The sequence below is a fragment of the Lycium barbarum genome, chromosome 12, assembly GCF_019175385.1.
Source record: "Lycium barbarum isolate Lr01 chromosome 12, ASM1917538v2, whole genome shotgun sequence".
NCBI lineage: Eukaryota > Viridiplantae > Streptophyta > Magnoliopsida > Solanales > Solanaceae > Lycium > Lycium barbarum.
In genome coordinates, this window is record NC_083348.1 from 71,205,362 (window position 1) to 71,277,450 (window position 72,089).

At 38.1% G+C, this 72,089-nt stretch overlaps 3 protein-coding genes across 3 annotated transcripts; all 3 read left to right on the forward strand.

Moving 5' to 3' along the window:
- The first annotated feature begins 244 nt into the window (after nt 1-244).
- Nucleotides 245-3,048, forward strand: LOC132622040 (light-induced protein, chloroplastic). Its single transcript, XM_060336552.1, has 3 exons — nt 245-820; nt 2,264-2,459; nt 2,558-3,048. Exons 1-3 carry the CDS (start codon nt 366-368, stop codon nt 2,870-2,872), a joined length of 966 nt encoding a protein of 321 aa, XP_060192535.1. The 5' UTR covers nt 245-365; the 3' UTR covers nt 2,873-3,048.
- Nucleotides 3,049-18,021: 14,973 nt separating this feature from the next.
- On the forward strand, nt 18,022-28,732 carry LOC132621260 (pyrophosphate--fructose 6-phosphate 1-phosphotransferase subunit beta). The gene is made up of 16 exons (XM_060335450.1): nt 18,022-18,313; nt 22,744-22,905; nt 23,004-23,125; nt 23,235-23,288; nt 23,400-23,506; nt 23,623-23,728; nt 24,323-24,386; nt 26,177-26,265; nt 26,795-26,926; nt 27,071-27,241; nt 27,319-27,434; nt 27,510-27,621; nt 27,795-27,879; nt 27,988-28,032; nt 28,165-28,233; nt 28,411-28,732. The coding sequence occupies exons 1-16, from the start codon at nt 18,115-18,117 to the stop codon at nt 28,485-28,487; spliced, it is 1,710 nt and encodes a 569-aa protein (XP_060191433.1). The 5' UTR covers nt 18,022-18,114; the 3' UTR covers nt 28,488-28,732.
- Nucleotides 28,733-42,324: 13,592 nt separating this feature from the next.
- On the forward strand, nt 42,325-43,716 carry LOC132623413 (uncharacterized). The gene has a single exon (XM_060338161.1). The coding sequence runs from the start codon at nt 42,427-42,429 to the stop codon at nt 43,519-43,521; it is 1,095 nt and encodes a 364-aa protein (XP_060194144.1). The 5' UTR covers nt 42,325-42,426; the 3' UTR covers nt 43,522-43,716.
- Nucleotides 43,717-72,089: the final 28,373 nt, after the last annotated feature.

Sequence of the window (72,089 nt, forward strand, 5' to 3'; positions counted from 1 at the left end):
ACCCGCAAAGCCCCAATTATTGAAATTCTCGATTCGGTAAGATAATTCGGGTTTCCGTTATTTTTGCCCAGCCCTAATTATGTATATAATTTCCGGTAAACAGAGAAAAAAATTAGGAAATTAAAATTTTCCAAAATAAAAAGGACGGTGGAAATAAATTGAGATTTATTTAAGGAGGGTAGATATGTCTTTTCAATACAGCACAACAAGGCCTCCGCCTGTATTAAATGCATCACATAACGGTACCATAGCACTCAATCTATTAAGCTTCCCCTGTTTTCTTCACTCATTTCTTCTCACTCACTTTCACAAATAGCATTTTTTTCCCTTCTCTATTCACTCTGTCTGTACAAGATCTTAAAAATATGGCTTCCATCTCTTCTCTGAATCAACTCCCTTGCAAAACCCTCCAAATCACATGCAAATATTCAAAACCCACCTCAAAAATCTCAACTTTCCCATCAAAAACAGAAGTACACAAACCAATTTCAATCAAACAATCCACAAACCCAAAACCAAGATTCACAGTACAAGCAACAAAATACGACCAAGATGACGAGTGGGGTCCAGAAGTAGAACAAATAAAGCCAAGTGGAGTAGCAGTTGCAGAAGAAGAACCGCCAAAGCCAAAGGAACCTAGTGAAATCGATTTGCTGAAGAAAGAATTGACAGATGCTTTTTATGGAACAAATAGGGGTTTGAGTGCTAGCAGTGAGACTAGAGCAGAGATAGTTGAACTTATTACTCAGCTTGAGTCCAAGAACCCAACTCCAGCACCTACTGAAGCGTTGACTCTTCTCAATGGCAGATGGATACTTGCGTAAGTTCTTGTTTTTACCTGCACGTTCATATTGCTACGTGGGAAATTAACCTTTTTTTTTTGTTTGTTTGTTGTGTCTCAAACTGCAATATTTGCATATTTTCTTTTTTAGATTGGGTGAATATATATATATATATATATATATATATATATATATACACCCTTTAACAAACATTTCTGTTACGTACATAAACCTCCTTACTTAGAAATGAACGGAACAACAACAACCTACCCAGTGAAATTCCCAATGCGGGGTCTAGCGAGGGTAACAGAAATGTTTGTTAAACGGTATATATATATATATATATATAATTGATGTGAATAAGCTATTCTTTTATTTAGTTTGACTCTTCATTGTAGCCGTCCAATTCAATTTATAGACGATCATAGTGTTAGAAAAGATTGAAATGATTTATGATGACTATGGAATTAGCAGATTAATGGTTCAATGAACTCCAAAATTTGCTTAAAGGATCTCTTAGAAATCTCGTCGAAGAGAAAGAAAAAAACACAGGGAGATGACATCTTAGAATAGATGTTTTCGTGTAGATAAACAAATAAATTAGAAATGGCGGCTAATTTGACTCATAAACCAACGTACGTAAAACGGCAACAAGCTGTCACCACTGTTAGCACCGGTTTTAACCTTTTTTTTTTTTTTAACAATAACCGGTTTTAACTGTTCAATAGAAAAGATATCAAAACATTTTATTTCAGTAGAAAAAGGGATAGTGTCCAAAAATATACCAAGGATTAGGCCTTTTTGTTCTTTGGTAGGCTGGACTTTGTTTATTCTTTGGGAAAACAGTTAATGTTGTTTTTTTAAGACTTCTGTTGATCTGGTTAAAATTTCTTAATTGAAGGGATAGTTTAAGGCTGATGATTTTTTTGGAAGAGTTACTTAATATGTCTACATCTTACCTAATTGGATTTGTTGTGCTCTAAGTAATCGGATTCTTTTATTAGATAAAAACTAAGTGTATTGATTCAACAATCAACTCTGAGATATTAATATTCTCGCCTAGCTGGAGTACAAAACGATAGATAAAAAAGCTTTGGTACTTTGGAAACTAGAAGTATCCCAAGTCATAGGAGGATAGTGATATACTTCTCACACGCGTTTGATAAAAGGTTGATTAAAATTCTTAAATTTATGGGTGCTAAATACTGTTGCATCCTATGGCTAAATATACATATTAAAGAATTTTAATCAATGACTGAGTCCACATCTGTTGCCATGAACATACATCAAAAAATTCAAGTGTCATCTTTTCATTACCATCACTGCTGCCTTGTTGCTTTTTAGCTAATCATGATCTTTTGATGAAAATAAGGACATTGTTTAGTGCACAAAGAATGTTAAACCTTCTTGCTTCAGTGTAAATGTAATATACTCGCGCTTATTGGCATGAACACTTGGAATACTGTACTGGAACACTGCAGGTACACATCTTTTTCTGGTCTGTTCCCCTTGTTGTCCAGGGGCAATCTACCTCTGCTTCGCGTCGAGGAGATTTCACAGACCATCGATTCCGAGAATTTTGCTGTTCAGAACTCTGTTGTCTTTGCTGGACCTTTGACTACAACTGAAATTAGTACCAACGCCAAATTCGAAGTCAGAAGTCCTAAACGTGTCCAGGTCGATATCTTCTTCTGCCACATTTTTCTAGTCTAATTATCATTCCTTGTACTTGACCATCATTTTAGTCTCATATTTTACTGTGTTTTTTGGTTCAGATTAAATTTGATGAAGGCATAATTAGAACACCCCAGTTGACAGATTCAATCGAGTTTCCCGAGAATGTCGAATTCTTGGGGCAAAAGATTGATCTAAGCCCCTTCAAAGGCTTGATTACTTCAGTCCAGGACACAGCTTCCTCAGTGGCAAAGTCCATTTCAAATCAACCACCAATTAAGTTTCCTATTTCCACCGACAGCGCACAATCGTGGCTGCTTACAACATACTTGGATGATGAGCTTAGGATTTCCAGAGGAGATGCAGGCAGTGTTTTTGTGTTGATCAAGGAAGGCAGTCCCCTCTTGAAGCCTTAAAGAGACATGCCCTTGTATGATCCCAATATAGAAGAGCAAACAATAGAATGGTAAAAAACAAAAGATGATGTAAACTAAAAATAATTTAAATCAAACTCTATAGATGGTTTGGTCTCCTCATGATTTGTACCTGTGGTATATCAAATATTGAAAAATTATAGCTTGAAGCATATGAATCACTTTGCAGGAGTCCTCAATTTTAGAAGCCTAAAAGTGCAGATTAACATTGATAAGTTTGGATCTTTAGAAATAGTGAACCAAGAAATAGATGCGGTGGGCTGAGTGTGAATGAATGTTGAAGTTGCAGTGAGTAGAATTTGTTCGGGAGAGGATATTTCCAATCTTTTCAATTATGGGGTGCATGCTTTAGTAAGTAGGCGTTTGGATGTGCGGTTTGAAATCAGCGTTTGGAAATATATTTCATCTCGTGGTTTCAAACCATGGTTTGGGGTTTCAAATCATGGCTTCAAAAATTTTAAATATAAAACTTGACCTATAAGTTTATATTTTATGAAAAAAGACTCATAAGTTGATAAATATTTTTAACAATTACTCCCATGAGCCATTTATCAACCTCATTAACTTTCACTAACCTTCATTTATGTCTACCATGTGAGAGGATTATATAAAGAGTAGTTACATTACTATTCATGTTAAATTTTCATTTTTATTGAACAAAAGTTTAATTAATTAATGTTGCATTTTTTTAGAAAGGTCTTCTAGTAGCATATTAATTTTGTTATGAACTATGACTTGCTCATTTGGTAAGATTGTATAAGAATTGAGAATGTTTTGATAGTTTTCATAACTTGTGGGTTTTTATGTCTATAAAATAAAATACAACTTAAGATATCCAAATTACATGTCCAAACGTGGTTTCAAACTATGTCCAAACGGCTCCTAAAGACTACGATCGTCTTGCGTTTACTCTAAAAATAGCCTAAATATTTCATTAAATATAGTCATATGCAATAATTATTCAAATGTGTGTCGTTCCAACTAGCACTTTGATAATTTTTGTTCATTTCAAGCATGAAAGAGTTTACCCTTGTTGAAGTCATAAATTTCCATTGTATATAAATTCAAATCGTTACTGACTTACCGTACCACACAAATCGAGTCGAAACTTAAAAATACCGAATCATACCGAACTGATTGGTAATGGCAGAACACTTTTAAATTTGAAAACTGAAATTAACGAACCAAAATTCTCAATATTATTGTACCGTACCATGAACACCTCTATTTTTCATACACGATTAGCTTTTTAACGTTAAAAGTAGAATTAAGATTATTATGTATGCTTAGAAAAATTAATTGGGAGAAACAAGCTGTACCATGAAGGCATAAACACTTCTACTTATGACACGGTAAACGTTTTTCCTATTAACCTAAAAACTAAAATTGAAAATTTATCATATTATGCTTAGAAAAATTAATACTATGAGAAACAAATCGTAATGTTCAAATTTAGAAATTGTTGAAGGAAAAAATTGTCCCATCACGGACAGCCCATAAAAAAGATAAGGAAAAAATAGAGTAAATTAACCACAAAAAAGAAGAAGGGAAAGGTAAAATAAATGAATAAACATAAGAATTTGTATTGAGTAATAACTTGTTTGGCCAAGCTTATTTTTTCCAAAAATACTTATTTTTTTCCAATAAGTGCTTATTTGAAAAAACATGAGTTGTTTGGCCAAGTTTTTGAAAAAAAAAAATACTTTTGGGGAGTAGCAGAAGCAGTTTTTCAAAAACTAAAAGAATAGATTTTCCCCAAAAACAACAATAGCAAAGAAGAAGAAGAAGAAGAAGCAGTTTTTAAATTTTTGTCTTGGCAATAATACCCTTAGTAAAAGAAGTTATATACCCTTAGTAAAAGAAGTTATATAGTTTTAAAAGGCAGTGTCAGGACTCGCCCCGGGGCTCGCCTCAGGGCAGGACAGTGGCAAAATGCCTTGGGGCTAACGTGCGTGACTTAGTTCCTATGAGGCTTAGGCCCTAAGCGCCCAACCGTACGCCCTAAACACGCCTAACGCCCAACGCCCAGGGCTCGCCTAACAGTTCTTACACAAATTATATTTTAAATTCCTTAAATAAAATCATTCACCCTCATAATTGTTTAACAAAATAATGATACTTAATAGTTTTTCATCTATAGAAATAGAAGATTGGGTGTAACTCATATAACAAGTCGTAATATTGAATATTTACTATTTGAGAACGTCGTGAGGGTGAATATCACTTAATTTAAAAAAAAAAAAAAACACATAGCGGAATTGTACATTTTTTTTCATGAAGAAGTTATGTTTTAATTGTAATATTGATAAATTTTATTGATTATTTGCTTATAGGGAGATAAAATGAATAGTATGATAGTAATAGTGTTTTAAGAAACTGTGTTTTTTTCCGTGTTTGAAAGTTAAAATGTTAGAATTGTTTTGCATTTCATAATAGCTTTTATTTCATTGTATTGTTTATACTTGTAAAATTATGTTATATATATTACAAGTTATAAGCGGTGTATAATGGATTGCTTTGATCATTTTTTTGTGAGGATCAAGCGCGCGCTCACACACACATACATACATACATACATACATATATATATATATATGTATATATATATATATATATACATATATATATATATATGTATATATATATTTCATTTATTTACAGTTTTCTTTTATTTTTTATGTAATTTTATCTATTTAAAAATATTTATTGTAATTATATTATTTTAAGAAATACTAAAAATTAAATACCCATGGGGCTTACGCCCCGTGCCTCGAGGCTTACGCCTCGTCGAGGCGTATGTAAAACGCCCCGCCTTACGCCACCGCCTTTTAAAACACTGATTATCATAACCTACTTAATTAAACTTAGTAATAAATACGATATTCTACAGCTTATTCGTTACACAACAGTTCAACCGCAATATCCCCTTCAACCAAGCCTTAAACGTGACCAGCAACTCATTTTTCACAAGGTATGATTTCTTGAATATGCTTTCTATTTTACATTCAGTGCCACCATTCAAGTTTCACACTGAGGTTCATCTTGTTACAACTACAATGGCTATACATAATTTCATATGAAGAAATTCTTCCACTGATATTGAATTCGATCATTATGCAAATGAAGACATTATGCTAGAGCTTGAAGAAGAAGATGGACATTCGGCCATTCGTTCAGAAATGCAAGGCATGTCTACCAATGCGATGGAGTTGTTACGTAATAAAATTAGAGATGATATCATTAGGAGCTCTTCTCATCATGTATAAGTATTTCTTCTTATTTTAGAGTAGATTTCCAATATGTGATTTTTTTATATTTGTGGATTGACGTTTGATATATTTTAATTAAGCTAAAAGAATCGAGCAATTTTCAATTTTATTTCAATATTTTACTTAAATAAAATGAAAGCTTAATCGTAGTCTTTCATAATAAATATTTAAAGACTATGTATTTATCTACTTATGTCACAACCCAATTTGGCTAAGTCGTGCGGGCACTTACCTTTCCCACCTCGGTAAGCGAACCCTCAACCCAACGATAATAAAGGCATAAATGAATAGATCAATTAAGCGGAAGAGAATAAATCACGTAAGTCTTACGATAATAATATAGAAAAAGTGCCGAAATAAGGAAATACACTCAGAGTCTGGTCTAAGCCATACAAAAGCATCTAACTAGAAACATACAAGTCTGGAAATATAATAATACATCAATATCTGTATATGTCTTGGAATGGAAAGTAAGACATAAATAAGATGAGTCTTCAAGGCAGCGAACGTCTCGTGCTTACCCTAGAAACTTTAAGCTATACTGATAGTGACTATCAGCCACGAGAGACGGAAGCAGATCCAACCTGGAACTCTGCATTCATAAAAGAATGTAGCAAGTGCAGGTCAGTACAAAACCACAGTACTGGTAGGTATCATAGGCCGACTAAGCATAGCTAACATAATTCAGACAATAAAGCAAGATAGGCAGATAAATCAATAAGTATAAGTCAACCATAATCAGAACCAAGTACACGTCATCACCTAGGTGGAAGCATCTAAACCCAAGTGTGTCAAGTCTCAATATATCAAATCTGAAACCAACATCACAAGTAAAAACACCAGATCATCACAATATAAGCCATAATGCGGTGCAATGCAATGTTGTGCACACATGTACTCCGGACGAAAGTATCGACGTCCTGGTAGCACAACCCCTGGGGGACCCGAGAAGTCCATGTACTCACTCAATCCACAATTTCGAGACAACCATCGGACATCGGACTCTCACATCACTCCACACAATCCACGATTCCTGGATAACCATCGGATATCGAACTTCTCGCATCACTCCACACAATTCACGATTCCGGGATAACCATCGGATATCGGACTTCTCACATCACTCTCATGCAAACTGAGCACAGCTCATCACAGTGTTTCATCGAGTATCAACAATGTATCAACAGTATATCATGAGAGATGTGAGTGTGTGCAATGTATGAATCAACATCAATAATCAGGTTAATATCACAAGTACCAAACATGGGTACGCAAACCATATCATGAAAGACTACACAAGTTATATGGAATACTATCCTCGTACCAACATCAACAAGTGAGGTACCACAATATCATGAACAAGATATATCAATAGTCTCCAACATCTATTATTACCACGCGGCATCAAGCCAATAACAATAGAGCAATCAAGTCACAACACAACAGGGTAGCTAGCCACAATGACGCAATAAGGCCCAACCTAAGATAATACCCAACCCAACTTCATACCCGAAGGTTTACATGCTTTCTCCGACAATATCATCTAAATATATGCTTCGTTACACGAAGTCTCACCAAGGTTAAGCCATAACCTACCTAGATGGTCGAACAACAATACACCAACAATCACTCCTTAGCCTTGCCCTTCCGTTTGCCTCAAGATCAAGAAAGTCTAGGCATATTCGAAATCTAGATTAGAAATCATGAAGATCGATACATACATGCATTGCTATCATCCAAATTAGGTCAAAACCAACCCTAGAATTTGGGGAAACGTGGCACACAAGGTCCAAACGGGAAATTCGGGGGTAAAATATCTAATTAAACACTAAGTGATCAAAATCCATCAACTAATTGCTAAAATAACTCAAGGATTCATCCAATTTCGAAATCCAAGCAAAATCCCTAATTTTGGGTATAAACCCTAACTCTTAGATTCAAGCATCCAACACTAATAATGGAAGATATATGATTAACAACCTTAGATACATCATAATCTAGGATAAACCCAATCAATTTCATCATTAAAAATCCTAGGTAGAATATCCATTAAATTCACTTTTTATCTTCCATTACTAAGGAACTAACAAGAAAAGAGGGATTCTAAGATGATTAGGAATAATGAATTAGCAAAGGGATTAGAGGGACTTACCACTAAGAATCTTTTCCAAGAATCCTCTAGAATAGCTCCTAAGAGCTCAATTTTCGGAATGGTAATAAATGATAGACTAAGGGTTTTTAATACTCACTTAATGAAATAACCAGGCATGATACCGTTACTGCGGCTACGAGACCACTGCGGTTGTCCCGCCTCAGCGGCCAATTATACCACCACGACGGTCATCACCAAAAACACATGGCCGCCCTAGCGGCATGGCAACCGCTACACCGGTGCCGCTGGTGCGACACTGGTGCAGCCATGGCGGGCACCAGTACCAGATTTTCCCAAAAATTTTCAAGTCTCAACCGAAATCCCGACTAACTCCCGAGGCCATCTGCTTACAAACCACATACAGAGACCCACATAAAAACACGCTACGAACACACTCGTGGCCTCGGAATTCCCAACGGACGTCTCATTGACCGAGTTAACCCCCGATACCTCAAATCCAACTTTCCAACCCAAGTCCCAAAATGCATCCGAGTGCATTGGGAACCAAACCAGATATACACACAAGTTCTAAACGACCATCCGGACCTCTTGGAATCGACGGATTTTCGAAAAAGGTCCGTTTACCCAAAAGTCAACTTTGAGTCAACTCCTTTTCGCTTTAAGCCCAAATTTCACAAAAAGCCGCCCGAATCAAATCTAGATACCTTGGGAAGCGTGTCAACGGTCCCCTCGGGTCAAAAGTGAGCTAACCAAGCTCGGAAAGGAGAAAAAGTGTCGGAGAGACTATAACGACCAAACGGGTCTTTACAGCTTAATACTACTACTAATTATTAAGTAAATTTATCCATGTCCTTATTCGTAATTGTCACGACCCAACCCCGTGGGCCATGACTAGTTCCCGACCTGGACACTCGTATACGTACCTGTTAGATATAGTCAAACTGAAGCTAAAATCAATATGGAAACTTGCAAAAGAACTCCAAAGGTTCATAACGTCATCATATATACATATATCCAAATAACCGGTCTCCTGGGGAGTCACAACTGATCAAAACATAATATGATACGCAAGCCGACAAGGTTGCCATAATACATCAATATGATACGCAAGCCGACAAGGTTGCCACAATACATCAACATGATACGCAAGCCGACAAGGCTGCCACAATACATCAACATGATACGCAAGCCGACAAGGCTGCCAATACATATCGTCACCATACGCAAGCCGACAAGGCTTCCATTACAGAAGAACATATCCACAACACATCGTATAGACACAGTTGAACAAACTTATACACAACTCACACATATGTCTACAGACCTCTAAGCGTATCGATAGTGAAATATGACTGGACAGGGCCCCGCCGTACCCCTGGATAAACATATACATATACATCATAAGATCTGTACCAAAAGTCTAGGCTCCGCAACAATGGAGCTCTCCAAGACAGCTGAGTAGAAGTCCTATGCTGAAGGGTCACCAAACCGACTATCTGTACCTGCGGGCATGAAACGCAGCCCCCCCGAAGAAAGGGGGTCAGTACGGAATATGTACTGAGTATATAAAGCATGTGATACAGTAAAGAGGATCATAACTGAAATAGAGGTCACAGGAGACAAGTATGACATTCAAAATACCAATACATTTGCCTTATAAAATGTAAATCATGCATATCAATATCATATATCATACCCGGCCCATTATGGGACTCGGTGAATAAAGTCATCCTTGGCGCCATAATCACATCATCATATCATATATATATATATATATATATATATATATATATACCGTACCCGGCCCTCTAGTGAGGGACTCGGTGAACAATGCAGTGAAACGGTGCACGAAAACATACCCGTCTCGGGACTCGGTGAAAGATATATTGAGGCATGCACGAGCAGAGTAGTGAGCAACCATATGCAAACTAAGTCATATCTAAGACTCGATAGAATAATCAAGATGAACTATTATTAGAAAATCAAGACAATAATCATATCAAGTACCCTTCGAATGTCACAATGGATTATATCAAAATAGAACTTCTGGAATCATAGACATGTATCGAGACACCATGAAATAGCTTATGGAAATCAAGAACATTAGTCATCCTAGTGGCTCTAAGAATAGGACCTTCTTTGGAGTCATATATACGTCGTCTGTTTGTTTTATAAAGATCATGCCAAAAGAAAGAAGGGTTAGATTTACATACCTGTTATAGGTTAACCGTAACCAAGTTCGCTTCGTCGCCCCTTTAGCCTATTTAATATGAAAGTAACGCTATCGTTAGTAAACTATGCTTTCTAGCTTACAAATCTACAGCCAATCACTTATAGGAATCATTTTGTTAGTTAAGAACTTAACGGAAATCGGGCAGCATTTCCCCTATATAACTCGCCTAACCCAAACTTCCAATTAATCTCCTGTTATCACAACAATACCAACAACAACAGTAATAGAAATATTCATATCAAATCTTTAAGATCCAGCCCATAAACAACTCAAACAACCCAATAACCTTTCTTAATCCTTTTTCCAATCCAAATCACTAATATTTAAGATTATACACCAAACGGACTAACATACGCTTTGTATACGATACATTATACAATTCTTTTTCCAAATTTAGAGCCATATCAACGACAACACGACAACAACACGAACAACAACATACGAACATAAGACCACACTTTTAATCTTTCAACTCAATAAGAACAACCCACAACTTTATGAACATTTAATCCAATTCATATTTCAACAATTCCATATAATACAAATTAATCTCTCCATTACAACATCTTTAACTCCAATTACATTTCAAGATGAAGAAATCTTACCTTGAATTGATTAGGACAGATCCTATAATAACTTGCTCAATTCGCACCACTTTCATTTCCCGCACTTCGACACCCTTAGGTGGCTGCCTTCTTGACGTGTAAAACACCTTAGGAGATTATAAATTTTTTTGTTCACCATAGCAGCTGGCCGTGAGCTGCTCCAAATCTGCCATGGCCGTGAGTTGCCATGGCATGGAAGCTCTCTTCTCTTTCAATTTTGTTTATCTCTAATTCAAATTGAGGTTGGAATGAATTGTAAATGGCAAGGTGATTTATGAATCATCATAATGCCTTATATAGGCAGCCCCTCCATGGGACACGTGTCCACCCTTTTGACATGTGTCCCACTCAATTAACCACCAATCAAATTCCGCCATGTGTTGTGGGGCCCGCTTAGTGGTCTAATTAGCTTAATTAATCATTAATCCCCACTTAATAATATAATCATGGTTAAATTAATCCCTAATCTCCACTAATATTTCCACACCAATTGAACTTTACAAACAATCGTGTATTATGAAAATCGAGAATTAAAAGTCCTTGTCTCGTATTTCAAAAACAACATTGTCCTTGAATTCATGCCAATGAGCTTACGAATAATCCAACGTATAAAAAATTCGGGGTATAACAGTAATTTGATATTTAAAAGCACTGTTTGAAAAGCTTAGCCAAACACTAATTGCTGCAAAAAAATATTTTTTAAATTGATTGTTCAAACACAAACTGCTTCTTATCAAAAGTACTTTTTTGAAAAACAATTTCGAAAAAAAAAAAAAAACTTTAAAAAATAAACAGATTTTAGAAGTTTGGCCAAATAGACTATAAGTCAAATCCAGTAAATTAACAACTAAGTTCAAGATCAAATTTATAATCTCAATTAAATTTTTTCATGAACATGAATCATTTGTCGTAGCTTGAAGCCTTCAATCATTCTTATTGAAGAGATGTTATACAGTAAGAAATTTATGCACAGAATAATTATAAGGTCACAAACAACACAAATGTCGTAGCTTGAAGCCTTCAATCATTCTTATTGGAGAGATGCTATACACTAAGAAATCAATGCACGGAATAATTATAAGGTCACAAACAACGCAAATCAAATTATGACACAATGAAAAAACTCAAAATTGTTTACCCCGAATTTGGGAAATCAATTGAATTTGTATGCGGGTATACGATATGTGCTTGGATCTTGATATATGTTTGATAGTGGAAAATAAGCGTGTGAGTATTTAGTAATAAAACGGCTAATAACGATAATTTGCTCGATTTGCTATGGACATGAACATTTAGAAGCTATGTTCAATACTTAATGGAAGAAGCACAATATAAATGGAAACAAATGGCCTTGGCCGGATCAGATATTGAGGGAGAGAGATTGTGTATATGAGCTCTTTTATTATAAATGTTCTTGGAAAGTAAAGGAGTCAACCCTTACAAAGGAGGGGGATGTGCTCTATTTATAGTGGTGCCTCTATGGGCCTCTTCCCATACAAATGATTAGAATAATAATAAAAAGGACAGCTCTGAGCAAATTTGGTGGGATTAGGTTGGCCGTACGATCTGACGCACGCATGGTTGGTGGTTGACCATGGCAGGACGCTATCAACGCGTGGCAACCGCGTAACGGATCTCTCGGATCAACGGCCATGACCAAAACGGACTAACGGCCAGGATCTCCCAAACTAACGGCCACGATTTCCTGGACTATAGGCCACGATTTCCCGGACTAACGGCCACGATCAAACGGACTAACGGCTATGATCAAACGGACCAGCGGCCACGATTAATTCGGACCAACGGCTATGATCAAACGGACCAGCGGCCACGATCAATTCGGAACAACGGCTATGATCAAATGGACCAGCGGCCACGATCAATTCAGACCAACGGCCCCGGTCAAACGGACCAACGGCCACGATCAATTCGGACCAACGGTCACGAATGCTCGGGTCACCGGGCTTGGTCGTTCCAATGACGAAGAAGGCAGATCAGTCGGTCCCCTCGCTCCACCGGTTTGCCTCGCATCCGGTTTTTACCGTATACAAATAGCCCCACACTTCCCAGATCTCCGATCTATCGGAGTAACGGGGAGTGGATAACTTCCGAAACTGGTGGCCCTGTCAGCTCGTCGTTACCTTCTTATTTCTTCGTTTTGAATGTTTGCCATTATTTTTGTCATGATCGTTGGTCCGTTTTAGGACAGGTCGACTCATAGTCGTTAATTCACCGTGCCCGTGGGACTTATCCGATGCTTCATAAGTTCAGATGTCTCCGAATTACGATAGGCATTTTCTTTAAGGTCGGTATTTTTTCAACCTTGGCAAAGTTTTTGATGTAGCAGTCCCCGTTTTGGGGGAATTTGCCGAGCTTTGGCTTGGGTCATTGTGACCTTGTCGCCTTTGTCGAATTTCGGGCACAATCCTCGATATAGAGTATGTGAGTGGGGCAGTGCCGGAATACGGCGGTTACCATCGGGGCGAAGTCCTTTTAATAGAAAGACACCCAAGATTTTGTTATACCAGCTTTTGATAACTTTGCGTTTGCAAAATGTTTGTACATATGATAATTTTAATTCCTTCTGCCTTTGCTGTAGCAAATATACAACGGGACACGATTCATTACGATCGTTTGGTCCTTACATCGAAGGCTATGGCCGGTGACCGGGCCTTAGTTTTGCCGTAGCAAATGCTAAATGGGACACGATTCATTATGATCGTTTGGTCCTTACATCGAAGGTTATAGCCGGTGACCGGGCCTTAGTTTTGCCGTAGCAAATGCTAAATAGGACACGATTCATTATGATTGTTTGGTCCTTACATCGAAGGCTATAGCCGGTGACCGGGCCTTAGTTTTGCCGTAGCAAATGCTAAACGGGACGCGATTCATTATGATCGTTTGGTCCTTACACCGAAACCTAATGCAGAAGGTCCGGTCTTGATTTTGCCGTAGCAAATATTGGGGGGACACGATTCATTTTGATCGTTTGGTCCTTACACCGAAACCTAATGCAGAAGGTCCGGTCTTGATTTGTTGAGCTCCTCCGTTTTCCACTAACCGGGGTAAACCTCGATGTGGGTATAAGTCCCCTAGTGTTTATCCGAGCTGCAAGATCAGGCGAGCGCTATCAAGTCCCCACTCGTAGACCGTGACCCCGAGTTCCCGGCCGTTTGTCCTTATTTTTGTTAAGTAACACGTTGTACTTGTTGCCTCATTAAAAACGTTGTCGAAAAACCCATTTTGGGACAAAATCGTACTAAGGAAAAGAGTGCAACACGCGTTTTCAAACCTAGATCCTAACTTTATCCGGTACTTGACTTCTTGCAAAAAGAAAAAGGTTAAACATGAGGTGTCCATACCTTAGCAGTAATATCCCTTCAAATGAGCCACGTTCCGGTTGTTGCACAATCGCTGCCCGTCCACGGATTCCAGCTGACACGATCTTTTGCCCGTTACCTCGGTTATCTTGTACGGTCTTTCCCAGTTCGGACCCAGTTTTCCTCCGTTGGGATTCTTGGTGCTCAAGGTATCTTTCCGAAGCACCAAGTCCCCAACTTAGAAATGTCAAAAATTGGCTCTCCGATTGTAGTACCTTTCCATTTTCGGCTTCTGGGTTGCAATACGGACCAACACATTTTCGCGAAGTTCATCCGTGAGATCGAGTTTCACAGCCGTGGCCTCCTCGTTTGACTCCTCGGTGGTATACCTGAACCGGAGACTCGACCCGTTTATCACCCCCGCCCGGAGAAATGACTCGGGCCATCCCTTGATTTTTCCGACCTGAAGCTTGGTTGTCGAGAGTATGGCCGATACCTTTCCCTCGATGGTCCGGCCTCCGGTTCGTAATTCTTTTGTGATCTCTCCGAGCTTTTGTTCATTTTTACGGGCCCCGGGGGAAGCTCGAGTTGGTCGTCCTCTATCCGAATTTTTGACTCGTATCGGTTATGGACATCCGCCCAGGTCACAGCCTCGTATTCCAGTAAGCTTTTCTTTAATTTGAACGAAGCCGTCGAGCTCTGAACATTGAGCCCCTTTGTGAAAGCTTGTGCGGCCCATTCCTCCGGAACCGGGGGGAGCTCCATTCGTTCCCTTTGGAACCGGTTGACAAATTCACGCAATAGCTTCTTATCTCTTTGGGCTATACGGAAAATATCCGCCTTTCGAGCCTGCACCTTTTTGGCTCCAGCGTGTGCTTTTATGAAGGCATTGGCGAGCATTTCGAAAGAAGTGATTGAATGCTCGGGCAGATGATCGTACCAAGTCAATGCTCCTTTTGACAGAGTTTCCCCGAACTTTTTCAACAACACGGATTCGATTTCATCATCTTCCATATCATTGCCTTTTATAGCACAGACGTATGAGGTCACGTGTTCGTGAGGGTCCGTTGTGCCGTCATATTTTTGGATATCCGGCATTTTGAACCTCTTCGGGATCAATTTCGGAGCTGCACTCGGAGGAAAAGGCCTTTGGATGTACCTCTTTGAATCCGGCCCTTTCAAGATAAGCGGAGCCCCCGGGATTTGATCCACCCGAGAGTTGTATGTCTCCACCCTTTTTTTGGTCGAGTCCACCCGCTTTGCCAACGTTTCGAGCATTCTCAGAACCTCGGTGGATGGACCAGCTCCGGAGCCATTGCTTTCAACCATCCGTGCCTCATCTCTTCTGGGTTCAGCAACACTCTTCGCCTTTTCCGGGGTCGTTTTATCTCCTCCGTTCTGCAGCTGGGTTATTGCGATTCCCTGTTCGGCAATCGCCGCTCTCTGTTCCTGCAACATTTCAAAAATTAAACGCAAGTCAATATTATCATTCGGGGTATCCGGTTCTTTCCGGACTTGTGTCCCGGACAAAGTAATTGAATTGTTAGTATTTAAAGGGTCAGTGGGGTTTGGCAATCCTCGTGGCCCGCTGCCTTCATTTTCGGCCACGATCTCGTTGTTGTTGACGTGACCAGATTGCCCACTGTTAGCCATTTGGTCTGTTTTTTCAGAGACGGACAGCAGATGTTTCTGATTTTGATGGGTAAGATAGAGATCAAGATCAAAGACCACTATTATCCTAGCCCCACGGTGGGCGCCAAACTGTTTACCCCGAATTTGGGAAATCAATTGAATTTGTATGCGGGTATAGGATATGTGCTTGGATCTTGATATATGTTTGATAGTGGAAAATAAGCGTGTGAGTATTTAGTAATAAAACGGCTAATAACGATAATTTGCTCGATTTGCTATGGACATGAACATTTAGAAGCTATGTTCAATACTTAATGGAAGAAGCACAATATAAATGGAAACAAATGGCCTTGGCCGGATCAGATATTGAGGGAGAGAGATTGTGTATATGAGCTCTTTTATTATAAATGTTCTTGGAAAGTAAAGGAGTCAACCCTTACAAAGGAGGGGGATGTGCTCTATTTATAGTGGTGCCTCTATGGGCCTCTTCCCATACAAATGATTAGAATAATAATAAAAAGGACAGCTCTGAGCAGATTTGGTGGGATTAGGTTGGCCGTACGATCTGACGCACGCATGGTTGGTGGTTGACCATGGCAGGACGCTATCGACGCGTGGCATCCGCGTAACGGATCTCCCGGATCAACGGCCATGACCAAAACGGACTAACGGCCAGGATCTCCCAAACTAACAGCCATGACCAAAACGGACTAACGGCCAGGATCTCCCAAACTAACAGCCACGATTTCCCGGACTAACGACCACTATCAAACGGACTAACGGCTATGATCAAACGGACCAGCGGCCACGATCAATTCGGACCAACGGCTATGATCAAACGGACCAGCGGCCACGATCAATTCGGACCAACGGCTATGACCAAACGGACCAGCGGCCACGATCAATTCGGACCAACGGCTATGATCAAACGGACCAGCGGCCACGATCAATTCGGACCAACGGCCCCGGTCAAACGGACCAACGGCCACGATCAATTCGGACCAACGGTCACGAATGCTCGGGTCACCGGGCTTGGTCGTTCCAATGACGAAGAAGGCAGATCAGTCGGTTCCCTCGCTCCACCGGTTTGCCTCGCATCCGGTTTTTACCGTATACAAAAATGATAAAATATAAAATGCAAAATCACATCGAAATAAATCGAATTGTACTTAATTCAGTTCAATTTCGTTTTCCACTTATGTTGAAAATTAAAATTCCCCAAATAGATGAAATGCCCACTCTGGTAACAAACCCCTCACCCCCATTTGACAAAAAAAAAAAATGTAAATTAAAAAGGAAGAGCCAAAAATGGAATAAAATCACAAAATAGTGGAATATGCTTTTTCACTTTTCCACCAACCACCTCCCACTTAAAAAAGGATTGTAAAAGAAAACTGATAACAAAAGAAATCCCTAACAAAATGGCATACTTGGCAATGGCACGTGAGTATTGTCTGACGAAAATACAAAAATACCCTTTTACTAATAAGTGCCTGTTTGGATAGGCTTTAAAAAAGCAGTTTATAAGCTGAAAATAATTTATAAGTCAAAAAAAAAAAAAAGTTGGGCTAAGCTAAACCAAGCGGGTACAATTATTTTTTTGAGTTTATTTTAAGCACAAAATGACTTTAAGCTAGCAGCCAAACACTCAAAAAAAACTGAAAACAGTAACTTATAAGCCAATCCAAATGGGCTCTAAATATACTCCGTCGCCTAATTTATAAGATACGCTTTCATTTTTAGTATATTTCAAAAATAAATAAATATACATTTAGTAATAATTTAACTTAGTATCTTTTTTGCCCTTAATGAATCAAAAATCTTCCTTTCATAATCAAACTATATATCATTGGTACATTAGAACGGTGGAAGTACTAAAATACCCCTGTAGTACTCATCGGGCGGAGTCTCCAAGGACAAGTTTGCCCCTTTGCAATTCAAAAGGGACAGAGCAACAATAAAATGGGTAGCTCCGAAAGATCTGACACAACTATTCGCCTCTCAACTTCACTGCTACTCCCTCACTAACCCCCAACAACAACTGTGATTTGAATGGCCGCCGCCAGTATTTCGATGCTCTCTAACGGAGATTTAACTTGTTCCGTGAAGTCTCACGGCACGGGGCGTTATGCTTCGGTATACAGTGAAGTACAAAACAGCCGTTTAGATCACCCTCTTCCTCTTCCTTGTGTTCTCGGTACCCCTTTTAAAGTCCTTGATGGCCCTGCTTCTTCTGCTGCCGGTCATCCAGGTATTGATTTTTCACCGTTATAGATCACGTTATTATTTTTTTTAACCTTAATAAATCATTCTGCATTCCTGTTTTAACTCTATGTTCTAAGGTTACAGAAAGCAGATCAAGTTACTGTATTGTTCGCATACCTAAAACTGTTTTTTTTTTCTATTACAACAATGCTTTAATTGTAATATATCAAAGTACTGTATTGTTCTGCATTCCTGTTTAACTGTATGTTTTAAGGTTACAGTTTTTTACTGTAATAGATCAAGTTAGTTGCAACTATATAATCTCTGAAGCAGATCAAGTTACTCTACTGTTACCATACTTGGTTTTTCTTTGTTTTCCGTAATAGATCACGTTCCTCTTTTTTACCTTAATAAATCAGTGTTGTGGTTTGTTATTTTAACTTGGGTAACAGTGGGTTTTCTGTATTAGATCAAATTACTATGCTGTTCTGCATTCTTTTTAACTCTAGTTTCTAAGGTTACAATTTTTTTCTCTCGTAATAGATCAATTTCTTCTTTTTAACCTTAATAAATCTAAGTACTGCACCGTTCTGCATTCCTGTTTAACTTTGTGTTTTAAGGTTACAACTTTTTCTGGTAATAAATCAAGTTAGTTCTGTATTATAAAGTTGATTTTACTGAAGCAGATCAAGTTACCGTACTGTTCGCAATCGTTAAACTTTATTTTTTCATTGTTTTTCCTTAATAGATCAAGTTATTTTCTTGTTTTAACCTTAATAAATCAAGTACTGTATTGTTCTGCATTCCTGTTTAACTGTATGTTTTAAGGTTACAATTTTTTACTGTAATAGATCAAGTTAGTTGCAACTATATAATCTTGCATAGCGTTGTTTTTACTGAAGCAGATCAAGTTACTGTAGTACTGTTTGCATTCTTTAAACTGTTATTTTTTCTTGTAGAACAATGCTTTAATTGAAATAGATCAAGTTACTGTATGTATATTTCATGTGTTACAATGTTTATTCCGTAATGGACTAAGTCACTGTCATATTTTGCGTGATCTCGACTTTATGTTCGATTCATCAGTTATTCAACTGAAAGTTTGTGTCTTTATCTTCACCGTGGTCATTCTTCTGCAATCTTTATAACTTGGTATTCTGGGGTTGTATTGATTTTTTAAAGCAATAGATCAAGTTATATACAATTTGCATTAAAATTTTCTGTATATTATTGGATAACAGTGTTTTTTACTGCGATAGATCATGCTACTCTACTGTTCTGTATTCTTTTTAATTGCATATTCCAGGGTAACTATGCTTTTTCCATAATAGATGAAGTTACTATGGTGTTTTATATGATCTTTAGTCTTTTTGTTCAGTTCATCAGTTATTGTACTGAAAGTTTGTGTCTTCATCTTTACTTATCCTGTGAGCAAACTGCAAGTTTGTGTTGTTTTCTTAAATGAACAGTATCTACACATTTGGCACTGTAAATTCTAGAGTTAAAATGTTTTTTGTGTCATAGATCAAGTTACTATACTGTTCTGCATGTTCTCTTGACTTTATGTTCTATTCATCAGTTATTAAACTTAAATGTTTGCACCTTCATCTGTATAAAGTATATACTTGATTGTTTGTGTTTTTTTAGAGATGAAAAATGCATAATTTAGGATTATTAGGATGAATGGACCCAAAGACCCTAACTAGATTGGGATTGAGGCCGAATTTTCGGTCATTGTTATTGAGAGATTAAGAACTTAGCATCATGGTCCACCACTGTGGGCATCTGAGTGTCATTTCAGTATTTCAAATTCTGAACTTGAGTAAAAGGCAAATAATAGTTTGACCAACAGTGATGCACATACTGAATTTCAGAACTACTGAAATATTGGTTTGAGGAGTATTCCAAGTGAATTGTAATGATATTCATTCACGAATTTTCAACTGCATGTCCAAACATTACTTCAACTTCCAAATACTCCCTTTTCAACTTCAACCAAATACTTTACAAACGCAAACTAAGGAGGAGCAAATCTTGAAAAAGTTGGATTTAAGAAGTTTATCAATCATTAAAGCTTTATTGCAGAAGAAGAATAAAACCGAGCGTATTATTACATATAGATATATATATTAGACCCTTCCATTTGATCTCGACGAATTAAGAAGCTATGAAGAGATCACAAGTAAACTCTCACATTTTCTTGATAAAAAAAGAAGTTTATAAATTTCAATGCTTGGAGTTTACTGGTTTCAGACAGCTAAGGTGAATGGCTGGATAAGGGGATTTCAGGTGGGTGCAGGAAACTTGGAGATTACTCATCTGCAATATGCAGATGATAATCTTGTCTTTTGTGAAGCAGTGGAAGAGAACATTTTAATCCTAAGAACTATCTTCATCATCTTTGAAGCAGTTTCAGGATTACACATTAATTGGGATAAAAGCTTCATTTATCCAATTAATGAGGTTGCAGAGGTGGAGAGCTTGGCAGAGAAATTAGGAGGTAAATTAGGGGAGCTTCCAACTACATATTTGGGCATGCCTTTGGGAGCCAAGAGCAAGTCAAAAGGAATATGGAATGGAGTTCTAGAAAAATGTGAGAAGAAGCTGACAAACTGGAAAAGCCAATATCTTTCTCTTGGGGGAAGAGTGACCATGGTCAATAGTGTGCTAGATGCCTTACCATCTTATATGATGTCCATATTCCCAATACCTGTCAATGTAATCAAGAGAATTGATATCCTTAGAAGGAACTTTCTGTGGCAGGGCAATGAAGATAAGAAGAAATTTCACTTAGTCAAGTGGGAGGAACTGACTGTGAGCAAGAAGACAGGGGGATTGGGTATCAAAGATTTGAAATTGCAAAACCAAAGTTTGATGATGAAATGGCTATGGAAATTTGCTACAGAGGAAAACATGCTATGGAAGGAAGTCATTACTGCTAAATATGGTTTGGAGGACAAGTGGATGACAAACATGGTTAATACTCCATATGGATGCACTGTGTGGAGGGCAATCAGGAATCACTGGCAAATAATGCTTGCAAGAATTAGATGTAAAGTTGGTAATGGTCTAAAGGTATCCTTTTGGAATGATATATGGTTGGGTGACACAGCTCTAAAGGTGAAATTCCCTGTCTTGTTCATCCTTAGCCAAAAGCAACATGCTACTGTTGCTGAGATGTGGACTGGACAAGGGTGGGATCTGGATCTGAGAAGACACTTGAATGATTGGGAAATGGAGATGGTAGCAGAATTCCACAATACAATGGCAGCATTCATCAACGTAACAGGGGAAAGAGATACTCTGGAATGGAAGAAGGATAGCAAAGGAATTTTTACTCTTAACTTAGCATACAAAGACCTGAATGTATCAAGTTTTCAAGAAGAAGGATGGCCATGGAAGATGATATGGAAGACAAAAGTACCTTATAAAGTGAACTGTTTTAACTGGCTGTTGGCAAAAGAGGCAGTGTTGACTCATGAAAACTTGAGCAAAAGAGGTTTTCACTTATGTTCGAGATGTTTTTTGTGTGGGGATCATAACGAGACAATCAGTCATCTTTTCTTGCACTGCAAATGGACAGACCAGCTATGGAGGATGTTTATCAACCTGAGGAGGATCAGATGGGTGAAGCCTGGGAGCATAGAAGGAGTGTTAAAATGCTGGAACAGGGATGGGAATGTAACAAGAAAAAAGGAGAGATGGAAGATTGTCCCATCATGTATATGGTGGACTGTTTGGAAAGAGAGGAACCAGAGATGTTTTGAGAACAAGCAGAATAATTTACAGAAGTTAAAGATGAACTGCCTAGCTCTTTTTTATTTTTGGTGTAAACAGGAAATTCTAGATCAGACAGAAGATATTTTTGATGTGTTAGATCTCTTGTAAGAATAGACAACTGTAGAGATCAATGCTGGAAATGTAACCTTTTGGAGGGGGACTACATATTTTGATGTAGTACACCTGTGGATATATAGATTAACTGTTACAAGTCTCAAAAAAAAAAATGCTTGGAGTTTACTGTTTCAAGTCTTTCTCTGCAACCTCCACTAAATACACTCTATAGAGCCTTCCCCTTTCTTGCTTGATTCGTCTTTCATCTCAGTGTTTTGTCTGGATTCAATGTATACTATCCCCCTATCGGACTAAGGGTTTTGTTCGAATATTCCACTTTCTAGAATCCAATCTGTAAGTAAAGAAATGTGGAATAAAGAGTGAAGTTCCTTTTGGGAGCATGCTGTTGTTATGACTTTTTGTGGTCAATTTACGTGGCGTACAATGATTTTTAAAGTCAAATTATTTGATATTTTTGTAAATGTTTTTCGCTTTGAGTTCGCCTGCTGTTTGGCTTAACTTTTCCTTCTTCCGATGGTTGCTCCTATAACTGGCAACTATCTGAAGACTCTGCACACTTTTTTTCTTGTCAAACTGGAACGTGATGTGTATGATAAACTTGAGGTGATTTGGTGATTGCAGAGGAGATTGCAAAGCTTTTTCCTTGCTTATACGGACAACCATCTGTATCATTGGTGCCCGATGATTCTGGGGATGTCGCGATGAATCAGAGCTTGAAAATTGGAGTGGTGTTATCTGGAGGCCAAGCTCCCGGAGGGCATAATGTTATTTCCGGAATTTTTGGTTAGATCATCGTTGAGAAATTTATGTCAGTTCAATTATTGCAGATTTTTCTCTTCTCTTTTTGTTTTTAAATCAAGTTTTGTATATTTGGATGGTAGATTACTTGCAGACTCATTGCAAGGGAAGCACAGTGTATGGATTCAGGGGAGGACCAGCTGGGATCATGAAGGGCAAGTATGTGGTGTTGACCCCGGAGTTTATTTACCCATACAGAAATCAGGTATGTTGCCTACCAACTTATTTCTGCTAACAAGATATTTTAGAACTTCAATATTTCCTGCAATTCAATGCCCGTAATATTATTTAAGAGTTCATATTCTATCTTCTAGGGTGGATTTGATATGATCTGCAGTGGCAGGGACAAGATTGAGACTCCAGAGCAGGTACTCACCAGATTCTATAATTTTCTGAACCTTCTAGGATCTATCTAGCTATGCATATTACACATGAAAAAGTGATTAGTCATGACCAATTCCATCATTTCATTATTTCAGTTTAAGCAAGCTGAAGAAACAGTAAAGAAGCTTGACTTAGATGGGCTTGTTGTAATTGGTGGAGATGACTCCAATACAAATGCTTGTCTTCTCGCTGAGAACTTCAGGTGACATACCGTGCCAAAAAATAAAATGAGAAATAAAAATTAGCTGTTGAACTGATTTTTTTTGATGTTTTAATCAGTGCTATTGCTGGGGCTAAATAAGTTGCTGTGTTTTTCAGAAGTAAAAATATGAAAACTCGGGTTATTGGATGCCCGAAAACCATAGATGGTGACTTGAAATCCAAAGAGGTCCCCGTAAGTTTTGGCTTTGATACGGCATGCAAGGTAACTAACTCTTTCTGAGTAGCACTTTTTTCTTTCTCTATAAAGATTGGAGATCTGTGGATGTACAAAAGAGAGGTCTAACAAAGTAGAGAAAGTGAAGCTGCATGAAAGTGATCCGGACGATGTTAATATTTCAGGCTTTACATCAGATAGTCTTAGCTACCCTGTCTCGTAGACTAACTTACGAGTATAGACTCTTAAAAAGAATGAGTGTTAGACTCTTGCACAGAAGATACTTGCTAACTGAAACCTTGCTGTTGGGCATGTACCTGATGCTTAACTTTCTTCTGGTGGTCGGCGTGATGTTTTCCTCATACTTGTTATATGTTTAATTTTGCTTGGCCAACAGAAGATCAGTTTGTCCGCGAAGAACAATTTTCTCACTGCATAACATGCTCAATGCTAGAAATTTTGAAAAACTTCAGCCCTTTGTTTCCAAATGCCGCCTTCCTTGGATTCGTTTGCGGATAATATTTCCATACAGTTTGATTTCCTCATTTTTCTGATCGAAGTTTTAAATTTGAAGTGCGTATTCTTGTTAGTCACATTATCCTGTGAAGGTTCATGTATGCTAATTTCCATTTTAATCTACAGATATATGCCGAAATGATTGGAAATGTCATGATAGATGCTCGATCAACAGGAAAATACTATCATTGTAAGTTCACTAGCCTTATCATATGGAGGGATGAAATCCATCGTATGACCTCTTATCACATGTCCCCTCATTCCAGGACAGAACACTCGTGAAACATAATTTACTCATCAAGAACTGAAAAATCACTATACTTTCTCCTAGCAACATCACAATTCTGTATGAAATCTATCTTTTCCCGAGCTACATGCTTCCCTAAGAAATTGAATCACAAAAACACGTTCTTTTCTAGTCTGTTTGAGTTTAGACTGCATTAGTTTGACTGTTGTACTCCGTTATTTCAAAACAGCCTTAAAATTGGTCAGATTCAAGTTTAGACCCCCCCCCCCCCCCCCCCCCCCCCAAAAAAAAAAAAAGCCCCCTCTCTTCCTTTTTCTTCCCCCCAGACAAAAATTGTTCAGAGAGTTTGAACGCTGATATGAGCGTACCTTGATAAATATCACACTTGAGCTATCTGGTTTACATGAATTATTGGCCATGGGTTGTGGGCCCCAGTTTGAGCCCTGAGCCATGCGAACTAAGCTTGGTATTAAGTGGAGAAGGTGGAAGGGCGGGCCCATTGTCCCTGAGTTTCTGAGGCTGGGGCTGGTCCTAGGGATTGGCCCCAATCCCCAGATGGATTTCTCGATCATCAAAAGATTATTGGCGTGGGTCGGGTCAATTTTTCTCATAAACAGATCTGTATGAGAGGATCCGCGAGGCAGTGAGAACATCAGACTGAAAGAGATCTGAAAAGTTGCGTTGCTTACAATTAAGACTTGAACGTTCTTTTTCTCTTTCTTACTCACTGTTATTTCAGAATTTTCCTGTTTCTTGAATGTTATGCTAGCATATTAATATTTGCCTCTTGGTGATGAATGTTCATTTGATTTTTCTTTATTCATTTGCTATTTTTTCCCATATTTTTGGTGCCACTAAGTAGTTATGACTTTTGACATTACTAAATTGTTGGTTGGTTGAATAATTTTGCGGCTGATAGTTGAAAACTTGAACTAGTTACACCCCGTACAGGAAATAAAGTTGTTTCTTGAGCCTAAATATACTCTAAAGAACAACCTCAGATATTTGGATTTTGATCACTTTCCCCATATGCTATGTGTCTTTCACTTGTTTGGAACAGTTATATGCTAGTATATACTTATCCGCTTAGTTTGGAAAAAACCACTGGCACTATATCCAATATATGCGAAAGGAAAAAGCGAAGGCGAGTCTCCACGATATTTATGCAGCTATTTGGTTACTGGAACTGAGTCTGGCTTTCTGTTCCTTTTCCGAAGCAGAATTTTACTAGTTCATATCTGTTCCACTCCTAAGAATTACCATGTGAATATCATTACTTTGTGCTTCTTTCTGTTTTCTAGCATCTAATATTTCTTTAACAGCAATGCCTACCAGCTTCAGTTTCTTCTTGGTAGGACAATTTGTGTCTGGTTGCACTAAAGGAATTGCCTGATCTAAATGATTGAATTCATCTTCTGCTCATTTGACTTTTGTATTTGAACTTTATTTTCCCAACTGCTCGTAAATTTCTGACAAGAAAGCTTAAATTAATGAGTATTTACCATCACTGCTCTTGTATATTTTAGTATATGAAAATTCTTGTATGTTGGTGGACTTTATGAGACATAATTGTGTCAAGGCATAAAAGCTATTACAGTTCAAATGTTAAAATGAAAGTCTCCATCCTACTCCATTGTGGTCTTTTTGAGCAATTATTGTCTGCTCATTTATCTCCTCTATTTGCTTTTGCTTACATCTGAAATATCATAATCTTGTCCCTTAACTTGTAACAGTTGTGCGGCTTATGGGGCGTTCTGCTTCACACATTACTCTAGAGTGTGCTCTGCAAACTCATCCAAACATAACTTTGATTGGAGAAGAGGTATCTTTCTTAATTTAACACTCTTCTTCCGCACCAAAAGTCTTTTGAGAAAATATAAACCTTTGTTTCTTGTCAATAAGAAAAATACATGACTGTTTATCTTGAGTAAAATTGGCATGCATCATTTTATAAGAAATGTTGCTCTATGTTGTAAATTTAATTCACTTGTTGTGACTTGTAAAGGTTTACACCTTTTGCTTAAAATACATTCTCGATCCAAGAGTGCAAGTGAAGTTTATTGGAAAGAAAAGATTTAGGTTTGGAGGAAGGGCATTTGTGGTCTACGGTTTTTACTTTAATGCATACAACAAGATGTCAAAATTTAAAAAAGGAAGGAGGAGGAAAGGAACCAAGATTATTTAATCTGCACTTGAATCCGGTCAATTGTGTGTAAATGCTTTGGCATGCCTCGTTGAGAAAGTGGAGCAATTTTTAATTACTAGTCCGTAATTATACAATGTGCATACCACATTCCATTAGTTTAACAACCTTCCAACCGACTATATCTCAACCTAGTCTATTTTGGCAGGTATTTGCAAAGAAACTGACTCTTAAGAATGTTGCGGACTACATTGCGGATGTGGTCTGCAAGCGTGCAGAGTCGGGTTACAATTATGGAGTTATTCTCATACCTGAGGGGCTTATAGATTTCATTCCTGAGGTAAAACAGCATATAAGCAAACATAATGTCGTCCAATTGAAGTTCAGCTCTAACTTTTTCCCTGGTCAAACTATTCTTTTTCCTTATACTGGTAAACCTTTTGGAAACAGACAACCGTTCTGACTATCTAGTGGTGTTTTGCAGGTTCAGCAACTCATTGCGGAACTAAATGAAATATTGGCACATGATGTGGTGGATGAAGCTGGTGTTTGGAAAAAGAAACTTACTCCCCAGTGTATTGAGCTCTTTGACTTGCTGCCCCTAGCAATCCAGGAACAACTGCTACTTGAGAGAGATCCACACGGAAATGTCCAGGTACATATTCATCAGGGTTAAAGTCATTCTACTCTGCGCTACATAATCTGGTAACATGTTAAGTGGTGTTTCTGCAGGTTGCCAAAATTGAAACTGAGAAAATGCTTATTCAAATGGTTGAAACTGAATTAGATCAGAGGAAGCAGAAGGGCGCATATTCTGCTCAATTTAAAGGACAGTCTCACTTTTTCGGGTACGCTTTTTACATGTTCCTCATCATATTATACAAAATGAGGCATTTGGACTGACAATTCGTCCCTCTTCTCAGTTATGAAGGAAGGTGTGGCTTGCCATCCAATTTTGATTCTACATACTGTTACGCCTTGGGGTATGGTGCAGGAGCACTGCTGCAAAGTGGGAAGACGGGATTGATATCATCGGTGTGTGCTTCTTCTGCTATCAAATTCTTTATTTACAAAATGTTTTACTAGATGCATTACCATACTTTCCTAATTAGCCGCTACTTGGACCTATGCGACTCAGTTCAAAATATCATATAATTCACACATCAGTTATTGTATTGAAGTCACTCTTATGTTTCCTTGTGTATCAGGTCGGCAATTTGGCTGCTCCAGTTGAAGAATGGACTGTAGGTGGAACAGCACTCACTGCATTGATGGACGTAGAGAGGAGACATGGTACAATATTCTTCCCATCATCAATTTTGCTAGCCAATATATAAGTCCTTGCCACATCATTTCATTTTCGTCATATTCTAAATGTTGAAAATGCATTCAATTCTACAGGCAAGTTCAAGCCGGTGATCAAGAAGGCTATGGTGGAGCTTGAAGGTTAGAACTCTGCAGATCTAATATAACTTCTATTCTTTTCCTTGTGTTGCTCCAAATGCGCGTTCTTACTGAACGCCACTGTACTCCATTCATTGCATCCAAGTAGAAGACTAATTTGCAATGTATATTCAGGTGCTCCATTCAAGAAATTTGCTTCAAACAGGGAAGAATGGGCTCTTAACAACCGATACATTAACCCAGGTATATTCTTTATAGCAACCTTACTTTTTCTGAGTTTGGTTTTGGTTTAATGAATCTAAGTTTGTGACACATTAATTACTTGATTATCATCGATAACTTTCTGTCACCTGATAGAACGCACGTTTAGGGAAAATTGGAGCATTCTATCTCACTATCTCTGGGTGTTTGTAATTACAGGTCCCATTCAATTTGTTGGTCCAGTGGCTAATAAAGTAAACCACACTTTACTTCTGGAGTTGGGAGTAGATGCTTAGGAGAAGAGATCCATCCGAATTGTTGTGAAATCCATTTCTTGTTTCTTGTACTATGATTTTTTTTCGAGGGAGAACGTTAGTACTTATAGCTTATGTTTTACTTTTTACCGGCTAATGGTCTTTGTGAAACTCGAATCTTGCTTTAACATATGCTTGATTACAGATATAACCTCTTCTTTTAAAATCGCTGTTTCCAGTGAAGATAAAAGAAACAAAATAGCAGAGTGTTGCTGTTGATAAGTAAACTGAGCGACAGATTCCCGGTATGATATTATTATTGGGTCTCTTGTTTTGTCAATGGATTTTCCCGTGACAAAGCTGGCGCCCTTTGTCAATTGATTTGTCTTTTGATAGCAATTTTTTTTTTCAGTCGGTAAGCATGTACTTTTTGTCTCCGCTTTTTTGTCATTGTTAGTGTTTTCGAGGTGTCAAATCTGTTCTTCGAGTACGGTATTTCGAATATTTTAGAAATAAAGAAGCTATAGTTTAGACCTTAGATAGGAGATTGTGGAGGACTCAAATTAGGACAGAAGGTTAGGAGGTAGTCTCGCTTACTTGTAGTTTGCTCATTCGTTTATTGTCATTTGATTTCTGCTTATATTGTTGGGTCTTGTATTTCGAGTATCTTATTTATTTGTGATAGTTAGTGTTGATCATGACTATCTCGCTTTTGTTGGTTCTCATTTTCATATTGTTTTGTTATGCTTGTCCTTATTTGACCTTTTGTCTTGTTCTCTTTTGAGCCGCGGTTCTTTTGCAAACAACAAGGTCAGGGTAAGGTCTGCGTACACTCTACCCTCTTCAGACCTCACATTGTGGGAATTTACCGGGTATGTTGTTGTTGTAAAGAACTTATAGTTTAGGTGTGTGAGTTTGAATAAGTCTAATACTAAGCAATAAATAATTAAAGTTTGAATTAAAAAAAAAGCCTTAAGCATCTAACATTGGTATTTTGTACTTCTCTCTATGTTTAACTTACGTTCCTTCTACTTGTCTTATTACTCCCTTGGTTCCTTTCGAGTACTTTTCAAAAAGAATTGACAGCTTTCTGTTTATAGTCACATAATTGTTATGACACTTTAAAATCCTAAGTTTAAAAGCTCTATATCTACATCAATGTACTAGCATATTTAAGATTAGAAGTTTTAAAACTGTCGTTTTCTTTTTCAAATTTTGAGATTAAATTAATTGGAATGGATGGAGAATTATTTTTCACTGCATGAAATGAAATATGTTTGCTGGTATAAGTAAAATTTGGATGGTTTTTGGCCAAGCATATTGAGCACGAGATTGTGGTGATGATCAATCACATGAAAGGGAGAGAGAGAGAGACAGGTCAATTGTTGTTTGTAGTATTAGACACGAGTGCCTATTAGACTCCAAAGAGCAATTCACCTTTCAGCAGAATCCATGTAAAAAGGCTAAACTTTACATCAGAATTCCCTACGGTCCACGTGCTCTACCGACTTCTGGTCTTTCACTTTTCCGTCAATTTCTCCTTTGCTGCTTTCAAGTCCTCAACTTTAATTTGCTTAGAGCCTATTGGACATGATTTAAAATTATAAGATAAAATCATATTCGGATATGTAATTTAAATTTTTTAAGTTGTGTTCTTATAGATATGAAAATTTCACAAGTTGTGAAAATTATTAAAACTTTCTCAATTCGTATACAATCTTATTAAATGAGCAAGTCATAGTTCATAACAAATTAATACGCTACTAGGTCTTTCCAGAAAATACAACAACAATTGATTAAATTTTAGTTTAATAAAAAAGAAATTTTAACATGAATAGTAATGTAACTATAATTTGGTAGATGTTAGAACATAAATAAAAATGAGGTTGGTAACTGGTTGGTGAGAGTAATTGTTAAAAATATCATTAATTTATGATTTTTTTTATAAAATATAAACTTATGTGTTAAGTTTTACATTTAAATTTTTTGAAATCATGATTTGAAATTTCAAATCATGCCTTTTTTAATAGGAAAATAAAATGTCCTGGATTGTGTTCGGAAGGAAAATGTTTTTTCGGGAGATGTTTATCGGAGAAATAAGTAGATTTTTTACTTATCATTTTTGTGCTCGGTACATAAGTAAAAATGTTATCCTAAATGTATTTGTATATAATCTAGACAAATATTACGGGAGGTGAGAGTAGGAGGGTAGGGTGGTGGAGATGGGGTTTACGATGTTGGTTGAAGATGAGGTGTGTTGGAGGATGGGAGGAAACAATCTACGTGGAATGTCACTCGAGGGACTTTTTTCCCTATTCATTAGGGAAGTCATTTTCCTCATTTTTAAGAAACATGTTTTTCTAGAGAAATGTTTTTCAAAAGTTTAATCAATCAAAACATGGCAAATTGAAAAATGTTTTCCTTCTTCTTTCTCGCTATAACTAATAAGGAGGTTTTCATCGTAAGTGCAGAAACATTATAAGAAAATTCTTGATTTTGTCAAACTATTAGATAGATGATAACAAAAGGACGTAATTCATTAGAATTAGAATTGCCGTTTGTTCGATCTTTTGTGTGTTATCTATGACCACAAGTACAAGGAATATTGATAGTCAAATTTTTCATGAAGAAAATATTAATTTTGGAAGCTGAGCACGAAACTACTAATACCAACTCCAAAAAATTGAAGACTTTAAATAAAACATACATGTACGAGTTTGCACTTGCTTATACACAACCCCTTGAGATTTTAGATCTTCTCAACTCACTTAATATAAAAACGTATTTCCTAACCAATTGTGTGAGAATACAATTTGAGGAAGTCATATTTTGAATGGAGCAAAAGCTACGAGGTTCAAATTTATTTATTATTACATATTTTTAATTATAATAAAAATAATTTATAGTATTATTTTCACGTACTTTCAGAATATGTCAACTTATTTGATATGAATCACGTAATTGATGTCTACGTTCATATAAAAAGATTTTTAGTCACGTTGACTTTATTTCTCTAAATCTCGTTGTTCGCTTTAATTAAACTGCGTAGTACGGTGGAGAAAGAAAGGTAAATTAACATTTAATTAAGTACAATAGTTAATAATTGGTAGGTATGAATCACATCATAACAGCTTAAGAAAGATATGGTTCTCCTCCAGAAAGAATAAGAGAATTTCGTTGTATAGACAACCTGGAACATCAAACTCTTCGATGGCTATAACTTGTGCCACTTTTCTGGGATTAAAAGCTTTAAAATTATAACTGAAAAAAAGAACAAAAAGAATTCAAAGAAGAAACCTCGAACCACCACGTACAAAATATTGAGGGGAGTACATATATATTAAAGTTTTAACGAAGATTACATTTGGAACCTTTAATTTTCTAATTAAATTACAATAAATTTTAATATTAAGAATTTCAAAATTAGATTAACCATTCAAATTAAATTAACATTTGAATTTGCCTCTAAAAATATGGCTCTGGGTTCACAAAAGAGAGAAGAGAAACACATACCAAAGGTCCAATTTTGTAAATATGTAGTACATTCTTGTGCCACGAGCCACAGGGTTGTAAACCACTTTCTAGAGGGAAAGATATTTCGATTTAGAACACATGCGTTCATAATATAAACTTCCTCTCGTACTTGTAAGATTTTTTTTTTTTTTTTTTTATCTTTTCAAGGTTTAAAAAATAAAGTTGTACATAGTTAAAAATATCTCAATAAACAAAGAACAAACACAATATTTCGAAATAAAAAGAACAAGACAGCTCCTTCTAGAATTGTTAGTATAATATATAAATTAAATTAATGTCTAAAGTCTAAACTAATACTCCAGCTAGCGTGTCCATTTATTAAATCAACCATTAGGAGCAACTTCTCCAAGAAAAATTCTTGTTTCAAAAACATTGAACGTCTATTCAGATCCTTTTGTAACAAGTTGGATTCTCCATTCAATATATGTGAAAAGGACTGAACGCTACTCCCTTGCGTTCTATTTTATGAGGTATTACTCCTATAATTTATTGGTCTAATTTGAAAAAAAAATACATATTCATATATTTAAAACAAGTAAAATTTGATTTATTTTATTTTATTTTATTTTTAATAAAACGAATAGAGATAGAATCAGGTCGATTCCCAAAATGTCTTTCTAAATATTCATCAATATTCCGGCTATTCACGGAATGTGAAAAGCAGATGATTAATTTTATTTTCGAAAAAAATCAAAGAATTTCTTAAAACTCTTACAAGCTCCGTTCATTATATATTGTTGTAGTCACAAAAATATTATGCAGGTTTACGGCCGTAAACTTCTTTTCTTAAAAAAACAAAAATTATGAATATTTTACCGAGACAAATTCTGCCACAAAAAATTAAACCAACTTCCAACCAACTGTTGAAACTCAATGCAGGTGCAGAGGAGAGTCACTGTTTTGCCACATTTAATACATCAGAATTCAGACCTGCAGGAGGCTTTTGAGGCTGCACCTACGAAAATAGGATGCAGCTGTTTTGGGTCCAATTTCTTGCAGTTTTTTTGGATGTGACACTCAATATTAATTTCGTCACCATTATATGTAACTTGTTTCTGGTACTGGGTTGTAATTAGTAATTGTCCATGCCTTCACTGCTATGCAAATTCTGAAAAAAAAAATCAATTTACTTGTACAATTTAATAGAATAAAAACAAGGGTCTTACTCATGCCTCGTAGGCTATTTTAATTTCGATAGTTGGAAAAAGGCCTTTACTGGAATAGGCAATTCTTTTAACAGTAACAGAAATTTTCACGAGCTGCCCCTTTGTATAGTTGTTTAGTACTAAGTAGGTGTTTGGCCATAGAAACTAAAAATAAATTCACTTTTTTTGAAATTTTTAAAGTTAGAGTTGTGTTTGGTTATAATATTTGAAAATAATATTTTGTTGTTGAAATGTACTTTTTCAACAAGGTTTAATTGTGAAAAAAGTGAAAAATAAGTTTTGGTTGTTTTTCAAATTCCAAATATAACTTCAAGTTGTATTTAAAATTTTCATGGTCAAACACTGATTTTTTTAAAAAGTGAAAAAATACTCCGAAAAAAAGTGAATAATTTTCCTCTATTCTTAAAAATTATGGATATTATTAATCACTGTTTAAGGATTTCTTTTAAGCAAATTGAAGTTCATACGAGAAAACAATAGACCGTGGAATAAAATTTTGTTAGTTATTCAAACGTTTTATCTATAAGATTAAGAAACATGTTATCTCAAAAGATATTTTTTCAAAAGTTATATTCGCACAACTCTTAAAAATAAGAACAAAAATCTAAACAGTAACCTAAAAACGAAGATTTGTGAATATCTAAACATATGACTCAAAAAATTAACAGAGTGGCTTAGCTTAAATGATGGCTGAAATTGGTTTAGTTATGAACTGGTTACTCTCATCACAGGATTCAAGGACAGAGCTAAATAATTTGAAGGGCTTAATTGAATTCGCATAACTAGAAAAAATTCAAGTGTGTACAGGTAGTTTTTTTTTTTCAAATGTATACGTATAAATTGATTTAATTTCCTCAACATATGTTACGACTTACGAAAATGCACCAGATCCTCGACCCCAAAAGATAACTCGTAAAGTGAAAATTATCTGGATCATATGAAGAAAAACTTGACATCAGCATGAACAACATAAGATGTGATCCTATCCCAATCATTGTTTAATCTCCTCTAATGACAAAGATAATTGCCAAAATACTTTAATTTGCATGTCCAAATTCTTAATTTGACATTCTAGTGTTCTTTTAATTCTCTAATTAAATTGTTAGCCACATAAAATTGACCTTCCGTCTCTGGGAACTTTTTTACCCACAAAAATCATGCAATATTTTTTTTTTTTTAACCTTGTACCTTATAGGGAGGTACTTGAAATATTCGCAGTTTCTTTGAGATTGAGGCTTAAAGTTTGTTCAGATCCGAGGAACCTAGGATAAGCCATAATACCAAAAAATGCAGGCATCAAGAAGTACTACGTTAGAGAGTCTCTGTGCTCCATGTTCATTGCATCGATCTGTCCAATCTTCAACATTTTCCTCGTACTACCAGCAAAGATCTATTTTCTCCTTCCATGAATATATTCCTTCTTACTACTGTATCTTTTATTATTTCTATGAAATTCTAAGGTTGCGGTTGGAGTAAATAAATAGGATATTTTAGGGTCATCGTTAAAATTTTGATTTCATTTTAAAGAAGTGTTGTGACAAGAGATTAGTGACCGCCTACCGCCATTAGGAAGCAAAATTTGACGGATCACCGACGTCTCAGATTGATGGACAAACCTTACCTTATCACAATTCACAAATCCTAACAAATCGGTTAGGATTTTTGGCCAAATTCTAGGGATCCACCAAAATTCGGCCACAACAAAATCCTGCTGAATTTCAAATTGATGAAAAAAACTTTGCCTTGTTACAACTCCGGACAAGTTACCAAATTCTTATGAATTGCCAAAATTTGACCACAAATCAGGACAGATCACCAATATTTGACCATAAAATTCTACAATCGCAATAATTAACTAACTTTGTAAAAATTTCACCAACACGTTTTCATTCAAAATTGGTCCAGATCATTCCAAATTTGATATCCAAATATTCTAATATCATTCTCAATAATTTACACTGATTAGATTCAATCCAGGCCTTTAAAAATCAATAAACCATTTTATCTTTTTCAGCAAAAATGGTTAAACTTCAGCCATATTTGTATAAACTTCAGCCACATACAACTTAAATTCATGCAATAATGACTAAAATTCAGTGAATATGTCTGAAACTCAAGTTAAATTATTAAACTTCAGCCATATAAAATTTCAGATATTATATGTTTGATATTGTTCCGAAGTAGATAAACTTGCAAAGTTTACGCACTTAAGAATATGATTTAAATGTTAATGGCGTGGGTTTTCGAAGGATTGGAGAATTCAATAGTTCAAAACGTTTACACAATTGGTAAAGTGATACAATACATTTTTATAAAACCCTTTTAGAAGTTATTGCACACCCAGCGGCCAACGTGATACTGCACATACCTTTAAACCCCTTTTGCACACTAACTTGTTTCTTGACTGTGTGAATGAACACATAAACCGCCTCCCACTTGAATATATATAAACTTAAAATAGTTTGAAATTTACTTAGGATCATATTAAGAGACTGTTTAGATGGACTTATGAAAGTCATAAATTAGGAATTCTAGCTTATGACTTTTGATTTATTTTTATTATTTTGACTTGAAAATAAGTGCTTAAATTACTTTAATATTATATCGAAACACTACAAAATACTTAAAAGCTATTTTGACTTAAAAACACATAAAATAAGTCAATTCAAACTGGTCAAACCCCCATTGTCACGGAATAGTGAGTGCACAGAAAAATATGACTTAAAATCTTTCGTCTACAATCTTCCAAGAAAAGGAAAAAACTTAGATTTTAATCTAATAATCGAAGTCGCACCCATGTGTAACTAATGCCTAGGAAAGTATGTATCAAAGAGAATCAAACAAAGTTTCAGCTGGAAACATGAATTATGTAAAATAAGTATAATCTAATTAGTGAGAAATGCACGATTTTTCTCGTCTTTTAAAAAAAATAGTAGGAAATTTTGTGATACGTACGAACCATTATTGCATCTTTTCTGAAATTTTGGCAGGAATTGCCTCCCACATATCCCCACCCCATCTGATGTCTCGTGCGGCTTATAATTTATTCATATTATATAATCTTTTGAAGATTCATCAATTATTCCAAACTTTAATAATTACAAACTTACAAGTGTGTATCATTTTTTAAAAGATTTTTTATTAGCTAAAGGGACCTCAACAACCTGTATGATGAGGCCACCATACAGTATCAAGTAGTAATAAATAATACTACAAAAGTGTAGCCTTCATATTTAATTTGAATCTTCCTTTGTCTAATCTGTGACTTTTTTATATTTTAATTGTGTTCCCATATTTGTATGAGACGAGCAATCAAAATATTTGATATCGACATACTAATAATTTTATTATATTATATACAACTTTCAATACATAGTTGCCATAATTTAGTTTCCATTAAACAAAATCGAATTCGGACTTTTTGTGATATTTTCCCACTAAGCTGACTTTTCAAGTAATTAGTTAATGGTACTTTCTTCTAGTCTTACTAATGTAATATCAGATTGAATTAATTGTTTTAGGTTCTTTAACTAGTTAAATAGTGCCTCATAAAATTGAGCCAATAAGTCATACTCTTCTTTGTTCATTTTTCCCCAAAATATCCATCCATGCATCTACTTTCTGTTATCTCTAGCCTCCTCTCTCTCTCTCTCTCTCTCTCTCTCTCTCTCTCTCTCTCTCTCTCTCTCTCTCTGTAACAGGGTGCTTTATGCTCATATAAAAAAAAAAAAAAATTAAATTGTCTATACATTAAATCTTGGTATTTAGTACAGTATGCGTGAGTATCTAATAATGTGATTACCAAAAAAGTATCTAATAATGTGGTGATCAATCTGAAAAAGCACTTGTGTCTAAGCACATCTTTGAATTAATCATGTTAATTAGACGTTTCATTACGTTGCATCACACATCAAATACCAAAGAAAGTGATGTGTCTTGACGATCACTTAATAAAAGAAAAATGGAAAAGGAAAAATGTTTGGAAATGGACCTTCGTTATTTCTTGACTTAACAACAAATATCCAACAAAGAGGGGACAAATTCTTAAGGGTGAATTTTCTCCTAATTATTAGGATGAGTCCATATCAATCAATTAATGGTGTTAGAACACTTATTTGTTTTTTTTTTTTTTTTTTTTTTTTTGGTAAAGAATATTAATTTTGGATTATTTTGACTACTTAATTCAGAAAGCTAACTCATGAAGTAAAAGTTATTCAAAACTAAAATTCTATCCTTCTCAAATTCCATTTATGGGACTACACGAGGTATGTTATTATTGTATTTTGACAGTAACATATCCACAAAAGAAAAAGAATACCGAAAAAAGAAAGAAACCTGAGGAGAAAGAATCACCCATAAGTGTGATGTGTTAGAGGCCAATAATTTTGGCACGTGGCAGTTGCTATCAGGCAAGGGACTGTTTGTGGGTTAGGGGCCAAGCTCAATAAATGGATTTAATTGATTAAAATGATGGCATTTCTTGGCCTTTGCACATGAGTCCAATTATTCTTGCCCACAAAAACAAACACCATTAACCAAACATATCGCTGTTTAGATTAATAGGTCCCTACTCAGACTTGATGATCTTAGTTCCTCAAAGATACTACTCATCTTTCATGCGTGCCCCCCCAATAGAGCTGTCATACTTTGGACATTTTTATTTAGCATTTTGTGCACTTAGTTTCATTCTCTCCATTTTATTTATTATATGAATTTAAAGAACTTAAATTGTATATACTGATCATATAAAGACTTTTTATGTTATTAATATAGTTTAACTTGTGATAATAGATTGTTTATCTATTTATAATTATTTTTAGTGATCTGAGTGTGTAATAACGTTTTTACATCATTGTTACATAACTTAATTGATAAAAAATAAAATATAAGTATAATAATTTCTTTGGCAGAACGTGCGGCTCATCTTCTGGAGTGATTTAGTGGTAATAATTTAATTAACTGGCTTGAAACAGAGTCTTACTCCATGTTATTCCTTTAATCTTAATTAGAGGTCGCATTTTCATAATTATGCACAACCGTTAAAGATTATTAGTACATGTAAATGAAAGAGGGTTTAAAAGGCAGCGATGAAGCTAAAAAAATTCTACAAACTTTGAATACTTTGTCTTAGGATCGAACATGTTTTGACAAAAAATATGAAACAAAAACATATGTCGAAGTTCAACAGGAGTATAAAATGTACAAGGAATAATATGACACAAAGAATGTAATTTCTATTCTCAGAAGATATGTGCTGCTGCTTCTTCTTCTTCTCCTCTCTATTTATTTGTTTGTTTGTTTGTTTATGTGTTTGTGAGAGAGAAAACACTAGCATTCTCAAGTCGCAATGCAATGAAACATGTGAGATGGCAGGGAAATTATTGTATTACTTTAAAAAAGCACAATAATGAAGCTGGATTGTCAACGCTATCATATTTTCCATCCGAGTAACAATTTTCACCCCGACTTTTTTCCTTTTTCAATTTTATTTTCTATCTTCTTAACTTTTGAAGTAAAAGAGGTGATGTGTTTCAAGATGTAATAGCAATAAATTGAATCATAAGAATATGATTAAGAAATAAAATGAGGGGAATAACTTTAGAGCAAAAAGAGAGAGGATAATTTAACAATTAAAATGCATTAATTATTATATTTAATTCAAGGGAGAAGTGCATTGAACTCATACATGAAAATTTTTAGTTAGATGATCCAAAAAAGATTCATTGAAGAGATATAAGGGATCCTTTCATAAACTTACACAGAGTATCCTTCTATATCTTTAAAATTAGCTAACCATGATATGAAGACTTAAAGACTATTTATATTAGTCTTGCAAACATAGTCAAATAACGAGAATGATCAAATTATAAAATAGTCATTTGAACATATGGTTGGAAGAATGCTTCAAAAGCCTTGATGACCTTATTAGTATCAAAAGTTCCCTCATAAATTCATTTGAAAAAGTTATGGACGTTAAAAATTCTTTTAATGAATTTTTCATGACACTTTGAGCTCTTTGTGAATGATTGAAAGCTTTCATATATTTAAGATACTAGACCCTCACTCTAATTATTTACCTTGACATCTCGATTTGCATCCAGCGAAATGTTTTACATGTTCTTTATCTTTCGATATTAAATAAAAATATTTTAAGTTAGTAAGTATAAAAAGTGCACAATAGTGATTACATGATATCCTAGAACATTTCTTTTGATCTCAAATATTAATCGTTTGAATTGTTTTTTATCCATTAATTATTTGAAAATTATTTATAATTATAACTTCATTGTAAAGAGGTTAGAAGGGAATAACTGAAAGGGCATATTGGAAGTGAAAGTTCAACAGTAAAAGTTAAAGATATTATGCGATCCCCTTTTCTCAAACAATGACGTGATATCAATCCATTCGCCACACACTTTCACTTATTGCTATGTATTTCGGTTCATTCATATCCTTCCTGCTTTCTTCAACATAATAATGAAGAATCGCACACATTATTGCAGCTTGAAAATTCGTAGCTCCAATTTGGAGTATACTCACCCGCTCATCATATAGTACCAAAACCATTTTTTGACGATGATTTGAACGGGTTAAACAATTATGGCTTAGAAATTGTTACTCGCATTACGGCTTGTCCAAGTGAGCATTTGAACACGTGATAAAAACATTTTTATTGACATTTTCAATTCAAATTTTAGAAATATTTTTGCCCGTATTCTCAAATACATATTATGTAGACAAGCTAACCACTAAAAATATGTATTATACAAATTAGCCTCAATAAGCTGTAAAACCTTAGGCATGTTCCAATTGAGGATCAAGTGTATTTTATTTGAACATAAATAGTCTAATAGTAATATTTTATTATGTGTTCAGGTAATCAATTGAAATAAATCGTAGTTTGAGTCATAACTAAATAAAATTAGCTGTAAAGTTTGAGGGACTGTCGATATATTAAACCTTACGATACAAAAAAGATAGTAGGAGTAACTAATATCACTTGTAAAATGATGAAAAAACGTGATGTTCTTAATTACTCTTAATCTTGTATTAAAATTTTTACCTTAAAACACACCGATGGTACAATATATTCATTGAATATGCTAAAGACTAAAAGACTAAAAGGCAGCAATAAAGGGAGTAAGCCAGTTCATTATTCCAATATGTTAAATTCGTACGTTATGTTTCTACTGGCAGTTGGTATTCAATGCAACAATTTAATATGTAGGCAGATGCAAAAGCACACATTACCATTTGAAAATACACATGTCAAACTAACGAACTAACGATTATGCTGATACTTCGTTAATCCACTAGCTTAAAATTTTACATCTGTTTTGTTCTCATGACATGTTTCTTTTTATTTCTTAACCCTTAGAAACGGGTTTTGACCAGGAATAGTGTACCCCGATTAGAGTCTCAAATTGCGTCATCAAATTGGTCATTTCTATAGGACTTCGAAGTTACTCCCCTTGGCTTCCTCTCCGCCGATGTTCATGCAATAGGGTCCTAAAATCATGTACTAATAGTATATCTAAATTGTGATACTAGCATCCCTTAAAATTATATTATGTTGACCATACTAATGTGACAATGTCCTAGGCTATCGTGCCCTAAACATAAAATTGACTTTGGACCAGGTCGAACTTATATTTGATTTTCACCGTCTTTTTCGTTTAATTCTCTCTTGGAGTCCAACATACAAGACTTTGACCAAAAATAAAATTGAAAATCCATTACCTTAATCAATTTAAGACCTTAATTTATAGATACACTAACCATATAAAGATTATAGTAGCATACATACACTATAGTCCATAACCCGCGAAGATGGTCGAATTGGTAAAACAGGTGATCTTCCAAATGAGGTCTTAGGTTCGAAACTCCTTGAATGATTTCTCTGTTGAGTTCGTCACACTCACCTGTGTGATTTGCAGGCTATTACTGAAACAAATTTACTTTATGCACATTCGAAGAGTCGCAACTGCGGGTCCCATGTCAACAAAAAAATAATAGTCCCATATGCCTTATATTCTAACTTGTTAATCCAATATGTTTATGGAATTTAGAATATAACTTTTAAAGAAATTTAATAGAATTACAATTAATTTAAGAAAATATCATAAACCAAATTTATATAATTTTTTAACTTTTTAATTACCTACATAAAAAAATTCGTATCCCTAAAATATAACCATTATGGAACTTGAAAATATGGATTAATGTCAATCAAAATGTAATCTCTTAAAGTCAAAACAGAAAAGGATAAAAAATGTCTGTAAAGTATGTGAAATTTACTAACATTTATCATTAATAGTTTGACCCAATGATGCCCAAATCGTTACTTAATTAGGCCAAAAAAGCTCTTATTTCGCACAGAAATTAACTGAGCATAATTAGAAGATTAATAAGGGCATATTTGGCCTACATGCATACGACAGATGTGGTCAAATTTAGTTTCTAACTGCAATTATGCCACAACTTGTAAAACTCAATTTATGAAGCAACTTGATTAAAATGTAGTAGTTTTCTCACTAATTTAAGGCATCACATATAGCACATTCTAAGTCATTTTAAAGCAAATTAACGTGCCATTTTATACAATTTAAATTATAAGTTCTAGATAAAGATACAACAATCATAAAGTCATAAAACAAGAAATTCATTACATTGCTTCAAAACACAAAATATTTTACATTTCATAAAATAACCAAATACCATAAGAGTCCATCAAATTACAAAATATCATAGGAAATGATTCATTGTATTCGAATTGTAGTCAATCAGACGAGGCTAAGTTTTAGGAATTTTGAGATTTTTTAGAAAATAATTGATACTCATTGTATTTGAGTTGTGGTCAATTCATTTAAGCTTAAATTTAGGAAATGATTAAAATTCCATCAAATTATGCTAAAAATTTAGGATCCTCATTTAATAAAGGGTTGAATAAATTTCTTAAAGAGCTGAGATATTTTAAGCTGAATATTCATTAATCTTATAAAATAGAAATAATTACATGGTATAATATGTGAATCAAATATAAACTCTACTATAAAATTATTCTCTAGTACAAGGTTACAAGGTACAAGTACAACCATTATATATATACCACTTCTAAGAAAGAACAATCTCTGTCAAGATTCTCATATACCTATGTAAAAACTTTTGTCATTTCTCAAGGTAAAGTGATAAGATTTCTACCGCTTTTATTACTAAAAAAACTTGTTGTGTTCATTCATCCAACTTCCACCCTACCACTCTCCTACCCACCCACCCCGCACATGCAAAAAACTCAAACCAACCTTATTTACATATTTCATCTCTCCCTCTTTATTACTCCTCATTTCTTTATTTCTTGTAGGGTCTTCTCTTTCTCTCTTTCTTTTTTCTTTCCTCAAAAGCATATTCAAAGAAAAGAGTTTTTTGTTCTCTCTGAGGAAAGTAAAAGAAGAATGGAAGAACCTGAAAGACTTGCACCATGCAACAATAGTAATGGAATAAGGAGAAGCTGTGACCCGACCCATTCACCCGAATTCGAGTTCTGGATGACCCGAAACCCATCATTTCCTCAACCCAATCAACTCTCTGCTGATCAGCTCTTCTCCCATGGCGTCCTTCTCCCTCTAGACCACCTACAGTGCCCGGGTCCTGAACCTTCCGGGTCGGGTCGACCCGAAACTGAATCTGGACCCGACCCATCTGCCTCAATAGTCAACTCATCCGGTGAACGAGGTTCTTTTACATCATCGAAGCGTTGGAAAGATATTTTCAAGAAAACAGAAAAGAAAGATTGTGATGAAGAGAAGAAAAAGGAAAAAGAAAAGAGGAAAGAGAAGAAACATGTTGGTGGAGTTAGTGGAACTGAGCTGAATATTAATATTTGGCCATTTTCAAGAAGTAGATCCGCTGGAAACGGGGCAAGTAGGCCTCGGGTTATAAGTGGATCCGGGTTATCGACCCGAAAAGTGAGTAGTGCTCCATGTTCACGTAGCAACTCAGCTGGTGAGTCAAAATCAAGAAAATGGCCAACTAGTCCTAGCCGTAGTGGTGGTGTTCATTTGGGCCGGAGCAGCCCAGTTTGGCAGGTCCGAACCCGAAATGTTGGAGGCCCACATAAAGGTATTGAAGGTCGCAGGAAAGTGACGTCAGCACCTAAAGCTAGAGTATTGAATTTGAATGTCCCTATGTGTATTGGTTATAGGAATCAGTTAAGTTGTAGAAGTGATGAAAATAGTGCTATTAATGTAGTTGCTGGTGGCGGTGGTGGCGGCGGCGGAGATGGTGGTGATCAGAGTGGTAGCACGGTGGCCGGTGAAGGGGTACGTGGGAGTAATTTGTTTAGTATTAAAAGTTTGTTTACCAAGAAAGTTTATTAATTTAATAGACGAGTAAAGTCGAAGTAATTATACACTTTTTTTAATATAGTGGTATCTGCTGTTATCCTTCTCTATAATTCTCATTTGTAACTTTCTTGGTAATGTAAAGTCCTAACTTTTGACGTTTGCAACTCTACATTTGTGTAATATTTGGGCGTCAGATTGCTCAACTTACTATTACTGTTATTGGTCATACACTATTGCTTTTTTTGAAGTTGAAAAGTGATTGATAACTTTGCCTACTTGGTATTACCCTTGCCTTTTTACCTTGTTCTGATAAACTCTATATTGTCAAGTTTTGATTAATCAATTGTGTTAATTGCTAAGCTATTTTCAAAGTGAAATGAGGTTCATGTATTTTCCCTTAGCCACCAAGCTTGCATCAGAAACTATGTTTACATGAATTCTTCATCCTGATTAGATATGTTATAGGTGTTGTAATACTAGATACTAGTGCCCACTTGTATTCCAGAAAATACTTGTCCGCTGTAGGTGTTTACACCATCCAAATTAGTTTAACTGTATTCGTCACATTAATAAAGTTCGAATATACATTATACTAGTTATGTGAGACCCATGCTAAGCCCGGGTCTAAATTTAAGATATAAAAATAGATATTTTAATTAAAGAAATATAATTTGTGTTAGTACAAGTGTACAACAACAACAACCATATACCCATTGTAGTCCCACAAATGGGTAATTACGTTAGTAATAATTAAAATTCATATAAGTATATTTTCAATATATGAAAGCAAAATTTTCATTCCACTCTTTTAATATTTTAACTTCTATTTTGATGAAATTATTTACTTCAAATCAAATGTGGAGCCAGAATTTGACATTTATAAGTTATGTATTCTAATTTTCTGAAGTTATTTAGTTCTAAATAAATAATTCATACATAGTTAATAAACTTTTAAGATAAATACATAATTTAACTTGTGCAGCGGATGGAGCTGCTCCTCTCTTAATTAAGGATTAGGGGTTTGAACATGGATATGGAAAGAATCTTTGGAGGAAGCGATTTCCCTGAATAGGCGCGATATAGTGCGAATTATCTGGATTAATTGGGCTCAAATGCGGATATCGAGCACTAAACAGAAAACTAAAGAACATGAAAAATGAGGTAAGAGGTTCGATAATTGTTAAAAAGTAGACCTTAAAAACAAAAAAATAAAAAAATTGACTTAAATAAATAAGATTAGGACCTAAAAGTAATTAATTAAAAAGGTTTAAAAAAAATTGAAAATTCTTGTGAGGACTACAAAAGTCCCTAAGTTTGCTCATATATATAGTAGTAATATTATCCAATCATACTCCAATGTTAAAACTTAATGTGTAAGACTAAATTTTGTGTTCATTTGTTTGGTGCAAACACGTTATGACCTGGGACACACGGCAGAGGGCCGCTTACCATTGAGGCTAAAGCTGTGTATCTGATTTTCGGGTGAACATAAGGCACAAAAACAAACAAACGTGATAAGGTTATGAACATATTGGTTACAGTTTTTAACAGCCATAAAATTATGGCTAAAGAAAGACAGACGTCAGTGGGCGTTACATAATGCTTTTCACTTGCCTCTTAAAGGTGCTAAGCCATGGCCCATAGGGCGTTGGACATTTACTTTCATTCCCTCTTTCGTTACGTTACGTCCACAACATTTAGCGAAATTATTTTTACAGGTGCATTTGTTCGTATATTGTCATAATTTTATCAACTGTCTTCACCATTTTTTGGCTTATTCTGATCCTTCTATCGTTTCATTCAATCAAAATCATCAATAATATGTGTTCACCTGAAACTAGTTGTATATTGGCGGATGAAATCTCTACATCTTTTGTTCATTTCATTAATTTGTTTCTGGGCAAAACAGTTGATTGATTAGATTTGGAATAATTTTTTGTTCACATAGTTTCTGGGCAAAACAATTGTTCTCATGTGGAATGAGATTTATTTATTTTTCACATAGTTAGGGAAGGCCTAATTTAACATTAAGACATTTTTCAATTCTTAATACTATAGTTCGAATTATAATCTCTTGGTAACTGAACAACCGTTAAGAATACGTAAAGTGAGATCTGAATCACTCTTCCTGACAACGGATAAATAAAGAAAAGAAAATAACAGGTCGGACATACATGAAGAGTGGTACAACACTATCAATTTTGTCCCCGCGAACATACAACGAGTTGAAAGTGTTCAAATGCGGCACAGTTTTAGATGTGGGCCAAGTCCAACTAAATACTCTGGGCTACAGCCTACAAAACAACGGGCAATTCGCAGAATTGGCCTTCTTTTGGGGTGGTATTTAAATTTTGCCCCTTATATTTGAAATCTTTAAATTTTGTCCTTCGGTTAAATCCTATGGGTTTCATATTCGAACCCCCACACAGTCAAAATTTAAAAAAAAATCGCAAGACAGAGTTTAAATTTCGCTATGCCTCTACCGGCATAACTTTGGTAATTCCTTTACAAGTTTATGCCGGGTCCGGCATAAAAGTTGCCTATTAAAAGTATGCCTCCACCGGCGTAAACTTGTTAAGGAATTACCAAACTTATGACGAACCCGACATACTTATGCCTTATGGGCAGACTTGGCATAAGTATGCCGGGTCCGGCATAACTTTGGTAATTCCTTCACAAGTTTATGCCGGGTCCGACATAAAAGTTTGCCCATTAAAAGTATGCCCCCACCGGCATAAACTTGTTAAGGAATTACCAAATTTATGCCGGACCCGGCATACTTATGCCCAGTCTGCCCATAAGGCATGAGTATGGTGGGTCCAGCATAAATTTAGTAATTCCTTAACAAGTATATGTCGGGTCCGGCATACACGCGATCCAAACCTTACCTTGCAATTTTTTTTTTAATTTATGCTTGAGCGGGGGTTCAAACTCAGAACCTCATGATTTCTGCGTGAACGCTCAGAGTTGCAATGCGAAGGGCAAAAATTAAAGACCAGCAATATGAGGGGCATAATTTAAAGACCACAAATATGAGGGGCAAAATTTAAAGACCACCCCAAAAGAAGGGCAATCCGCGCAAAAAAATGCAAAACAACTAACGAGACTTAATTTTAGATGGGCTGGTTTATGATATTTCAGCTCATGGGCCACACCTTGTCAAGCCTCAACATGTTATCACTGGAAATCTAAGAAAGATAATTACTCTTAGATACGGGTCGAGCATCTAGTTTTCCAGTATTAGTCCAATTCCCCATTACTTATCCGCTTAGCTCATGCTTCTCTCACAACGACATCGACCTTGGCCTTCCGACCTTCAACCAGTGAGGCTCCTCTCTCTCTCTCTCTACTCCTTTCTTATTCTTTTAGAGATTTTGGGGACTGGTCGGAGTCCAGAGACGGAGACCACCCCTCTGCTTCTCTCTCTCTGCTCGCGCGCGTACGCACACTTCGTATCTGCGAATAGCAACAAGTCCGGTAGATTTGAAATTTCCCAAGAAACTTAAAAAAGCAACAATGGAGTTCTTCAGATTTTAATCAATTTTTGAGTCCCCAAGGGAATACTTTGTTACATAGTTATATAATATTTATACATTGTTATACAAAGCATATACATTATTTATACATTATATATAGTGTATAAGAAGAATGTATATGTAATACATATGTAGTGTATAATAGTTTATAAGGATGTATATGTAAAGTTACAAAAAGAATTTGAGTAACTTATATATAACTATACAGAACTGATACATTATCAATACAACAATGATACAATGTGATACATCGGCGGGAAACTAGAAGTGTGAGTTGTATATATGATTTATTTCCCCATCTTAGAAACACCTATTAAATAGAAGGAAAAGAAAAAGACTGAGAGCCTATTTGGATGAGCTTACAACTTACGACTTCAAGCTTATGTTTGTTATTTTGGCTTAAATATAAGTCCTTAAAAGTGAAGTATTTTTATTTTTAATCTTACCCAAACACTATAAAAATACTTAAGAACTATTTTGGCTTAAAAACACCTAAAGCAAGCCATATAAATAGGTTCTAATTCACTAGAAATAACAACCAAATGGAAAATGGCCATCTCAGTATGTTAGTTACTATGAGCCTGTTTGGATGAGCTTATTTTAAGCAGCTTATAAGCTGCAAACAACTTATAAGCTAAAAAAAAAATAAGTTGGGGTATCCCAACTTATTTTTTTGGGCTTATAAGCTGTTTTCAGCTTATAAGTTGTTTTAGATAAGTTAAGTCAAAAGGGCCCAATTATTTTTTTGAGCTTATTTTAAGCACAAAATGACTTTAAGCTGGCCAGCCAAACACTCAAAAAAGCTGAAAACAGCTTATAAGCAACTTATAAGCCAATCCAAACGGGCTCTATATTACAGAAATGGGAGTTGGGAGTACGAACAAGGGTAATTTTGGGATTTCAGAAATTTTCAAGGGAAAATTGGGGAGTCCAACATGCCTTTTAAAAGAGACATGTGTGCTTCAATAAAACCCAACTTATTTTTTTGGGCTTATAAGCTGTTTTCAGCTTATAAGCTGTTTTAGATAAGTTAAGTCAAAGGGGCCCAATTATTTTTTTGAGCTTATTTTAAGCACAAAATGACTTTAAGCTGGCCAGCCAAACACTCAAAAAAGCTGAAAACAGCTTATAAGCAACTTATAAGCCAATCCAAACGGGCTCTATATTACAGAAATGGGAGTTGGGAGTACGAACAAGGGTAATTTTGGGATTTCAGAAATTTTCAAGGGCAAATTGGGGAGTCCAACATGCCTTTTAAAAGAGACATGTGTGCTTCAATAAAATTTACAAATTTGAGTCTCATCTAGACTCTTCTTTTTCTTTCTCCTAATAGCCTATTCCAAAATTGCTTCTCTTTCTCACTTTCCCTGTATTTTCTATGCTTCTTCTTCCTTTTCTGTGCTATGTCTGCATCTCTATTTAGTATTTAATCATTTATAGTTACGTTTGATTCCTCAAGTGTTGCATGTTGGTATTTCTCTTATTTACTATTTTCATTTATGTAATTCGAGATTTTAATCTTTGGTTTTGAAAATGAAATTTGAGATTTTCAGAGATGGACCAAATAATTGAAGGTATCAAATTGCGGATTGGTTTTTTTTTTTTTTTGAATTCAATGAGAAGAAGCTACACGGCGGTAATCTTTGAGTCTCTTATAATTGAAAGGTATGAAATGAACTTCTCAATTCCTCAATAAATTAGTAGTAACAACTTTCAGCGGCTATTTTGGTGGTGATTGGTAAGACATCTAATTATATATCTGTTTCTCCTCCTTCGTTTCAATTGCACATATTGGAAAGCTCCTTATCTTTGTTTACCCCAAATTTAGGAAACCAATTGAATTTGTACGCGGGTATAGGATATGCGCTTGGATCTTGATGTATATTTGATAGTGTAAAATAAGTGTGTGAATATGTAGTAAGAAAACGGCTAACAATGATAATCTCTTAAATATTTGATGGAATAAACACAATATAAATGGAAATAGATGGCCTTGGCTGAACCAGATATTGAGAGAGAGATTGTATATATGAACTCTTTTATTATGAATGTTCTTGGTAAGTAATGGAGCCAACCCCCACAAAGGAGGGGGATATGCCCTATTTATAGTGTCACCTCCATGGGTCTCATACAATGGGGACTAATAAAATAATAGTAACAAGGACAACTCTGCACGGATTTGGTGGGATTAGACTGACGGCGCCGTCTGACACACGCATGGTAGGTAGTTGACCATGACAGGACGCTACTGGCGCGTGGCCCGCATGCAACGGCCACACGGACCAACGGCTACTCGGACCAACGACCATGAATGCTCGGGTCACCGGGCTTGGCCGTTTCAACGACGTCAAAGGCAGACCTGTCGGTGCCCTTGCTCAGCTCCGGCCCAAGCATTGCCCCGGTCAAGGGCGAATAGTATCTGGCACATCCTCATTCCTTCCTCTGGTTCCTCGTTCCACCGGTTTGCCTCATATCCGGTTTTTACCGTATACAGATAGCCCCCACACTTCCCGGATCTCCGATCTATCGGAGTAACGGGGAGTGGATACCTTCCTAAACCGGTGGTTCTGTCAGCTCGTCGTTATCTTCGCATTTTGGCGGGAACGGTTGCGTAGCGCATCCCCTTTTATCGGCCACGTGTCTCGCCCCTGGCGGTCCACTTCTGTCAACCGCCTTTTTCACGTCGTTTCGAGTCGCTTCGTATTAATGATGGGGGCACGTGGCGCCGTCTGATTGGTCGTCCTCGGTAACCGTTCCTCTTCCATGCCTATATAAGGCCCTTTACCCCTTCCCTTTACCATTTTCACGCTCTGCATCTTCTTCAACTCCACTTCATTTCTGCGTTTTTTTTTTCACTTGCACCACACACAATTAACTCCACATTTGGTTTCCCTATTGATTCATTGCTTCATACTACGTGCAAAAGAACCAACTTTGTCACCACTGCTGTCGAATATTCTTTGCTCGAGCGTCGCCGTTTCACATTTTGCCTCTCCTCGAACCATCAATTCCTTTGTTCTTCTTAAATTCCTCTCTTCAACCTTCTTTCTTCCTTATTTTCAAGATGTCCGAATCCACTTCCCATGATGCTCCACCGATGTTGTCCCCGGGGGCCGAGCCTGCGTCTCCGACTAAGTTCGAGCCCACGGCTTCAGATATTATACCGGCTAAATTCAACTTCAACAAAGATCTTGAGGCCGAGAAGCCTTCCTCCGTTTCAGACAGGGGATTCGACGTGAGGCGGTATCCCTCATCTATTACCGAGGAGAAGCTTGACATAGTCCGGGCCGACTGCAGGTGGGACACCCGTCCAGTTCGGGTTTTTTCCCCCGGGCCAAACGAATCTGTTACCGACCATTGTGAAGGGTTTCTGTACGTTTACACATACCCCTTCACGCTCAAACTCGACCCTCCGGTGGATCCGATTATTCTCGACATGTGCCGGGTTTACGGCGTTACATTGGCTCAGATCGGCCCAAACGTTTGGAGGGTCGTAGTATGTCTCCGGATGTTGGCCAACAATGTCGGGAAGGGGTTCACGCTGGCCCACCTGATACGCCTATATTCCCCGAGGCTGTTCCGGGGCGGTGTAATGAAGCTGGCCAAAGGCAGCCGGAATCCGTTTTTCTAAAAAATGGATGAAGACAGAGACCGGGGATGGTTGGAGCGATACGTCCGGGTGAAGACCGAGGATATTATTCCAGCCGAACACATGCCCTTCCCGGAGAAGTGGAATAACAAGCGTAAGTTCGAAGCCTCGAATAACTGCTTTAGCATTGCTTCGTCAAATTTGGATTCCGCTTGCTCACTGTTTCTTCCTTACTTTTGTCAGCCAATGGGTATGTTCCTCCGGTCATCCGGGATCTGAGTGACTGGGTTACCGTACTTCTCGACCAGCATCCTTATGACGACCGGACATGGGCCTACCTATCACGTGGTTGATGGGTCGCCCAGAATCACGGTAGCCTTTTACTTCTATTCTGCTACTTTCTCCTCTATTCGTTCCACCTTCGACCCTAGCTAACATCTTATTTTTTCAGGTTTGCCTACGGGCTCGGTAGCCCCAGATAGGAGTCGGGGACCGCTCCCCCAGCACCGGCGTCCGAGTTTGACAGAGCGGGTTCTTCCCGTGTTCTCGCCGATGCTGCAAAAAGAAAACGGCCCTCCGAAAAGGGGCAGACGCCAAAAAGGAAGAAAGCAAGAAGCGTTGCTCGGTCTTCAAGGGAAGAGACAGAGCCCGACATCATCGTCCGGACAGTCGGCTCCGTTCCCTCCGTGGCTCCAATACCGGAAGAGGCGGTCTCCGTTCCACCCCTTCCTTCTATCGGCGAAGGTCTCTTGGTCCCTGCTCCACATTCAGGTGCGGAAGAAATCCTTTCCCGGCTCCTCTTCGGTCGATTGACTTTGTCGACATTTCAGGTGAAACTTCTTCGGAAGACACCCCCCTGCAAGCGCCGACCCCGGCCGAACACATTGGGGTTGCTCCAAGCTCATCTACCCCGGCTCCGCAGGTCAATGATTTCGATGATATGTTCTCGAGAACTCCCCCTGCTACCGGCGAAGCTTCGGGCTTTGGTCATCTCCCTATTCCTCGGGCCACGAGGCCGGCTAACAGGATCTCCGAGTATGGTGCCGGGGATAGCTTGGTGGATATCTTCCCGACCCCGAGCGTGGAGCCGAGGAGAACCAGATCGGACGTAGTCACCGTTCCTAAGGACTGCAGTTTTCTGTCGCGCCCGGTGGGCGTAGCGAGCTACTTGCTGAAAGTGCAAGAGGGGGGGGGGGGTGAATTGTTAAAATTTTTCGATCTGTTAGTCGACTGGGTTAAACCAGTAGTCGACTACCTACTCAGTGAATACTAAAGTAATGCAGAAAATGAATGACACACGTATTTTATACTGTTTCAGATTCAATGTGAATCCTAGTCCAGTCCCCTTGGGTTGCAAGGGTGATCTCTGCAGCTCTTTAATAAGGTTTGGTACAATGAATATTTTGAATGGAGTTCCTACGTCTTCACTCAAAACACTCTTATTCTTTTGATACAAAGCCTCACAAACTATAACTCTCCTCTCTCTCTTATTACACTATGAATCACTCAGACTAACAATGTTTATTTGAAAGTAAAACAAAGCAATGGAGGTAATGAGACAGTTGCATAAATCTTGCGTTTGTGAAGCAGCCCTTTTTTATAGTGTTTTAGGCTCTTCACGCAGAGAGATCAACCCAAGGGATTTGATCCTTGGAAATAAAATCAGAGATCCTATTTCCAAGAATAAGACTGAGCTTTTTACTGCTTTCCTTGTGCGTTGAGGCAGCAACAGATTACGTTGAGGTAGTAGCAGATTTATTAACCTTCATGAGATATGCCTTTGATGCTTTTCCTTCTTGAAATGATTTGATGCTGCTGGCAGATATTCTTTTCCTTTCTTGAAGGATTTTATACAGCTGAAGATTACAGTTGTTTGCACGTTAGGGCTGGGAAACAATTTGTCGAGTGAGCCCTAGCTCGTTGGGGCTGTTCTGTGGGCTTCCAATTTGTTGGGCTGTTTTGTGGGCTCACATATATTCCTTGTGTGATTTAATTACTATACCTGCACAAGTAAAATTGTCATCATAAAAACTTGACACTAACACTTGCGACCCCTTGTCTCCGATTCGGACAGGCGCAAAATGACCGGGCTCTCTTGGCAGTGCCTCATTAATGAGGATATGCATGCGGGCAACCGGGTAAGATTCTTAGCCACTCTTGTATAATTCATCTGAGGATTTTATCCTTACTCTGCCTAAGTTTTCTAACTTGTTTTATCTGCAGAGTGTGGTGCTGGTCAATGAAGCCTTCATCCGTGCTCAACATGGGATGGACGATCTTTGAGGGCAACTGGACGCCCAGGGCCGAGAAACGGAGAAATACCAGCATCTTCTTCGGTAGAAAGAGGAAGAGTTGAACCGGGCGGCCGTGCTGGCCAATCTCCGTCCCGAGCTCGACGCGGCTAAGGACGAAAACCGTCGTTTGAAGAGTGAACTGGCTGCCATGACCGATTATAACCGGAGCCTTGAGGATGACAAGATCGGCCTTATCCAGGATAAAGCCCAGTTTTCCTTGAGGCTAGATGAGCTCGAGGCCATGGTTTCCCAACTCCGGAGGGAACTGGACTTGGTGAAGGCTGATGCTACGGGCTTGGCCGAGAGGAACCGGCAGCTAGAGTCCGAACCTGCTTTATCTAACGAGCGCAGGAGGGTGTTCGAGGAAAAACCCGAGAAACGGTCTCGGATAGGTGATGGCCTAAGAGCCGAGCTCGAGGGGGCGGTTATTGCCAACGACGGCCTTAAGGCCGAGCTAGAGGCAGCCACCGGTAGGATAAGTGTCCTTGAGGAGAACCGAGCTGATCTAGAAGCAAGACTGGCCAAGGCTGAGGCCGACTTGGAAGAGACCTGGAGAAGCGTTGAGGCGGCCGAGGCTCACACTGCTATTGTTGCCGAGTATGAAAAGTGGAAGTCTCGGTGGATCACCCTCGAGCAAGCCGAGCACGGCCTCTCGGATCTTCCGGCCCTGATACTTGAGGCCAAGAGGATGGAAGAGGAAGCCAATCGTGCTCTCGGGTCCGAGTCAGACGACTCCGAGCAAACCGAGTCCGAGCGCTCATCTTCCTCCAGTCATGCCGGATAGCATAGGGCTTGTGCTTCGTTTTTTTTTTTTTTTTTTTTTTTGCCTTTGTAGGATTTTGGTTTTTTGATGTAAAGAGCATCCTTTGTATATATAAAGAATGTCTTTTTCTTGTTTCTTCGTTTTGAATGCCCGCTATTGTTTTTGCTATAATTGTTGGTCCGTTCTAGGACAAGTCGACTCGTAGTCGTTAATTCATCTTGCCGGTAGGTCTTATCTGACATTTTAGGGCCGGTGGCTTATCAAATTTTGGCTTGGATCATTGTGATGTCGTTGCCTTTGTCGAATTTCAACCGCGGTACCCGGCGTAGGGTGTGCGAATGAGGCAGTATCGACATACGGTGGTTACTGGGCAAAGTATATTTAACAAAAAGCTGTTATCCTAGCTTTTGATAACTTTGTGTTTGCAAAATATTTGTACATATGAGAATTTTAACTCTTCTTCCTTAGCCGTAGCAAATTTAAAATGGGACACGATTCGTTATGATCGTTTGGTCCTTAAATCGAAGGCTATGGCCGGTGGTCGGGCCTTAGTTTTGCCGTAGCAAATGCAAAATGGGACACGATTCATTATGATCGTTTGGTCCTTACATCGAAGGCTATGGCCGGTGGCCGGGCCTTAGTTTTGCCGTAGCAAATGTTGAACTTCTCTGTCTGCTTTAATCGGGGTCATCTTCGATGTGGGCATAGTACTCCCCTAGCACTTATCCGATCTCCGAGGTCGGGTGAGCGCTATTATGGACCCAATCGGAGGATGCGACACCGGGTATCCGGATACTTGCCCTTCATATTTGTTAAGTAACACGTTGTACTTGTTGCCTCATTAAAAACCTTGTCGGAAAACCCATTTTGGGACAAAACCGTACTAAGGAAAAGAGTGCAACACGTGTTTTCAGGTCTAGATTCTAATTTTGTCCCGCTCTTGACTTCCTGCAAAAGAGAAAAGTTAATAAGAAAATATGGGGAGACCATACCTTAGCAGTAGTATCTCTTTAGGTGGGCCACGTTCCAGTTATTACGCAGACGCTGCCCGTCCATGGACTCCAACTGGTACGATCCTTTGCCCGTTATACCGGTTACCTTATACGGACCTTCCCAGTTCGGACCCAGCTTTCCTTCGTTAGGGTTCTTGGTGTGCAAGGTAACTTTTCGAAGTACTAAATCCCCAACTTAGAAATGCCGAAAGTTATCTCTTCGGTTGTAGTATCTTTCCATCCTGTGTTTTTGGGCCGCTATGCGGACCGACGCGCTTTCGCGTAGTCATCTGCGAGGTCGAGCTTCACGGCCATGGCCGCCTCGTTTGATTCCTCGGTGGTATACCTGAAACGGAGGGTCGGTTCGCCAACTTCCACGGGGATAAGGGCTTCGGCTCCGTAAACCAATGAGAACGGGGTTTCCCCCGTGCTCGATTTGGATGTGGTTCTGTAAGCCCATAACACCTCCGGCAATATCTCCCTCCAATGGTGCTTCGATGCTTCAAGTCTTTTCCTTAGATGTTGGATTATCGTTTTGTTCGTGGATTCTTCCTGTCCGTTTGCATATGGGTGATACGGGGTTGACACGATTTCCTTGATCTTCAATCCCTCGAGGAAATTGTTGACCTTTCCCCCCACGAACTGAGGACCATTATCACAAGTTATTTCGGAGGGGATGTCGAAACGGCAGATGATGTGATCCCATATGAAGCCGATGACTTCCTTCTCTCTTATCTTTTCGAAGGCCTGCGCTTCAACCCACTTAGAAAAGTAGTCAGTCATAAACAAAATGAAACGGGCCTTACCTGGTGCCCAAGGTAACGGGCCCACAATGTGTCCATTTCCCACTTCATGAAAGGCCAAGGTGAGATCACCGAATGCAGCAACTCCCCGGGCTGGTGAATCATTGGAGCATGCTTCTGACACCCGTCACATTTTTGGACAAAACTTTTCGCGTCCTCGTTGTTGCACCCCATTTTTACCAAAGGCTAAACAAAGCACAACTTATGAAGCTCTGAAAGAATTAATTATGTACAGAGTCGCCACCTAGCATTTAAGGTATACTAGGGTACCTATAAATTATTAATATATACAGATTAACATGGTCTACGAAAATTAGTGAGATTCTAGATAAGTGCTCAAATTATTCCGAAGGGAAGGTGTTAGGCATCCTTCAGAATCCACAAATGTGGTTCCCGGCTGGACCAATTTAACTACACGAGGAATGTGTAAAAGGCTTGATTATTATTTACAAAAATTAATAGAATTTAGACTAAGAATAACTAACATGAATGTTTATGTAGTAAAAGGTGTAAGTATTTACATATGTATAAAAATACGCATTACGTGATAATTTACAAGTAAATAAAGTGCGCAATTACAGTGACTAAAAATTTTAGCTTTAAATGAATATATTATAAAGATATTTACTTAACAATGAACGATTTGCTTTTGAATGAAAAAAAAAACAGATTTAAACATATGTGATATAAACAATTATTTAAAAAGGTTATCTGCAACTTAAGAGCTTGAGTATGTGAAAAGGTATAAGGAATGGACATGAAATTATTCTGCACGCAAGGTGAGTTAACTAATTTAACTATCTAAGTATGTACACCTAATCAATTAATTATGAGAGTACATTTTAAAACCTAAAATATTGAGACAAATCACCCTATTTATTTACTTAAGTGTGCTAAGCTACTAAATTAAAACTCTAGCGAAACGTGATAACTATAAGAATATTAGCTACGAAAAATAATAACTGTCTAATGTTAATTTGTCTAAAACACATAAAATTTAAATCACATAAGCAGATCATAAATAAATACCACCAACCTGCACCCTAAAAAGTAAAGTTTCACTATATTTTATGCTTGCATAATTTAAGAATGTAAAAAAAATATATATAAACAAAGAATTTAAGAAGCTATTTGAACTTCTTTTGAGTGTCATCTTCAAAAGTAACTCCGGATGCCTGCATGAGACTTAATAAAAATGTTAGTAAGAGAATAAATAATTATCGGATGAATTACAAAAGTAATGAATAAACTTAAAATAAAAACCCGTCTTTGTACATGAAAGGCCTTGGAAATCGACGGAAATTTCTTCATCGGCCAAGCAAATAGTCATGAGTCGACTTGTTATTAACCTTATCGCAACAAACGAGTGCTTTCTTTGACTTTTCAGTTTCAGAAGCCATGTTCTAATACACCAAACCTTGAGTTATTTGCAGTAACACTTCACAAAATCCACAAAATTATTTGTGAATAAACCCCTTTTTCCATCAAAACATCAATTTCTTTGTCACCAAGAACTCATCTTGGAATAGATAACTCCAACTTCTTCACTAACTATCCATCCAAAAACCAGCAATTTTACAATATTACCCTAAAAGGACTTCCTTTTTATGTCAAAACTCTAGCACCTCTATTCAAATTCTTTGAAATACTACCACTCAGTAATCAATAAGACACCAAACTTCAGTAAACCATCCATCCGTAAAATAGCAACTACAACATTACCCTAAAAAAAGAACTTCATGTGGATGTAAAAATTCTAGCACCTTTATTCAAATATCTTTGCAATACTAGCCACACTCAACAATCAATAAGAAATCAAACCTCCAGTAAAAAATCAATCTTTCTCATTTTTTTTTTCCAGTAAAGATTCAAACTTTCTGATTTTTTTTTCTCTTTTTCCCACCAAGATTGAAACTTTACATATTATTTTAACTCCAAATGATATTTGTGAAGCGAAAAGAAAAAAAAAATACACAAAAAAAAAAAAATCGTTAGAGAGGAGAGGAAGATAGCAGCAACGTGGTGTGCGGGCTGGTGGTTTCGTGGTGGGTTTTCTGTTCGCCGGAGCTCGGGGCTGGCGGCGGCGGCGGCTGTTGTGTGAAGTAGAGGAGGAAATAAAAAATGTTTAGGTTCTTATGAAGAGGGAGGACTGAGAGGGAAACGAAGTGGGGCAGTGGAGGTGGTTTGGAGCGTCGCCTGGTGGTGGAGGTGATGTTCACCGCCAGCGGCGGTGAGGGTGGTGGTCGGCGGCTAGGAGAGATGAGGGGAGAAAGAAAAAATATTTAGGGTTTAGAGAAGAGGGGGGGGGGGGGGGGGGATCTGAGAATGTCCTTGTGTCTTGCTGTGTAGGTGTGTGTTTGTGTCAATATGTGTTGGATCCCATCATTAAATTAACTCCCCCTTTTTCTTATAATATAAACAAACACCCCTTTTTATGCCCAAAAATAATGAAACCATACCCCTTTGTCCCCAACACATCACCTCAATCAACTTTTTTTTTTTAAAAGTGATAAGACCTTTACTTGATCGAATTCTTGCTCCGCGTTTAAAAATTAATTGCTCCAATTTTTTCTACACTGTCGGACTGCACTAAAATATAATTAATTAATACATGTATAAATAATAACGTAAGTATAAAATATAAATATTAATGTGCAAGATATGAAAATGTATTGCTATAAAATTAAGAAACAATTTAATTGCACGAAAATGGTAATATTGTGCTATACATGTGCAAAATAATGGTTCTTGAAAAAAATGACAATAAATTGAGAAAATTCCTAAAAAAGGGTAATCATCAATAAATTGTTGAAAAAATGTAAAAATGTGTAAAAAATGTATTTCGTGCTCTTTAAATCAGGACCCCCCAAAACGTTAATTTTAAGCACGCCGAGCCAAAATTAGGTGTCAACAACTTGTCCCTCTTCGACCGGAGACGATGAAAGAGTTTTCGGACGAAGACGTTGACATGTAGCCTATTTTGGCTCGACAAAGAATTGTTAAAAGGATATGTACGGAGAAAGAGGCCAGACGTTGGTAGAGCTTTGGCAATACTCTCAGTCTCTAGGTAGGGTTGCAATGAAAAAAAAAATGATAAAACGGGAAGGATTGTTCAGGGCCGAAAAAAAAATGTTCGCATACCCACGTCGTCTCTTCCAAAATTTCCCCAGTATCGAGCTACGAGATACTGGGAAGGTGCAAGATTGTGTACTTGCTGGGGAAAGAATGATTCTCGCCCTGATGTGACCGAACTCTGCATAGAGCTTCCTACATATCTCGTCAATCACGAGAATCAGGTCAATGTAGTTCGAAAAGTGATAACTAATGGACGTTTTTTTTTTTTTTTTTTTTTTTTTAAGGCATGATGCAATGCGTTTGAAGGGTATCTGAAAGTGATAATGCAATGCATGTGCAGTGTGTTTGCGAGCATTTGCAAAGTAATTATGCAATGTATGTGCAGTGCATTTGCGAGCATTCGCAAAGTAATAATGCAATGTATGTGCAGTACATTTGCGAGCATTTGCAAAGTAATGATGCAATGTATGTGTCGTGCATTTGCGAGCATTCGCAAAGTAATGATGCAATGTATGTGCAGTGCATTTGTGGGCATTCGCAAAGTAATGATGCAATGTATGTGCAGTGCAGCTGCGAGCATACGCAGGGCATTTAAAACAAACAAATGCAGGTACGGTGCAATGCGTCTGCGAGCATATGCAGGGGCATTTGAAAACAATAAAACAATGCAGGTGCAGTGCAATGCGGCTGCGAGCATACGCAGGGGCATTAAGAAAATAATAATAAAACAAGGCAGATGCGGTGCGATGTCTTATGCAGAAATTTTCAAAGGGCGGTGCGCGGCCCGTGCAACATATAAAAGGCGATGCTCAGCCTTATGCAGAAATTACAAAAGGGCGGTGCGCAGCCTTATGCAGAAAATTGAAAGGGTGGTGCGCAGCCCAGGCAACATATGAAAGGCGGTGCTCAGCCTTATGCAGAAATTACAAAAGGGCGGTGCGCAGCCCATGCAAAAATTACAAAAAGGCGGTGCACATCCCATGCAACATATGAAAGGCGGTGCTCAGCCTTATGCAGAAAATTGAAAGGGCGGTGCATAGCCCAGGCAACATATGAAAGGCGGTGCTCAGCCTTATGCAAAAATTACAAAGGGCGGTGCGCAGCCCCTGCAACATATGAAAGGCGGTGCTCAGCCTTATGCAGAAATTACAAAAGGGCGGTGCGCAGCCCATGCAAAAATTACAAAAGGCGGTGCATGACCCATGTAACATATGAAAGGCGGTGCTCAGCCTTATGCAGAAATTTAAATGGGCGGTGCGCAGCCCATGCAACATGAAAGGCGGTGCTCAGCCTTATGCAGAAATTACAAAGGGCGGTGCATGGCCCATGTAACATATGAAAGGCGGTGCTCAGCCTTATGCAGAAATTTAAATGGGCGGTGCGCAGCCCATGCAACATGAAAGGCGGTGCTCAGCCTTATGCAGAAATTACAAAGGGCGGTGCATGGCCCATGTAACATATGAAAGGCGGTGCTCAGCCTTATGCAGAAATTTAAATGGGCGGTGCGCAACCCATGCAACATGATAGGCGGTGCTCAACCTTATGCAGAAATTACAAAGGGTGGTGCATGGCCCATGTAACATATGAAAGCGATGCAAAGGGCGGTGCGCAGCCCATGCATCATATGAAAGGCGGTGCTCAGCCTTATGTAGAAATTACAAAGGGCTGTGCATGGCCCATGTAACATATGAAGGCGAACTAGCCTAAACTGTCCTATTAAAGGCGGACTAGCCTAAAATGTCCAATTAAAGGCGGACAAGCCTAATGTTATAGTAAAGGCGGACAAGCCTAAATGTCCAATTAAAGGCGGACTAGCCTAAAATGTCCAATTAAAGGCGGACAAGCCTAAAATGCGGTACTTTTGCGAACAATGATGTTGCCTCTGCATGGCATTTGAGAGTGATATTGTAATGCAGGTGTGGAAGATAACGCCTTTGCTTCGGCGCGAATGCAGTGCAGAAGGTAAGGTCCTTGGGCCATGAAATGGTGCCTTTAGGCGATGAGAATGATGCCTTTAGACTATGACGCCTTCGGTGTCCTGTTGTGGGGCTGGACGAGCCAATGCAGTGTCCTACTATGGGGCTGGACGAGCCAATGCAGCGTCCTACTATGGGGCTGGTCGAGCCCGTGCCTTTTCTCTCGAAATGCGCCATTGGTGGAATTTTTGAGGGCCCCCTAAAAAATTTTGTCCCAGTTTAGAAAACAAACAAAAATTCGCATACTTCCCGCGAAATGTGATGTGCATTTGCGGTTTTTTTTTTACTCAAAAATGTTCTCCCAATTTCATGCTTCAGCGGAGAAAATACGAGGATCTTTCATGGTAAGACCAGATGTCGATACCTCGTAGAGTTAGTAACAACACAACAACATTGAACTATATTTACTGTGCAACAATAAAAAATAAAACATTAAGAAAAATAGCAAAATCACGAAAGCAAAATCCAGCAATTTTTTTTTTTTTAATAATAACAATGATTGATATAACATGCCTCGACTTCAGTTGGTACCAACAATTAGTATTGTGCATAAGAATTCACCATTGTTTATCGTCCAACAAACCAAGATCGACTTGTTGATAATTCCTGCAGCTTCAAGTGGTACCTCAGACATACCTAAGGATCGACAAGATCGGTTCATTTTGTTTCAAACAAAGACTCTGAACTATACCTACCCTCATGTTTCAAGTGCCCTCACCAGAAAGAAAGTCCCTTTTCACACGTATTCAGTATTTTTGAACTTTGGGACGTCTAGAGAAGTACACTCAAACTGAGAAAGATGTTCAATGCTTGCAATTGTGATACCATAAGCTTGGCCGTCATGTAAGTATCCACTAATGAGAGAAACCTTAGCATAGAATCACGTAGGGCTTGTTATGGGGTTGTAATGTAGGCTTGGGAAAAGGGTAGGATATTATTTGGGTAAGGAGTGACTAATCCTTCCTTAAGCGTTGCACTATGTCTGTGCTTAGTATTTGTGTGCTCTGACGCTGATCTACTTTGTTTTATTGTCCCTTTCTTTTGTACTTGTGTGACCTCTTTTGCAAGTTAAAGCCCCCTTTTTTTTTTTTTTTTGAGTTTAGGGTTGCATGCCCGAGACTCAGTGGGGATTAAGGGAATTGACCTGGGTTGTATGCCCGAGGTCTTGATACTAATTCCGGGTTGTATGCCTGAGTGTGAAAAATAAAAAGGAATAACGGGTTGTATGTCTGAGATCCCGAATGACTGAGGTTTTTTTTTTTTTTTTTGGTGTTTTTGTGGGCTCCTTCTTGCTTTGGAGGTCGTTCTTAGCCTTTGTTTTTCTGGGACGGTCGAATCATTTTTTTTTTTTTTTGAAAACTTCAGCTCAGATCTCTATCCGCGATTGCACATTTTTAGTGCGCTCAGGGAGGTTGGGCCAAGAGAGAGATAGTGCATATAAGCACTCAGAAATGGTATAGGCTTATGATGTGGTGGTCAAAGAAAAGGCTTTAGGCTCAAAGGGGAAATGCTAGGGATAATGTCATTTGGTAGGCTAGAAAGGCTCAAAGGGGAAATGCTAGGGATAATGTCATTTGGTAGGCTAGAAAGGCTCAAACGGGTCAAAGAAGGCCTACGATCCTTTTCTATGCTGAGTGTTACTCATAATTTCGCCTCAACAGACATTCAGGCCAAGTTCTAGATTACAATGCAATGCAATTGAACGCTATCTAAAGCTCACCACACAATGCACATGAAACAATGAGGTTGGTTTTGTTCTTGTCTTACAAGCATGCAAGAGAATTTTTCAAGTGTCACTTAAAGTGTGAATGAGAGGTACCAAAAGAATCTATAGTTTACCACGAAGTCAGTCCTCCCCATCATATTGATTGTTACTTGTTTATTTCCTATGCACATTCCTAACTTTGTTGGTACCAACCAATTCAAAGATATGAATCTAAAAAAATATTTTTTTTTGTATTTTTTGAATAGGGGTACCGAACCCAAAAAGGGTTGCCTACGTATCTCATCTTAGATGAGAATCAGGTGCGCGTAGTTCGTTCAAATAGGATAGAAAGAAACAAAATATTTTTGTGATTTTTTTTTTTCAAAATAAAGGATTTTTTTTTTGTGATTTTTAGAATAATAATACCGAACCCAAAAGGGCAGCCTACGTATCTCATCAAAGAAGAGAATCAGGTGTGCGTAGTTCTTGCAAATAGGATAGAAAGAAATAAAATATTTTTGTGATTTTTCAAAATAAAGGATTTTTTTTTTTGTGATTTTTTAAATAATGAATACCGAACCCAAAAGGGCTGCCTACGTATCTCATCAAAGAAGAGAATCAGGTGTGCGTAGTTCTTGCAAATAGGGTATAAAATGCATGATTGAAGGAAAAACATTTTACAAAATGCAGGGTTCAACACAAGTCAACTAAAAATAGTTAGATAAAGTGCTAAAGTAGTGCAAAGCAAATAACACAATATTTATTTAAAAACAAAACATGTTACAAATAAAGGGTATGTGAAAAATGAAAAGAATGTTCGAAATAAAGGATAAAATTCAACCTAGCTAAAAACAACTGCAAAATGGAATGTACAGTAACCTAGGAGTTCTAAGAGTTGGTTTTCCTATGACACAAGGCTCCCCCAAGCGGACAACTTGGGAGTGGAAAGTCCGTGGCCGTCGACTGCACCGCCGATCGACTGAATCCGCAAAATCGATCCAACTAAAAGGGTAATTTAGTAGTGCACAGCCGCGAACCGCGAAACCGCTTTAAGTGTGTGAATTTTCCAGGAGTGGAGGAAATATGAACGGAATGCCATTTTATATAAACCGATAACACATATGAATATTAATATAAAACCACAAAAAGATAGAAATTAAAGAGAAACAGTAAAAGCAAGATGTATAATTTATAATAAAGTAAAAAATGAGTATGGTAAATAAAACTTGCTAGTAAAAAAGGCAATAATACAACGTATGAAATTAAAAGCAGATATGTACGTAAACAAATAAGGGAACAAGGGGAAGGATATACATGATGAATAAATACAGGCAAGTAAAATAATAAACAAAAACTCAAATAAAGATAACATACCTCGAATAACAAATTGAGTCCATATGGTTAGAACCTAAGTGTCCCCAGCAGAGTCGCCATGTTGTTGCACCCCATTTTAACCAAGGCTAAACAAAGCACAACTTATGAAGCTCTGAAAGAATTAATTATGTACAGAGTCGCCACCTAGCATTTAAGGTATACTAGGGTACCTATAAATTATTAATATATACAGATTAACATGGTCTACGAAAATAAGTGAAATTCTAGGTAAGTGCTCAAATTATTCCGAAGGGAAGGTGTTAGGCATCCTTCAGAATCCACAAATGTGATTCCCGGCTGGACCAATTTAACTACACGAGGAATGTGTAAAAGGCTTGATTATTATTTACAAAAATTAATAGAATTTAGACTAAGAATAACTAACATGAATGTTTATGTAGTAAAAGGTGTAAGTATTTACATATGTATAAAAATACGCATTACGTGATAATTTACAAGTAAATAAAGTGCGCAATTACAGTGCCTAAAAATTTTAGCTTTAAATGAATATATTATAAAGATATTTACTTAACAATGAACGATTTGCTTTTGAATGAAAAAAAAAAACAGATTTAAACATATGTGATATAAACAATTATTTAAAAAGGTTATCTGCAACTTAAGAGCTTGAGTATGTGAAAAGGTATAAGGAATGGACATGAAATTATTCTGCACGCAAGGTGAGTTAACTAATTTAACTATCTAAGTATGTACACCTAATCAATTAATTATGAGAGTACATTTTAAAACCTAAAATATTGAGGCAAATCACCCTATTTATTTACTTAAGTGTGCTAAGCTACTAAATTAAAACTCTAGCGAAACGTGATAACTATAAGAATATTAGCTACGAAAAATAATAACTGTCTAATGTTAATTTGTCTAAAACACATAAAATTTAAATCACATAAGCAGATCATAAATAAATACCACCAACCTGCACCCTAAAAAGTAAAGTTTCACTATATTTTATGCTTGCATAATTTAAGAATGTAAAAAAAATATATATAAACAAAGAATTTAAGAAGCTATTTGAACTTCTTTTGAGTGTCATCTTCAAAAGTAACTCCGGATGCCTGCATGAGACTTAATAAAAATGTTAGTAAGAGAATAAATAATTATCGGATGAATTACAAAAGTAATGAATAAACTTAAAATAAAAACCCGTCTTTGTACATGAAAGGCCTTGGAAATCGACGGAAATTTCTTCATCGGCCAAGCAAATAGTCATGAGTCGACTTGTTATTAACCTTATCGCAACAAACGAGTGCTTTCTTTGACTTTTCAGTTTCAGAAGCCATGTTCTAATACACCAAACCTTGAGTTATTTGCAGTAACACTTCACAAAATCCACAAAATTATTTGTGAATAAACCCCTTTTTCCATCAAAACATCAATTTCTTTGTCACCAAGAACTCATCTTGGAATAGATAACTCCAACTTCTTCACTAACTATCCATCCAAAAACCAGCAATTTTACAATATTACCCTAAAAGGACTTCCTTTTTATGTCAAAACTCTAGCACCTCTATTCAAATTCTTTGAAATACTACCACTCAGTAATCAATAAGACACCAAACTTCAGTAAACCATCCATCCGTAAAACAACAACTACAACATTACCCTAAAAAAAGAACTTCATGTGGATGTAAAAATTCTAGCACCTTTATTCAAATATCTTTGCAATACTAGCCACACTCAACAATCAATAAGAAATCAAACCTCCAGTAAAAAATCAATCTTTCTCATTCTTTTTTTTTTTTCAGTAAAGATTCAAACTTTCTGATTTTTTTTCTCTTTTTCCCACCAAGATTGAAACTTTACATATTATTTTAACTCCAAATGATATTTGTGAAGCGAAAAGAAAAAAAAATACATAAGATACACACAAAAACAAAACAAAAACAAAAAAAAAATCGTTAGAGAGGAGAGGAAGATAGCAGCAACGTGGTGTGCGGGCTGGTGGTTTCGTGGTGGGTTTTCTGTTCGCCGGAGCTCGGGGCTGGCGGCGGCGGCGGCTGTTGTGTGAAGTAGAGGAGGAAATAAAAAATGTTTAGGTTTTTATGAAGAGGGAGGAGTGAGAGGGAAACGAAGTGGGGCAGTGGGGGTGGTTTGGAGCGTCGCCTAGTGGTGGAGGTGATGTTCACCGCCAGCGGCGGTGAGGGTGGTGGTCGGCGGCTAGGAGAGATGAGGGGAGAAAGAAAAAATATTTAGGGTTTAGAGAAGAGGGGGGGGGGGGGGGGGATCTGAGAATGTCCTTGTGTCTTGCTGTGTAGGTGTGTGTTTGTGTCAATATGTGTTGGATCCCATCATTAAATTAACTCCCCCTTTTTCTTATAATATAAACAAACACCCCTTTTTATGCCCAAAAATAATGAAACCATACCCTTTGTCCCCAACACATCACCTCAATCAACTTTTTTTTAAAAAAAAAGTGATAAGACCTTTACTTGATCGAATTCTTGCTCCGCGTTTAAAAATTAATTGCTCAAATTTTTTCTACACTGTCGGACTGCACTAAAATATAACTAATTAATACATGTATAAATAATAACGTAAGTATAAAATATAAATATTAATGTGCAAGATATGAAAATGTATTGCTATAAAATTAAGAAACAATTTAATTGCACGAAAATAGTAATATTGTGCTATACATGTGCAAAATAATGGTTCTTGAAAAAAATGACAATAAATTGAGAAAATTCCTAAAAAAGGGTAATCATCAATAAATTGTTGAAAAAATGTAAAAATGTGTAAAAAATGTATTTCGTGCTCTTTAACGAATCAGGGCCCCCCAAAACGTTAATTTTAAGCACGTCGAGCCAAAATTAGGTGTCAACACTCGTCCATCCGGTTCCAGTAATAACTGGCCCCGATAATTTTTCGAACCAGAGCTTCTGCACCGGAGTGGTTGCCGCAGGTTCCCTCGTGTACCTCTCTCATCACGTATTTCGTTTCACCGGGGCCCAAACACTTAGCCAGAGGACCGAGGAAAGAGCGTCGATACAGTTGGCCGTCCACCAAGCAAAAACGGGCAGCCTTGGTCCGTAGTGACCGTGACTCCTTCGGGTCATTTTGGAGCTTACCATCACGCAAGTAGTCGATGTACTTATCGCGCCAATCCCAGGTTAAGCCCATTGTGTATATTTCGGCGTGTCTGGTTTTTATGGCCGTGTTTGATAAGTGCACCGTTGCCCCGAGGTTGATTTCCTCCCCTTCGACCGAGGATCCCAAATTTGCTAATGCATCGGCTTCGCTGTTCTTCTCCCTCGGTATGTGCTGTATGGTCCATTCTTTAAATTGATGAAGTACCACTTGGGTTTTTTCGAGGTACCTCTGCATTCGTTCGTCCTTTAACTCGAACACGCCGTTCACCTGGTTTGTGCCTCGATGATTTCGGCTCCCATGCTTCGAGCCAATTCCAAACCTGCAATCATAGCCTCATACTCGGCTTCATTGTTAGTCAATTTAGCAATTCTAACGGACTGTCGAATGACATCCCCGGCCGGGGTCCTAAGGACAATCCCTAGTCTGGAACGTCTAAGGTTCGAGGCCCCGTCCGTGTGTAGAGACCAAATGCCCGCGGTCTTTCCCGAGGTCAGCAAAAGTTCCTTTTCGACCTCGGGGACCATAGTCGGGGTAAAGTCTGCCACAAAATCGGCCAAGATTTGCGATTTGATGGCCGTTCGAGGTTTATACACGATATCGTAACCGCTAATTTCTACAGCCCATTTTGTTAATCTACGTGACAACTCCGGTTTATGCATGATGTTTTTCAAAGGGTAAGTGGTTACTACACATATGGGGTGGCATTGAAAATAAGGTTTGAGATTTCTGGAAGCGCTTACCAGTGCTAATGCCAACTTTTCCAAATTGAGGTAACGGGTCTCCGCATCCCCCAAAGTTCTACTTACATAATAGATAGGGAATTGCGTACCTGATTCTTCTCGTACCAAAACGCCACTTACCGCCATTTCGGAGACAGCTAGGTAGAGGAAAAGTGGCTCATTGGCCTTTGGTGTGTGCAGCAATGGGGGGCTAGACAAGTACCTCTTCAACTCTCGTAGGGCTTCTTGGCACTCCGGTGTCCAAACGAAGTCGTTCTTCTTCCTGAGCAAAGAGAAGAAACGATGACTCTTGTCCGAGGACCTCGATATGAAGCGACTCAGCGCCGCTATCCTCCCGGTGAGCTTCTGTACCCCCTTTATGTTGTTCACGACCTCGATGTCCTCGATGGCCTTGATCTTGTCCGGGTTAATTTCAATTCCCCGGTTTGACACTATGAACCCCAGAAATTTACCAGACCTTACGCCGAAGGCACATTTCTCCGGGTTGAGCTTCATGTTGTATCTGCGGAGTACATCGAAGGTTTCCTGCAAATGCTTTAAATGGTCCTCTGTTTCCAGGGACTTGACAACCATATCGTCAACATAAACTTCCATTGTTTTCCCTATTTGTTCTTCGAACATCTCATTAACTAGGCGTTGGTAAGTTGCATCGGCATTTTTTAATCCGAAAGGCATGACGTTATAAAAGTAAGTCCCATAACGGGTGATGAAGGATGTTTTCTCTTGATCCTCCGGGTGCATCCGGATTTGGTTGTACCCGGAGTAAGCATCGACAAAACTTAACATTTCATGTCCGGACGTCGCATCGATCATTCCATCGATGTGAGGCAATGGATATGAATCCTTCGGGCATGCCTTGTTTAAATCCTTATAATCGACACACATTCGAAATTTGTTATCTTTTTTGGGCACCACCACCACGTTAGCAAGCCAATCCGGGTATTTCACCTCCCGGATGGAACCTATTTTTAAAAGCTTTGTTACCTCGTCTTTCACGAAGGCATGTTTTGGTTCCGCCATGGGCCTTCTTTTTTGCTTCACCGGGGGAAACTTCTCGTCCAAGCTGAGTTTGTGTGATGCTATTTCTGGTGATATACCTGTCATATCTATATGCGACCATGAAAAGCAATCGGCGTTAGGCCGAAGAAACTCAATTAATTTGCGCCTGAGCTCCGGGGTAAGACCCGTGCCTAGGTATACCTTTCTGTCCAGTAAGAACTCGAACAGGATGATCTGCTCCAGCTCCTCTACGGTTTATTTGGTCGCGTCATAGTCATCTAGCATGACAAAGGATCTGGGTATCCCGAATCATCTTCTTCATGCACTTGACCTAGCCCGGTATACTTTGGTTGCTATTGGGGCACCGACCCTCCGGTTACACCCTTCTTTTCCTGAGCCGGCTCCTTGGGACGGGGCGTCGCCTCCTCTACTGCGAACATTTCCTTTGCTGCGGGCTGCTCACCTCGGATGGTTTTCACCCCATCCGGGGTGGGGAATTTCAGCAACTGATGCAGCGTTGAGGGAACTGCCCTCATGCTATGTATCCAAGGTCTGCCCAATAACGTATTATATTTCATGTCCCCTTCGATCATATAGAACACCGTTTTCTGAATGGTTCCATCCACGTTCACGGGCAACGAGATCTCTACCTTCGTCGTTTCGCTAGCCATATTGAACCCACTGAGTACCCGAGCCACCGATACGATCCGATCGAGCAGCCCTAGCTGTTCGGCCACTCTCCATCGGATGATGTTGGCCGAGCTACCTGGGTCAACCAAAATACGTTTAACCTTAGTTTTAAAGATGAGTATAGAAATTACCCGTGCATCATTTTGTGGTTGAATGATGCCTTCCGCGTCTTCGTCATTGAAGGAAATAGAGCCCCCTGTTGAATGGTCTCGGATGTGTTTTTCACGAACAATAGAGACCTTGGTCCGTTTCATTACCGAACCCCGAGGGACGTCAATACCCCCAACTATCATGTTGATTGTATGCTGGTGTTCAACCGGTTTGATCCTTCGATGAGCTTCCCTTTCCTTGTAGTGATTTTTGGCTCGCTCGCTCAATAGATCCCGGAGATGGCCGTTTTTCAATAACCGGGCTACCTCCTCTCTCAACTGACGGCAATCCTCGGTTCTGTGACCATGGGTTCCGTGATATTCACTCACCATGTTCGGATCCCGTTGTCCCGGGTCTGACCTTAGTGGTTTCGGCCATCTCACATCCGGGACGCGGCCGATGGCCGACACAAGGTCCGAAGTACTAACGTTGAAGTTGTACTCCGAAATCTTCGGTGGACCCTTATTGCTGGCAGAACTTCCGGCATCGCTCCTGAACGAGAGTCCTCGGCTGTTTGACGGGCGCTCGACTCGCTTGCTACCTCGACCTGAGAAGTGGCTCGAGCTTTCCCTTGACTTTTCCGACCTGTAGTTCGGTCTCTCAGAGTGGGAGTATGGCCGAAACCTTTCTTTTGATGATTCGGACTTCGCTTCATAACCCTTCCTCGGTTTCTCGAAACTTCTATTCACTTTCAACCTTACCGAAGAGAGCTCGAACTGATCATCCTCCACCCAAATCTTCGACTCATACTGATTGTGGACATCGGCCCATGTCACGGCCTCGTATTCCAGCAAATTTTCCTTCAATTTGGCCGAAGCAGCCGAACTTAGCATGTTGAGCCCCCTTGTGAAAGCTTGTGCGGCCCATTCTTCTGACACCGGGGGGAGTTCCATCCGCTCCCTCTGGAACCGGTTGACGAACTCCCGCAGTAGCTCATCATCCCTTTGGGTTATTCGGAATATATCGGCCTTACGGGCCTGCACCTTTATGGCACCAGCATGTGCCTTTACGAAGGCATCGGCGAGCATTTCGAAAGAAGTGATCGAGTGCTCGGGTAGGTGGTCATACCACGTCAACGCCCCCTTCGACAGAGTTTCCCCAAATTTCTTCAGCAACACCGACTCGATCTCATCTTCCTCCATACCATTGCCCTTTATGGCACAAGTATATGAGGTCACGTGCTCGTGCGGGTCTGTTGTGCCGTCATACTTCTGTATATCGGGCATTTTGAACCTCTTCGGGATCAGTTTCGAGGCCGCACTCGGTGGAAAAGGCCTTTGGATGTACCTTTTCGAATTCGGCCCCTTCAGCAAAAGTTGAGCCCCCGGTATCTGGTCCACCCGAGAATTGTATGTCTCGACCCGCTTTTCGGTCGAATCTACCCGTTTCGCCAAAGTTTCGAGCATCTTTAGAACCTCGGTAGAGGAGTCGGCTCCGGAGCCGTCGCTCTCAACCATTCGTGCCTCGTTTCTTCCGGTTTTGCCAGTACCCTTTGCCTTTTTCGGCCCTGCTTCACCCTTTCCGCTCTGCAGCTGGGCGATTGCTATTCCTTGCTCGGTGATTGCCGCTCTTTGTTCCTGCAACATTTCAAAAATTAAACGTAAGTTAACACCGTCGTTTGGTTCGTTCGACTCTCTCCGGCCCCGATCCCGGGACAATGTAACGGAATTGTGAGTATTTAGAGGATCAGTGGTCGGTAGGGCGGCATTCTCTTGATCCATGGTATTTTGCCGGTTGAGTCCCTCCCTTGAATCGACGGGGTTCAGGTCAGCGGGGTTTGGCAATGCCCGTAGTCCGCTTCCTTCGTTTTCCGCCACAATCTCAGTGTTATTGACATGACCGGATTGTTCGATGTCAGCCATTTAGTTCGTTTTCGCAGAGACGGGCAGGGACGTTTTTTATTTTGATGAATATGATAGAAATCAAGGCCAAAGACCACTATTATCCTAGCCCCACGGTGGGCGCCAAACTGTTTACCCCGAATTTAGGAAACCAATTGAATTTGTACGCGGGTATAGGATATGCGCTTGGATCTTGATGTATATTTGATAGTGTAAAATAAGCGTGTGAATATGTAGTAAGAAAACGGCTAACAATGATAATCTCTTAAATATTTGATGGAATAAACACAATATAAATGGAAATAGATGGCCTTGGCCGAATCAGATATTGAGAGAGAGATTGTATATATGAACTTTTTTATTGTTCTTGGTAAGTAATGGAGCCAACCCCCACAAAGGAGGGGGATATGCCCTATTTATAGTGTCACCTCCATGGGTCTCATACAATGGGGACTAATAAAATAATAGTAACAAGGACAGCTCTGCACGGATTTGGTGGGATTAGACTGACGGCGCCGTCTGACACACGCATGGTAGGTAGTTGACCATGACAGGACGCTACTGGCGCGTGGCCCGCATGCAACGGCCACACGGACCAACGGCTACTCGGACCAATGACCATGAATGCTCGGGTCACCGGGCTTGGCCGTTTCAACGACGTCGAAGGCAGACCTGTCGGTGCCCTTGCTCAGCTCCGGCCCAAGCATTGCCCCGGTCAAGGGCGAATAGTATCCGGCACATCCTCATTCCTTCCTCTGGTTCCTCGTTCCACCGGTTTGCCTCATATCCGGTTTTTACCGTATACACTCTTCTAATGTTCTCTGGTTTGTTCACTTAGTTTTTCTCTCTTTCACCCTTACTTATTGGATTGGATTTACAATTTCTTAGTTCTGGTTGTTGCTTTCATGACTTTGCTGCTTTTTTACTCTGGGCGTTTGATGTTTATTTGTTAGCAGTCCCCTT

Excerpts from the sequence above, each read along its gene's own strand:
- LOC132622040 (XM_060336552.1), top strand. The coding sequence starts at position 366 with ATGGCTTCCATCTCTTCTCTGAATCAACTCCCTTGCAAAACCCTCCAA. Across the intron at positions 821-2,263 it reads AATGGCAGATGGATACTTGC|GTACACATCTTTTTCTGGTC; the intron begins GTAAGTTCTTGT and ends GGAACACTGCAG. Across the intron at positions 2,460-2,557 it reads GAAGTCCTAAACGTGTCCAG|ATTAAATTTGATGAAGGCAT; the intron begins GTCGATATCTTC and ends TTTTTGGTTCAG.
- LOC132623413 (XM_060338161.1), top strand. The coding sequence starts at position 42,427 with ATGCAAAAAACTCAAACCAACCTTATTTACATATTTCATCTCTCCCTC.
- LOC132621260 (XM_060335450.1), top strand. The coding sequence starts at position 18,115 with ATGGCCGCCGCCAGTATTTCGATGCTCTCTAACGGAGATTTAACTTGT. Across the intron at positions 23,126-23,234 it reads TTTACCCATACAGAAATCAG|GGTGGATTTGATATGATCTG; the intron begins GTATGTTGCCTA and ends TCTATCTTCTAG. Across the intron at positions 27,622-27,794 it reads AGACGGGATTGATATCATCG|GTCGGCAATTTGGCTGCTCC; the intron begins GTGTGTGCTTCT and ends CTTGTGTATCAG.